Source organism: Pygoscelis adeliae, unplaced genomic scaffold (assembly GCF_000699105.1).
Source record: "Pygoscelis adeliae isolate BGI_AS28 unplaced genomic scaffold, ASM69910v1 Scaffold216, whole genome shotgun sequence".
Taxonomy (NCBI): domain Eukaryota; kingdom Metazoa; phylum Chordata; class Aves; order Sphenisciformes; family Spheniscidae; genus Pygoscelis; species Pygoscelis adeliae.
Window position 1 is genome coordinate 3242971 of NW_008825073.1, and position 52592 is coordinate 3295562.

Below are 52592 nucleotides of genomic sequence, written 5' to 3' on the forward strand. Positions count from 1 at the left end.
GAACAACGCGTGTGAGAGGGCGGTAAAGGCCGGTGCGCTTTGTGTCGCCTTCTTAACGTTGTTAACGTCACCGTTACCGGTTCCCAGGTAACGTACCGCTCTGGAGTTTTTCTGTAAACTCTCTCGGTTTCACGACGGTAGCTCCTGTGGAAAGTTGCTTTAACTTCTGAAAATTTGATTGTACTAACCTGGATGCACACCCAGGTAGGTTGTCGCTAGGAGAGGTGCCTTTGCTTTTTCACTGAATAAATAGACAATAATTATCACACGCACAACTAACAGAAAGAACCAGGAGTGTGTGACTGAGGTTTGGATGCTCAAACGTTGTAAGGAATGAGGAACGGCTTCGAGAATGTCTTCAAGGAATTGCTTAGCGCTCCAGACGACCCATAAGCAAGTACCAAATGCTATTTAAAACAAAATAAAGGGTGAAAGTGGTTGCACTGTAATAATGCATGTACCTCAGCAGAATGTGACACTCGAGTATTAAAACTTTCGCACTTTTGAATCAGAAGCATAGGATTACATATCAAGTATTGTCAAGTATGACAAATAAAAGATTGCACCTAGGTGTATTAGACGCACAAAAGATGTTATCTAAATAAAGCTTCTTGAAACTGGTCAGACTTGCTTTCCGTGATGCAGTAGGCTTTTCTTATCGTGAGTAAAAAGGTCTGTAGCAAATTCGTCTCTGAGTACAAAGTGTGCAAAACAGGTGTAGGTTAAAGTTTGGGGAAGAGTGAAAGGATATCCTTTAAAGGATCTTGGTAAAATTTTATTCTCTGATAAAAAAATTATACGTGTAAAGGAAAAAAACAGTAATTCACAGTGGGAATAAAGCCATGAAGTTTTACACCTCGTAGGGTTTTTTATTTTCTGTAGCTGTGTCTACAGAGTGCCACTTCCAAGTACTATAATTACTGGACATGCATTTCTGCACCATGGCTGCTAGACTTTAACACTTTAAAATATTCTAATGATCTAATAATACTTGACGCAGTCCCTGTACCTTAATGTTAGAGAGATCCTAATTAAGTTAGTGAAGCTACAGGTAAGGATTAAAAAGTAAGCAGAAATATTAAGGCTTATTTGTTAATCTTATGGTTTGTAAAAATAGTTTGTTGTAGTTAAGATATGAAGCTTACTGAAGGTCTGAGAACTTTCTTGGCCCCATTGATCTGTTCTTTAAGAATATCGTGATACATCAGTGTTAAAATAATCAAACTTTGCAGTTTTTGAGTATTGCAGTTGAAATGTAAGCATTTGTGGTTATTGTGCACCTCTCGGTATTTTTTTGGCTGGGCAAATACCCCTGCACCCAGGCTGATGCTACTTCCAGAGTATTGTGTTCAGTGCTGCTTTTGTGTACAGATTTTGCCATAAACATTGTATTGGTAGTTAGCAAGAGGCTGGAGAACCTGCCGTAGCTGCGGCGCAGCAAGGCTCAGACAGGTAGTTCTGTTGATGGTGGTGACGTTTAAGACTTCTTCGAACACTTGGCTGGGCTTGGGCTGATAGAGATGTGAGTTTGGCAATGCACTGCTGTAGGAGCCTGGTTCTGAAGTCACGCTCGTCTAGCCAACGGAGCAGAGGGTGATGGATGTCCATCTGAAACACCTCTGGGTTCGTAACATCTGAAGGCAACTGTTTGCAACAGTCGTTCTTTAAATTGTATTTTCCTCAAGCCCGTACATGAACTACTTACTTAACAGGGTCTGTGTGAAACTATTTCAGTTGTGCTCTGATTAAAGTGAGACGTCATGTTTGTTACGTCTGTGTTACATTTGGCTAGTGGCATTTGAGACTCCATTTATACCAAAACCAGTTTCTTCAAGTTCTGTATGAAGTTCCCGAATTACATTAACAAATACTTGTTATTGTCATAACACTTTATATTAAGTGCATCTTCGGGATGTGTAGTACTTCTCACTTGTTGGAATTCTACATTAATGTTGTTTGGGGATTTAACAAAGGTTTATTTTATGTTAAAATGAATTTTGGTTTGGTTTGCGTTCTTCACTTAAATTTTGTAGACATAATTATAGCCTACAGTACTTAACTACAGCCTTGTGTTGGCAGTCTGATAGACCTCAGTGACCTTGGCCTCACTGGAACTACAGTCGACAGTGTTACTGTGAAATAGTCCTGTATCTTGAAGACAGACTTACTTGCGTTTACTAGTGCTCTTGTCCATCAGTTGTGGCATAGGAGGAAAAATCTGAGAAACAGTTTTCTCTGAGGAATCTGCTTGTTGACTAAATTTAGGATTATGTTATTAGAAATACGTGCATTTCCAGTGAAGTAGCGCTTGCATTGATGAAGTAAAAACAGTTGGCAAGGGAAGAACGTGATCTTGAAGGTAGGAAACAAATTTTCATGCTTCAAGGCATATAAACAACACGAACTTTTGGAAGAAACTTAGGATTGAATTTTTTTGTCTTTTTTCACGCTGGTGGTCTTTGAAGGTGAGGATTACATTTTGGACTGTACACTGTGCTGTTCTTATATTCCTATGACAGTGTCACTTGTGAAGCAGTTTTGTGACTGGGAATTCCTTAAGCCTGGGTAGGCAGGGCTGGTGTCATGCAGTTTAAGCTTCAAATACTGAGTGAACTTCTTTCCTCCTAAATATACGATTAATAGCTATTTTCATGGTAATAAAAATAGGTATGAGGGTGTTGATTATAATCAACTGTTGTAGATTATTAAAATATGATTGCAGTCTACAAAGAAACAGGAAAGTAAATGTTAACATTTTATTGACCAAGCTGAATGGAATGCAAAAATACTTGGAATTGGGCAGAATACAGTAATTTTAGAATTTTCTGCTCATTTAATAGAAGTAGTCTTGCATTTAAAAGGAGAAGTGTAACTGACTTAACTGCATGCTGTCTGCAATACATGAATATTGTGAATTGCATAGGTGACCTCATACTCAAATATTTATTTTTGAAATAAATACTTCAGAAACCAGTTGCTTAATTGGCTGACAGTGACAAGGAAGACAAGGCTGGAAGAACAAAGTGACTGAAATGTATTCTGCTAGAAAACTGGGCTGCATTGAAAGTTGCTCATGAGTTGAGCTTTGCTGCTGTTGTACATAATCTGTTGCCCAGGCCAATTTAAATAAATGCATCTTTGATTTTGGCCCATGTTTTTAGTCCATTCTTATAAGCGTGTTCTGAGCCTGGTCTGTCAAAGGCCACTGAATTTTGTCAGTGTTAGGAGTTGCATAACTCCTTTGTGAGTAATTACTGGCAGTGTTGTGGATGACTCAGCTACCTAGTTTTGTGCATCTCTGAAAACCTCCACAATTAGGTGGTGTTATGCTAAGAAAAAGAAGTAATAGTATTGCATGTAACTTGAACTAAGTGCCCTCAACCATTGCAACACTGTACAGTTTTTATAAAGACTTACGAGAACAAGCTGCCTTAAAAAAAAAAAGTAAGCACATTAATACTCTTAAATGGAAAACAATGAGTATCTTTATGCGTTGAAAAGTGCTGCAGTATAATAATAATAATTCTGTTTTGGTATACCACTTTTGAAGATCATTTTGGAAATCTGCTATGGTATTCTGAGTCTCTAAAAGGAGCAGGGGGTCTGTTCGAGGTAGCTCACCTCGGTTCCCACAGAATAGCTTTGGAGAGACTTCACAATAACTGTAAAACAGAAGAATAGTATGATTTGTTAACTCATAATATATAGAATTTTAATATTCATGTAGACGTACTTCTTTATTACATTAAGAATAAAACTTGAAATGTGTTGCTTTCATCAAGTTTAAAACTTATTCTTTAATCTGCCGTTAAACTCAATTTCCAGAGTGGCTGCTTTATGCCCTTTGATTATGGAGTCAGTCTTCTCCCAGACAGGCGGTAGTGAAAGGATCTCAAGTCCTTTACTAGTTCAGTGATCCCTGTGCTTATGGTTAGGTTTGTGTCTTGTCATAGCTGTAACTAGTCTGAGACACACATAATTCTCCCCTGATCTCTGAAAATGGAAAGGATCAAAATGTTTTCTTAAAATTAGTAGTTACATGTTGCTGAAGGTTTGTTATCCCGTCTGAATGTATGATTTATTTGCCACAGGAAAAGAACTTTATGACTTTCCCTAGTAATTGATTATGGGTTTAAGTATGTATTTTTTTTTAAGGTAGATGGCTTTATCTTCCTCTTACTTGGTATGTTTAAAGAGAGTGTGAGTGAGTTACCTGGCCTCCTCCTTTTGTGGGAGGAGCCGAGGGACTGAGGCTAGCACAGGGTTTGTGCAGTGAGCGGATGAGAAGAAAATTCAACGTAGACCTGACGTGGGCACCGCCATCAGCGGGACATCCTTCCTCTGGTCGCATCGTGGTAGGGTGGGACTTGGCTTTAGTTGGTGTAACTCCGTGTCGGGTAACCCTAATAACACTGCTTCGTCTTCCACTTCATGGGGTCGGCTGCTGTACTGGGGGAAATTGTTCCTTCCCAAAAGCAGCCCAGGCAGTAAAGACCACTGAATGCAGCTTGGGCACCTGCACACAAAAACAATATCTACTGTCTGGAAAAAAAAAAAGTCGCGTGGAGAAAAGCTGTGGAAGTTTTATAAGAAGAACAAGTGCCTTTAAGCTTCAGTTTTGTTTACAGTGACTTTTAGAGATTTTTTTTTTTTAAAATAATAAAACTCCTCACCTGTTTGGCTGTGCACAGAACCCCCAAATTTCTCAAACCTTTCTCAGGAAATAAGATTCAGTAGGCCAATGTGTTGCTAATTAAATTAATGATGCAAACTCTCTGCAGATGTAATTCAAAATAAATGAGGAACAAATGTGGTTGTCTTAACAGGATTTTTTTCAAAGTCTTTTCAAAATAATTGGGGTTTCTAATGTAAGCGTCCACTCATATTTTGAAATAAGTATTTGAAGTAATACTTTTGTATGTGGGGAAGCAAACTGGTTTGTCTAGTGTTCATTTGGAAGAATTGAGAGGTGTGGGTCTGGTGACTGTAGCTGCAGTAACTTCACAAGTTGAGCGCAGTGAAGGAGGAACCATGGAGGATGCAGAAGCTTTTGTTGATCGTTACATAGAATTTGACCCGTTTGAAGCCAGACTAGATTATACATGGGTGGTATAATGCTTTCTACTTCTAATAATGTTATGACTATAAAATTCCCAGTTCTGTTTTTTTCTAGAAAATTTTTAATTGTTTGAATGCTTAAATGAAGATGTGTAAAAACAGGGCAGAATGAACCAGCTTTACCTCTTCTGCTGTTTTTCCGTGTAGTTAGGCATTTTTGCTGACCATTGTCTAGCTTCTTTTGGCCAAAACCTATAGACCCACCAAACCATAATGCATTTACCACGTAAACTGTTAAAACATCCTTAATATGGGGGGGAAGATGGTTCTAGTCTTTGATAATACTGGGATTCTTCTGTTCTGCTGTAATTATCGGAGGAAAAACATGTGCAATAGTAGTTAAGCTTTTTACCAGCCCACGAAAGCCCTTTGGATATTCTCCCGAGGTAATAGGGTATAGTCCCAGCTAGTCATGGGATCCATTGCAGCTATTTAAATCAGAAGGCAGATTGCGCTGTGTTCCCTCAGAGGCAGTTTGGCATCGGAGGATTGGGTCTCTAGCCTGCACCTCTGGAAAAGTAAGTTTCTTAACTGCCAGGTTGTCTGACCCTAACTTTGTTTTCATCTCTTTTTATGTAGTGGTTTTGGTTATTTTTATACTGATCAACAATGTGGAATACTTTCTCTAACTTAAATTTTTTTTAGTTGGAAAGTATTGACACTGTTTGCCTAAATGTCTGAGTTTAGTTTGTGTCTTAAAGACAGTTAATATTTAAAACGTTCAGTTAATTGTAGGAGTTTAGCAGTACTGAAGAGCAAAATGATTCAAGGATGAAAGAATCTCCTTCAGAATAATGGTACTTGCTTCCTTTCACCTGTTCTCTTAGAGATATGTGCTTTCTAATTCTCAACAATAAATTAAATTTGTGCATTCATAGATATTTAGTAAGCAATAGAGGATAAAATAGTTCTGTTCTATGTATGTTTGCGCATAAATATTAATGATTAAATCACTAAAAGGGGTCCCAGTTGCCTGTGAAAGGAGAATTTTGTATTTGGTTTCCATAAAGGTGGGAATCAAGTATTAATTGTAATTTTTCTTTTTTGCCTAATATGAGAGACAGTGGAGAAGCTTCTAGTTACTGAAACTTGGCTAATATAAGTAACTATAGAACAGTAATGATTTCATTTGTCATTGATTTTTTTTTAAACTGAATAACTAGCAAAGTTCTAGTTCTTTAAAACTACTAGACTTTGGGTTGCAAGCCAACAAGTTTGTTGGTGGCTTTTTTTGGTTTGTTTTTTTTAATGGATAGTGACCAGCATTCACAAACAAATAATGGAAAAGTGTAGTCGTGAATATCAGGCAATAAAAGTAGATTCATGCACTTGACCATAAAATTCTTTGAACTAAAAATTGGCAGGCATCCCAGTCTTTGTAGTTATAGAGAGACTGGACAGGAAGAAGAAAAAAAAAAAAACAAAACCAAAAACATGAGCAACAATAAAGGGGAAAAGTGTATGATAGGAAATTGTTAATTAAGATGACATTTGATTACCTGCCATAAAAATCCAATAACTTACTAGATTTGATTTGCCAGAAAGCTGAAAGTATGCCTACATGGCGTGCTCAGGAACTGTGTAGATCAAATAACATGCTGATTTTTGGTTCAAAACTCCATTCCAGCAGTGACAGCTTTCTGTATCTGGTTGCCTGGAGTTAAGCTACTGTTTTCAGTGTATCTGCAGTTCTTCTGGCTAGTGGTATTGGTTCCAGAGCTTAAATTTAAGTAAAAAAGTCTTGGAAAACATTGACCATATTTAAAGAAAGAAAAGATGAAATGCCCACTAAATTAACTTCAAATTAAAGTCCATGAGTGAGGAATTGTATCATATTTCTGAGCACCTGGAGTGGAAACCCATTTTCTTACTAGGTCCAAATAAGTTTTTTGGACAACTTCAGTGGGCATCACGTTAATTCACGCTTGAATGTAATCTAGTGATATTGTGAAAAGAAATCACATGGCAGTGAATCATCTGAAATGAGGTTGGAGTTCATATCTGGTCTGAACTTTGGCATTGTTTCTTGATTTATCCAATTAAGTCATACAATAACAAGTATAGTGGGTGTCCCATTCCTCCCAGTGTCTAATTTGGAAAAAATAGTTATGCAAAAAAGAAATAAATAATGTAGCAAGTTAGTAGCGTTGGTTTCTGTAGCATATGTGAGGTTTCTGAATCCAGGGTAATAGGTTAGTGATTTTTGGCCTTGAGAAATTAGAGTGGCAATGCATGATATATATGAATGATGAACATGTGTTGAATATGCCAGCACTGGGTTAAACTGATGGTTTGTAGTTAATGTGAAGAGTATGTGTGTAAACTATGGTTAAAATAAAGGGAAACTTAGAGAAGAGTGAAAGTAACCAAAGCCTCATGCTACTTTCCTTGAGATTTTTTTTTTCTGTGAGGATATAGTCCAAAAATAAGTGCCAATAACTTGATACAGAAATTGGAGATTTAATTTTATCAAAATCGTTAATTTAGGACTTAGCTCTTAAAAGCTCTACTTGAAATCTAGAGTCCTAGAAGAAGCAGTGGAAGTGGTTGAGTTTGCTTAGGCGACGCAATCGCAATCGTGGTGGTATAAACCTGTCCCTGCAGCCCTACCCGTTTGTCGAGTTTTCTGTTTTGTTCTTAAATAGGGGCATGGTCTATATGGCATTTCAAGATTCTTTGTAGTCCTAGTAGTTTTACCGGTTCACATGCTGATAATCATACCATATTGTGGTATCTTAGGCATGTGTTTTAGATAAACTCAGAAGTACAAGAAAAAAATGTCATTACCTGGTTCAAGAACTTAATTGCTTCAACTTCAGTTTTCAGGAAAAAAGTCATTTGAGTTTCCTTGTGTTATTTCTAGTTAGTATTTTGTTGTGTGACATTTATGCCACATAAAGGTAGTGATGCTGAACAATTAACATATAAATAAATTAGCAATTACTGGCTTCACCGATTTTGTCAGGTATTTCCAGTTTTTAATTAATGCTTTGCCTGTTGAAACAGAGCATGTCCTTTATATTTCTGTGGGGGTTTTTTTGTTTCAGTTTTCAAAAGCATTGAATTGTTTCTTACTTAAGGAGAGCTTAAACTAAATAACTTCATCTATAAATGAAACTTTTTTTTTGCTGTAACTGTGGGCTTGATATCTTTGTTTGAAGTGTGTGAAGGGGGGTAGGCAAATGCTAGCAAGTGTGGTGCTCATTTAAGAGCATGTCATTTATTTGCTTCTGTCTAGACACATCATACTTTTTTGCCTCTTAAAGGTGTTATTTTTGAAATTGATCCACAAATATTTTAATATACAGATCTACAGTTTCTAAAGTACTTCATTAAAGTTTGAGTATTCTATTTGCTAGATATCTAAACTTCTGATGCAAGCAAATTTTTAGAGGAAACTAACTTTTTAAGGAAATAGGTAATTATTTTTGTGCATAAGAATTCTCCATTCTACCTCATCTTGCATTTCTCCCTTTTGCCCCAAAAAGACTTGAAATCACTTTTGAATCTTTTCTCCTTAAACTGCAAATTAATTTTCAGCAGCAGATTTTAGGATTTTAGGTTTCTGAAAAGCATCCGCAACATAAATTTTGTGCACAACAGAAGAATTTTATGTTAGTGTCATCTTGTATGGATGGTATCTGTAGCTTTTAAAGAAGGAATTTTAAATTAATTCCAATTAAATAACTATGTAATGGCATTTACAAAGGCATGATGATACATGAGGGAGATGCTAAATATAACTACTAAGCAGTAGTATTTGTTTGAAACTACAGTTGTAAATTAGAGCAACAAGAACACCAATTTTCATTTGTGTGCTCTGAAATGTAGATTGGTCAAATTATAAATTCTGCTTATTTGAAATTGTTAGGTCTTAATGTTGTGTTTGTTTTTTTTTTTTCTTTCTCTTCTGCATTCTTCTTCCTTCCCCTCCAGCTAAATGGCCTTAAAATGGCAGATGAGCCTATGGAAGAAGGTGAACCATATTCCTACAACGTAAGTATATTTGATAGATGTTCAGTTTAGACACTCATTAGCATGACTTCCTTTTGAAGCCAAATTTATGCATTCCCTGCTCTTCAATAACTTTTGAACCTATCATTTTATTTGGCCAGATCTGAAGAGATCCTAGGTCTTGAAGATGATTTTGAAAATTAGTACCTGGGTATGGGCCGTAAGTGCCTTGTTTGGGAACAATTGCCGCATGAGGCAGTGCTTTATGGAAAACAGATTCTGTGTGCTGGAGAGAGCATTTACAGATCCCTCAACCTCAGAAAACGCTCAGTCCAACCTTGAACCTTTTATACACCATGTGCTTAATGTTGCTCTTATTACACTGTCATCTGTTCTTCCTTTTGTATTTTTTTAATGTAGTTGCTGTACATTCATCTAGAAGGTACTTAATTCCTGCTATTTTAGAACAGAATTTATTTTTACACCAGTATGTTAATTTGACTTTTATGTAGAAATATCTCAGATATTGAGCATGTTATCATGCTCAACCCTGTTGAGCATGATTTTTGTCCAGGGCCTTGGTGATGTGCATATGTAGGAGATGCTGAAGATCAGTGTTCTGTATGTTGGCTAAATCTTAGACTAAACTTCAGGCTAATTCTCTGTGTGGTGAAATGCCTGACTTTGCATGGAAAAATTGGCCATCATTTTTCGACACACACATCCATATATTCTTGAACAGGATCATGGAAGAAGGTAGCAAGTAGATCTTAGTGCCAGTTGCAACCACTGCTTTGTATTGCAATAATAACTTTTCAAATAAGTGATTTGGAGAATAAACTCTTGGGGGTAGAAGCATGTGGTGCTTGGATATTTCCTGGTGTGGAGTAAGTAAATAAACCATCAGTGTCATAGTCATCTTACACATAGCAAAGAAAGATGAGCAATGGGTTGTCTCAATCCTTCTCTGTACTTGAACCAGAAGGGTGTTGCTGAGCTTGTTTGTTAGGTGCTTGGAGTTAAGTTGCTTTGTTACCAGTCAAGCTGTAACAAAGTAAGATGGCACAAAGCCATAACCGATTGCGGTGTTTCTTTCAGTGCTTTGTCTTCTGTCAAACCTGCTGGGAATAGTTACCTCTTTTGCAAGGCGACTTCGGTGGAAGCTGGTACCTGAGCCCTGAAATAGATTTGCGGCTCAAGCAGCAGAGCACAAAATTGGAGAGCCAAACTTGCAGTTCATGGAGGCCAAACTAGAAATGAAAATGAAACTGGCTTATATATCTGTTCAGCTCTTTACCTGGTCATTTCTTGTTGATGGTGCAGAGGTCTTTTTATACTTCAGTCATGCCAATTCTTAGTACTTTAATGATAGTTAAGTAGGTGAAATTATATAGACATCTTTTGTGAAGGTAAAACACTCCATAAAAAAAATAACTCATTTCATACATCTCAAGTTATTCTTTATTTGCATGGAAAACATTTTTCTCCTCAGTTCACATTTAGAAATACTCTGTCAGTCTCCGCAGCAACCACATGTGATGTCACAGGCTAATGACTCAAGGTGGGTGATGAACAGAAGTGCAGATGAACTGTTAAAGATCTTTTCTCATGCAAAGGTTCACAGTGTTAAGGAATACAAATAAGGATGTTCAAGTAAAAAGGCTTCCAAATAGAGTATTCACATATTTCATAGAAAGAACCAGCCATTAAGTCTGTTGTACGCTTGGTATAAACTAGAATCACTGCTTTCATCTGTCATCAATGACTTGAAATGCTAGTGTTCCTACCTGCCTTAAATTCCAGGCATGTGTTTAAAAAAAATAAAAATGAAAAGATGTGCATCTTTCCTATGAATACGTATATGCATAGTCAACAAGATGGATGGATGAAATTAAGTTGGGATGTATACACTGTATTGTCAGTGTATGTCAGCTGTGTTTTTGTTCACAAAGAGGGAAATAAAGTAGCTTAGAGTGTGAATTGAAGAATTAACTTTGTTATCCAGCAGTGTCTTGTGTAAATACCTACCTTTGCATTGGAAGCAGACAGAACAAACAGGCCTTTTGCAGAAAGAGTATGAAATGAGAGATGTAGGAGAGGGGAAAAGGACTCACGTGCAGTAACAGGTGGACTACAGTTTGTGAATATACCAAGAGGTTAGTTTGAACTCTTTCTTTCCCCACTCTGGGCAAACAAAGCAATTAAGGCATAGACAGTTAATGCAGTGTGATGATTGCCCCCCCCCTTTTTTTTTTTAATTATTGCAGTAAGTACATACACATTTAGATGATCACATTTCTACCCTGAATTTCTGTGTAACCCCACCTAGATAATTTTATCTAAATACTTCTGTATCAGGTCTGATAACATTGATTAGAAGTTTTAATGCATGGTCTTGGGCAGCAAGACTTTCTGTAGTCAACCTGACTATAGAATGATGTTCTTTCCTAAAACCAACTGTTTCATCAAGCGGTCAGGCCTTTTTCTGGTGGTGTGTGTACTTGCCATTGAGGGAGAGCAATGCACTGTAGGTTGGTAGGGTGTTTTTCTTGTCTCTGCTAAGGGAAGCTTTCAGGATGAATATCTAAAGAGAGGATAGGAGGACAGTTAATAATCATTTGGATACCCTAAAGACATCAAAGTACTGCAAATGAGGTGGGATTTTCTGTTGTGATTGGGTTGTATTTGCAGTGTGCAAGAAATTAATCGGTATTCTTGATAGGGCTTGAGTGGTGCCGCTCCTTTTGTACGTGCAAGCTCAGGTTGCTCTTGTAGGCCTTAGCACGTAGTTTGTAGTTTCAAGGGTGCTTATTTTGATGCCTCACTTGCTTTGGCTCACAGAAACTTCTCTTACAACATAAAAGCTGCAATACATCATCTGATTTGTTTTCATCATGAATGTTTGTCTTTTCACAATTGTGGCTGCTGTGCCCTGCTTCGCTGAAGATGAGAGTAACAGGAAGAAGTCAACAGAACACTGAATCTTTTACCTACCTCAGAATTACCCTCAGCTTTCTGAAGGAGGTCTCCACACAGGATAGTCTTTCCATGAGCTCTGCACCCCAGAGCTGTGTTTCTTCTGTTGGATGCAAGGATTCAGAGTTCTTAAGATGACTCATATCTTATTTATGCTCTTCAAATGATGCATGTTCCTTTAGCTACAACTGGATGACCATAAGTATTATTTGCTGCTGTGAAAAGCAATAATTACCTAAAATGATGAAATTTAATTTAGCTTTCATTAAGACTATTTCAGGAAAGGGAAAGATGAGAAGAGTAATAGCTGGGAAAACTAAAGGCTGCTAAAACAGAGGTGAAGCACGGAAGGATCATCTTAGACTTGGTTTAAAAATCTGGGTGTTTATTCCTTTCATGTAAGAAAATCCATCTTTGCTGTAGTTGTAATATTTATGACAAAAGGAAATGAGCATTCTTTGAGAATTTTACTTCAGTTTAGAAATTTTTTAATGCATTTATTTAACAAAGAATGGATGGGAAAACTTCATTTGAACAGCTTTCTTTTATGCCTTATTAGAATTTCAAATATTTTCTTTTAAAAAAAAAAAAACAACGAAAAGAGCAGGCATTTACATGCATTTCTAATGAGTTGCTTAATTCAGGCCTGTTCACTGTTGTATTTTTGTCTGCCTTGAAATAATAGGATGAAGGAAGTGTGAAAGAAATTCCTATTACACACCATGTGAAAGAAGGATGTGAGAAAGCAGATCCAGCACAGTTTGAACTACTTAAGGTTCTTGGACAGGGATCATTTGGAAAGGTAAGATAACAAACTTTGTTTTCATCTGATGTCCACTTTGAACCTGCTTTGTCTTATTAGTATTTTTCTTCCCTTATTTCTATAATACGACAAGGTTAGGTATAAACCTAACAAATCTGAGTACAGGTAGATATGCTTGTGGACATTGCCCTGTTTTGGAGGAAGTTACGCCTCCTGTTTTTCAGGTGGTTGATGTGGGTTTTTTTTGTTTTTACTATGATAGCCTTTCTGACTTTGCATTTTTTTAGAGGAAAAGCGATGTCTTTCTCCATAGACCTGTCCAGACAGTCAACCTGGGAAGGGTTAGCTGAAGTACATTTTTGGATAAGACAGACGGTGCCGTAGCAGAGTGGCTGGGAATGTTTGAAAAGTTATTGACAAATTCCATCTTTTCCCAGTCTTGCTCTGCTGCCAAGGGAGCACTGTTTATAGCAGGACATCAAATCATATCAGAGACAGAGAGGCAACAGCCTCAGTCTCGAGGCAGAAGGGTGAGTCAGTAGCAAATTTTAGGAGGTCTGCCATGGAATGTTACCGTTTGCTTTAACTGAACAGAGAGGCATGTTTATAGTTCATCTGGACTGGCATCTGCAGCTTCATGGCAACAATGGCACCAACAGCAAGGTATATTACCAGTTGGGTTATAGAGTTAGGGGTGGTTTTTGTGCAACAGCTCTGGTGTTGTCAAGCTCTGTTTGCCTAATGCCATGGCTGTTTGAAATAAAATAATAGTGTTTTCAACTGCCTCAAGACTTTATTGCAGCATCTAGTGAGGAGTCAGAATGAACAGTATCTCTGTTCCATATAGGTTGCTTTGCATCTTCTGTAGTTTAGGTTGACGCTTGGGAGGCACCAGCAGTGTAATAAACATTGATAGACACTTACGGAGGAGACAATGATTTGTCTTTTCGTGATGGTACTTGACACGCTGTGAATGTTTTACTTTCTTCAATGTATGAAAACTGTAGTGATGTAGATACAGAGGAATGATTGTGGTAGTTTGGAACTTGAACTAATGTAACAAAGTAAATAACCTGTGAAATGTATTTCAGTTTTTTATTTTGCTGTATTTGTCAAGTGATCTACAAGTGATTTTGTAATGTGCCACTTGGTGTCACATTGCAGAAATGAAATTAAAAATCAAATGTCTCAGAATTTCTGATTCTAGAATGGAAAAGTTGGCAAGTTTATTTGATTTTTTTTAATAATTACTAAATATTTAGTAATTTCCAACAAAGTATGTATATAAATAAATCTAGTGTTAATGAAAATCTGAATAAGGTAAGATCAGAGAGGCAATTTCAGGTAGCTCTTGGCATTCTCTTGTGACTTTTACTTTTTTTTTTGCAGTACAAACATTCCTCATAACTAACAATTGCTATTATAAGAACAACAACTTGGAAACAGGAGCACATGCCAAACAATTTTGTAAATTGAAAGACCTGGTAGTTAGAATATTAGCAGAAGTGCATGTATTTGTACTGCATTATTTTATCTAATATTATGCTTTTCTTAGTGTCAAGTTATATACCATCTATCTTTAAAACTCCTCTGGAAAGAAAAGAGTAGAAAAACCTGTTGGAGTTGCTATTCCAGAGGGAAAGGGTGCTTTGATCTTAAATGGTGAGGTTTCCTTGCTTTTGTCTCGCCACTCTTAAAGAATTCATTAGTATAGCCTGTTACATATTTGAAACTTGGGTCTTAAACCTCAAAAATCTTTTAGGAGGTGGCAGACCAGGCAGAATTGTCATTCTCCAAGAAAGTAATATTAAGCAACGCATTTATGTAAGTACTTATTTGATAAGTGCTTATTTAAATGGCTTGCTGTAGGAAAGAATGTATAGTTTATGACCATTCTGAATACTTTAGAGTGCACGGTGGTGCATGTACCTCTAGTCTGATTAAAGGAATGCAATTTTGCCCTTCCTTTAAAGATGTGTACTTAGGAAAGAACACTGAAAGCTGTCTGAAATTAATAGGAGGTTTGTAAATGCTTTGTGATAGTTGCTTATTCGATTACTAAGCTTGCTTATGCAAAAGACTTACTATGAATATTTGGCATCTTTTCATTCCTCAGAGTTTTTTGAGGAATAAGATGGGACTAGGGACATGCTGTCTCCTTGTCTATATTAATGAAGTTAAAAGTAAAGACATAGTAATGGTTTTTAGTCAGGTTTACGTAAAATATTTTTAGCAGTAATTTTAAGTGGTGTTTATATTACCAGGTCTTCCTTGTACGGAAAATAATTGGTCCTGATGCTGGGCAACTTTATGCAATGAAAGTATTGAAAAAAGCTTCTTTGAAAGGTACGTGTGTCTTTCGAAATGGAACTTCAGAAAATGGTTTTCAGTGCAACTGTCTCTCTTAAATGAGTCTTGTAGATACTTCTTTTTAAAATTTTTTTTTAGATCTTAAATCATTTTCAGTGAGTTCATAACTCTTCTCTGACAGTACCTTTTTTTCTAGAATAACTTGTAAGTTCATGTTTAAGATTTATTTTAAATCTGGCCAGATAACTTTAATTATGTGGTAAAAAGTACTCTTTCAAAGTTTAAAATTGTGTTATTTAATTGTTTAGTCTTTTCATTATATTAAAACAAATTAATTTCATAAAAAAACTTCCTTTTTTTCTCTTTTGTTAAGTTAGAACTCTACTGTGGTTAAAAATGTTAAGTTGTTCCCTCTTCTAGGTGCTATAGCAAGCTAGCTTACTGTTTTGGCTTTCAGAAGAAACTTTAGTAGATGCAACTCCACTGTGTGTAAATAGGGACTGTTACTAGTTGAAGAGGAAAAAGTGATCTTAACAGACAGAAAATATATATTCAGTACAGATAGTTAATTCAGAGGTTGAAGTTAGCTGCCTGGAAGTGTAGATGGGAACTTCTTTCTTGAAAGTAATATGGTTTTTCACAAAATATTGGGATGTGTTGGAAAAAAAAACCGTAGACATTAAGAAAGCTGGGGCAGGTAAGAAACAAGTTAGAGTTTTGCTGTCTGAGAGCATGTGTTTTGTGGGAAACTTAAAAATTAAAAACAAATAAGGTAACAAGGAAGAGTACTTCTTTAGACAGCAAAGACTTTCCATATGCTAATTTCTGCTCCATCTGTATTATACCAAATACATTTGTTTCACACTAGTCTTTTTTTCTTTTTCTTTTTCCTCAGTTCGGGATAGAGTTCGTACAAAAATGGAGAGAGATATATTAGTAGAAGTAAATCATCCATTTATCGTCAAACTGCACTATGGTTGGTATTTTTCTTGCTACGGTTTCTTTCAATACTTAAAGGCATAGCTGATCTTGTTCTTTCTCAGTTTTGTAGTGTTCATTTTAGTGCCCAACTGAGGTTCCTGCAAGTTTAAATCACAAGACTAAAAAAAGGAATGTAAATACACACGTATATAAAAGTTTTAGGTTAAGTCCTTTTGAAATTAAAGGTTTCCTGGAAAATTCTTACAAGTTCTGCAGAGATTTTTTACTGTTCATTGAGTGAAACCAGAACACAGTAATTCACGTACGTGGTGTTTCCCTGTTTGACAAAGGGGAGATAAAAGAACAGTATTTTAATGATTTATGACTAAGATTGTCTTCTATGAAGAAGCAAGTAATCATTCAATAAATTACCTCATGTGCTGCTGAATTATTTCAGTTCCAAAACAAAAGTATTGCCTTTCACTGAAATTTCCAAGTTGTAAAAACATTCAGATCTGTTTTGTAGATCATCTTTGTCACACAACTATTGATATTTTTTATATATTTTTTTTAAAGCCTTTCAGACTGAAGGGAAGCTATATTTAATATTGGATTTTCTCAGGGGAGGAGATGTATTCACGCGATTATCCAAAGAGGTAAGTACCTAAAATTTTATCTCCACTCAGTGTTAGGCAGGTGGGTTGTTTTTGTCAGTATAGGGTTGTCTTCTATAGCTGTTTCCCTCATAATTCTTGTCGTAGTCAAGTTTTTAATAACTTAGTTGGGCTTCCCTTATATATTCTAGAATATATTCTATAACCTTAAGAAACATGAGTGTGCGTTGATTAGTAGCCTATGTTTTTCTTTGGTATCTACAAAGGACAGTTCTTTTGTCTAAAAATGTTCTGTTGCTTGGAAACCTAACTGAAGTGAATTAAGATTTAGCAATAAAGAAAGGGGATGTATAGTTCTCATGCTCATAGTCAGCTTAGGTGCTCCTGGAAGCCAGCATCTATAGGAGGTTTCTGCTGCATTGTAAAATTTCATAATGCTGTAATACATTAATGCTTAATCTCACAAAGTGTGAACACTGAGTTTCTTTGAGACCGCTCCCCTTCATCTAACGTTGGCATGCAACTGGGACTTTAATTTTTCATTTCTATTTTTGTTTTCTGGAGAGAGCGCTTCAGAGGAAGGAATATGATACAGCCTATTGTTATTTTTTAAAAACTTTTGTCATCAAATATTTATTATATGTTACCTTAAGTATTATGAATATCTTTATAAGACTTTTCTTTGTGCAAACCTTTCATAAAGATCTAAATTTTTAATGGCAATTTCTCAACAACTTCACAGTAAGAGAGCTTTTCAGTGTTTTCACCAGTGTAAATACATTTATATTGCTAATGCATAGGAAAAGCCACTTCCTTAAATGAGAAAACTGGGTATCTGACTGATTTTTTTCATGACACGAAGGAGGTTGTTGTATCCCCAGTATGTAAGGCTATGAACTATTTGAGTTTTTTCCCCCATGTACTTTTTGAAAAAACAAAGCTTTACTTCAGGAACAGGCAAAAGAGAAGGAAGAATTTAAAGGGGGCTTTGTTTTCTTTTTTTATAAAAAGCTGACCTTGGTAAAACAGTGATCATGTCTAAGAATTGAGCTCAAAATTAATTAACCTTGAGGCTAAAATGGAGGTTAAAAGCTTAAACAAACTGACTGACTTGTGAAGGGTTATTGGAACATTAGGTAGGAAAGAGGTCAATCTCTGCTTTGACATAGGATGTCTAATTATAGAGGAAATTCTGGTATAGCAGGAAGAACTATTCTTTTGCACTAACACAGCTGGGATTACCGAGTATGTAACATTCTCAGATAAGGGATGCAAGTCTGTTCATAATAATATGAGCTAGGTTGTTGAAAGGGTTATATATTCCCTTTGGGAATAAAGAAGTAATAATTGCGAAGTTTTCTTACTGTTAAGTCTCTACATGGTTTTTTTGGAAGACTTCAGTTACCTTCTACGATGGCTTTTAAACACTTAGTGTGTACATAGATAAGAAAAAAATCAGGCCTCTATTTTCTGGTGGGAAGACAAGATATTTTCAAAAGTGCATGGTAAAACAAAGACAGTGGACAATACACATGAGGGTAAATTCCCCATGGCATTTCATGCTTTCCACACAAGGATTATTTTAAATTAATTGGGTTTCATATGAGGTTATTAAAACACTTTTGTTGCTCTTTAAATGCTAATGTGGGTATGAGAGTTTCAGCTGTGGAAGTGAAATGAGTATTTAATGAAGTTTTCATTGGGAAAATTTAATGAAGTTGACTTGCATTGTATTTAATTTGACACAGAAAGCAGTTTTAAATGAAATTATTATTGGGAGATTGTAGATTACCATTTAGCATCATTGTGTTCTGAGATTCGCATTTTGGCTGTTCCAAGGAGTAATGATATCCAAGGTTTCCTCTTGCCCTTTTGGATACAGATGAATAACAGTATCAACATTGCTCTTCATAAAATCAAGGAGAAACGTTACGTAGCATAACAGCTTTATTGTCCATATGATATTAATGCTTGTCACTATGGAAATTAGTATTGCTGTTGCCGGTAGAACAGATTATGTATGTGCAATTTGAAGTACTGATCGGTTTACTACTAAATCGGTAAGCTCAGTTAAGTCTTGTTAGCTATCTACTGTGTAGTTGAGATGGCTGTTCTTCCTGTTCCTGGTGTTTTCAACAAATAAGGGAGTAGTTCACTTAATTTCTGGAATTGAGTTTGTGGTTTTAAAGATTGCTAGCTCCCCCGGCAATTTGTAGAACATGACAAGAGCCAAAGCAGATCTGATTCTTGTATATGCAATTAGAAGCAACCTGTTGAGTATTTAGGACAGAAACGCATTTCTCCGAAATGCTCTATATGCAAGGTCAGTCAGTTTTTCGGTATCTCACTAGGGTTCTTCGAATTTCTTTTCCTAAGAGCAGAGTACGTTCTTCCTTCAACTCCCACTGTAGATTTTCACGTCATTGTTATTTTCACAAAATGTTTTATTTTTGCATACTTTTTTCTAAATGATTTCTACTTTTTTTCCTAAATATTGGTAATGTGAATTCACACTCACCCAATACAGCAGTTGTATACTAAATTTTATGATGCAGTGGAAAGCAGTCTTATGTAGGATTGTGGCAGAAGGAGTACTGGTGGTCAGTAACACCAAATATAATTAAATTTATTACCTTAAAACTTAATTAATGCTCTGAAGTAACTGCTGATGATATTGTTTAAGTTTTGCAAGTAGTTCTTTTGTATACTTGATGGTTAACCTGTATTAGCATAGCATTTCTGTTAGGTGAATTCATGAATTATGAGTTCATAAGGTACTTCTAAAACGTATTTTGAAATTTAGGCAGACAGGAGTATTTTTTTTAGATTGCAGTTTTAAAAACTGAAGACAAGATCAGAAGGTAAATCTATACAGTTCTTATTAGGTTATGTTTACAGAGGAAGATGTGAAATTCTACCTCGCAGAACTGGCCCTTGCTTTGGATCACCTTCACAGCTTGGGAATTGTATACAGGGACCTGAAGCCAGAAAAGTAAAGTAAAATGTATTTTACCACTATTATGTGTATTTTGCTTGTTGCTTTGCATTTCCCACTATAGTGATGTAAAAAAATTAAAATATTCTTGTTCGATTATGTAAACAAACATAAAATGTAAGAAAATGTACCTGTAATTTAAGTGAAATAATATTGGCTTGTTAAATTAATGACAGAAGTTGGAGATCAAAATTGTTAACTATTATATTTTAAATGTTATGTGAACACTCCTCTTTATGTGTATTGGTGAATGTGAATTTTAATTTTCAGCATTTTGCTTGATGAAGCAGGACATATCAAGTTAACAGGTAGGTAACATTTATTAGTATAGCACTTTCTGAACGTATTTCTGTATAAGCTTTTAGTTATAAGCCTAAGATATACATAGTGATGGCTGGAGTATGGGTGAGCTGGTACTTAGCTGTTTAGAAAAGTTTTTTATTGGACAGACTTTTTATAATAAATCTGTATCCCTTCCTTAGCTAATGATTCTTTATATAGTATTAAGTACTTTTATTGAAGTATTTTAGATAATCAGAGACTGTATCTGACGGTTTTGGTCTTTTACCAGATCCTGATGTCTATGCAGGTTCCACTGAAGTTGGTTTTCATGTTGCCTAATACTTGCATAGATCAAGCTGCAGTGTTAGCAGCAATATTACTGTAAAGTGCGGATCCTAATTGCTGTGGTTAAAATAGAAGAAGTGTAGTTGAAAATACAAAACCAGACATTGAATGTGGTTTGTTTTTTTTAAGGAACTTCAGTTCAGGTGGTGCTGTGTTATTAACTAAAACTGTCTGCTATTCAGGTTAGAAAGTGAGCTGTATCAAGATGTACTGTGAAATGCCTTTTAGGTGAAGACCAAGAGGTTATAGACCCAGGCTAAAAGTTGCTGACTGGGAGACTTTTAAAAGGGAGCAGAAGTGCTTTTGGTGTAAAAAGATTTTAGTGCACAATAAGACTTCTGAAATACTACTTTTTTGTGTGTGTGTTTCTGGATTGTCACTTTTAAATGCATATAAAATTGCAGGAAAATGTTCTATGAGGAACAATTAAAATACATATATTCTCGGAAATTATATATACAGAAGACTGATTATTTGGAAAACAAATTACTGTGAATTTCTGAAAGCTTTAAATTACATTTAAGGTGATACTTTTGTATTATAGATTTCATTATATCTTTTGATCTATAGATACTGCTATTAGATTCTAAGAGAAAAAGAAGTTTCTTGAACTCCTAAAGATCTGATGGAATAATGGAAATAATGCTTATAAAATGCATAATTTTTAAAATTCTGCATGATATATTTAAATCAAATTCAATCCTAAAATTCTTACTTCCTTCTGAAAGTGGGAAGAATAATTGATGGGATTATTGATTAGCAATCACTTACCCTTTGAAAAAAGGGACGTTTCAGAGCCTAGTCTTGAGAATAGGGCTAATATCAAGGCCTTGTGTATTCAATGGCATTGTTCAAACAAGGAAAAAAAAAGTATTCTGGGAATAAAGTGAGCAGATATGCAAGACTTCTTTTATAGAACTTGAGTCAGGTTGCAGAACCATGTTGTCTTATATAACAACATTATTTTTAGTCTGATTTTATTTATTCATCATTCAGTAATACTAGACCATGCAGACTGTGTTCTCATTGAAACTCATTTTTACTTGTATCCATTTTTTGTGTGAATAAAGCAGGCAGTAAACAGAGAAAATGAGACCTTTGGATTATCGAAAGGCTCTGAATGTGTAATTTCAAATATTGAGTTGTTATTATTTGGAGTAGTAATATTGATGGCTAATCAACAAATTAATAGGAGTTAAAGAATGGTTTTGGTGATACATAGTAAATTAAATGTCTGAGGTATCTCTAGATATGTGCAGCTTCTTGTTTCATGAAGAGCTGGGATAATCACGTAATATTCCTGAACGCAAACTAACAAAAGCTGTCAACACTTTGATTTTGAAATACCATATACAGTATTGCTTTTTTCTAAAGTTCTTTACTGGCTATATTCTTGTAATGCTGTTGTTGTAGACTTTGGACTCAGCAAAGAATCAGTAGATCAAGAGAAGAAGGCCTATTCTTTCTGTGGTACTGTAGAATACATGGCACCTGAAGTAGTAAACAGGCGAGGGCACAACCAGAGTGCTGACTGGTGGTCCTTTGGTGTTCTTATGGTACTGTATGCTTTGTTGCTTACCTTGCTTACAGGTCAGAAATACACTGTATATGTCTAATGTGAAATAATGTGTTTAGAATAAGCTTGTCCAGATCTAATTATGAATGTTTGGGTAAAGGGAAGAGAATTCAGTAACTGAATTGCTACTGAAATAGCAACTAATTTGAAAAAGATTACTTTTCACCTGTTTAGCCCTGTAAGGAGTACTTATCAGGAACCACAAAAATCATACGTGTAGTCCATTAGTAGTTTAGAACAGTTGTAGTCAGTGTGAAACTTCAGTTTGTATGTTTATTTTGCATGGTTCTTGATAGTTAAAGAAAAAAAAAAACTGAAGACTTGGTTTGATGGGATATTAATTGCATTTTTGTAAGAGTAAGCCTGTTGAATAAATCCTAGAATGGAGTAGTGAAATAAGCCAGTAACTGCCAGCGCTTATGCCTTTGCCGTGATGTGTTAGAGCATCAGGCTGAAATGTGCATATTGATGTTAACAGTAAAGTACTGTTTTAGAACTTATTCTTGCTCTTTTCGTAGTACAGCAATGTCTGAAACAAGGTTACGGAGGGGATTTTTATTACTTTAATTAAAGTAGCTTATGCATGTAAAATATTCCTATGTCATAACTACATTATACTTGCCGCTGTTGTTATCATGTAAACTGCCAATGAAAACAATTTTAGATTTGTGAGTTTTTTTAATAATCTTTTAAAAGCTCGAGCCAGTATGTCTAATGTAGTAATAGTGAAGAGTACAGTACTGAACACTTTGTTTGAGCGATTGGGGGAAGAAGTTGTTGATTTAGATTAACATTTGTTCTTTTCAGTTTGAAATGCTTACTGGTACGCTACCATTTCAAGGTAAAGATCGAAATGAAACTATGAATATGATACTGAAGTAAGTATATCTTCTTACTTTTTGGAAAGTCAGAAAATGTAATTTTTAAACATGTTTTGACAGCTTATTTTAAGTCCTTCTGCTTGAAGAGCATTAAGCTAGAACAGGAACAAAAAAACCAAGCCCCCCCCGCAACAAGGTTTAGATCACGGACCATGTAAACACTGTTAAGTATCTACAGGAATTAAAATCTTAGGGATGAACTTGTATTTTCATTGTAGGTGTATAATAAAGATAAAAACAGTACAGTGAATTTTGAACAACATTATTTACCACTCATGGTTATGCTCTCTTGCTACTGTTACAGCATAATGTCATTTTGTAAGCAGTAGTTAATCAGGTGTTGCTTTGTGTACGTATACATGGAGAGTGCACTTATGTGCTCACATTTTTCATATTAAATTATCTCAGTTACAACAGAAGCTGTCTAACAAGACAAACTGGGTAAACTGGTGATTAGTAAGTGAAGTTGTTGGGCAAATATATTCTCGTCTTTATTTGTGCTTAGCTAACAAAGAATTTCCTTCAGATCACATGCAGAGCCTTGGGCCTTTTGAGGGGGTGACAGGGAAGGGGGTGAGAGAAGCTCCGTTCTTAACAACGTACCGCGGTTTGAGCTCACCCTGAGTATGAGTTTGTAGTGATATTACCTGTGAAAGCAGATGGCTGAGATCACTAGCCTCACTTGGAGCTCTAAGGGATGCTATGGTTCTGCAGAAGAACTTCTTGCCTTAGCATAATTGTTTTTTATAAAATAAGCTTGGTAAAGTCAGTAAGCTTTTATATAATGGCTTAATGAACTACTTTTTGAGGCTCTTGCTTCAAGAGGAATATTAGCAATCACTTCAGGGGCAAGTAATTTGGTATTTTGGTGATAATTTACTGGTGACATGAAGATAGTATTTTCAAAGATAGGTATTTCTGAGATAATTGTTTTACTCCGTTTTAGCCTAAAGCTTGTTTTGGGGCCTTGGGTGGGGTTTGGGGTTTTTGGTCTGGTGTGGTGGGTTTTTTGTTTGTTTTTGAAAACTACTCATACAATGTGAAACTTAAAAGCTGATGAGTTAAATGTGAACACTCTACAAGACTTTGGAATAGATGCTTGATACATCAAATTGTGCAATGAAGTCTAAGTAGACAATTTTTAGTAAGACACATTTCTTCCTCTTGTTCTCTGTTTTCCTTTAGAGCAAAACTTGGAATGCCTCAGTTCCTCAGCCCTGAAGCACAAAGTCTTCTGAGGATGTTGTTTAAAAGGAACCCATCAAATAGATTAGGTTGGTTCATTTATTTGGATCTTTGAAAAAAAAAATATTTGGGTTGAGTTGGTTGTTTAAAGAAAGTAGTTGCTAGAGACTCTCAAGCTCTGGATGGCCAGTAAGATTTGTGTTTAGATACCATTTCTTCTTAGCTTAGATCATGACTTCCTGGGTTTGGCTAATGAATGATTACTTTCTTGGACCAGTGAGACTTAGCAGTGAGCCAAAGCTTTGACAGTGTCAGAGCAAAGAATATTGACTCTGTATTTATGGGCTTCTTGTACTCTGTTTGCCTCCCTGATGAGGTGTACACTACTTAATTGAGTATTTTACATCCTTGGAATATTTCTGTATTTACAATTCCCTCAAATAACCATGTCTATGCAAAGTTTTTAGAAATGAACTAATTTTTAGTGCAATCTTCTTCAAAGACTTCACCTAAAAGTGTTTTAAATACAGTATTTTCTTTGTTCAGGAGCTGGTTCAGATGGAGTTGAAGAAATCAAGAGACATCCTTTTTTTTCTACCGTTGACTGGAATGTAAGTACAAAATGATCTGAATGATAAAGTTGTTTTTATTTTTTCTATGTATTATAGCTTTATAAGTATTTGCATCTGAATAGGGCACAATAAACACTGCAGTACTGCTGGCTGTTACATTCTGGCTTCTACTATAATCTTACTTGGCATCTGGAGCTGTAGTGTTTATGGTATAGAGAGTATTAATTATAAATGGTGCATTTACTTTTTAAATAATAGTTGAAGCATTCTAAAGCTTAAATTGTCTGTTAGAGCATTTGTAGTTGGAAGAGGATGCTGGTGTTCGCTGTGTGCAAGAATCCTTCTCTTCAGTGTCTGTCTAGTGCTTCCATGCAGGGCGCAAAAACTCACTGTGACTGTAATTATCTTTGACTTCTCTCTAGTTAGCCACAGCACATTCCTATTTTGGCAGTCATATTCCATTCACAGTTCAAGTATTGAGTCTGGTGCTCCGAGATGATCAGAAGTCTGTACAAGTTCATGATTGCTTGCTTAAATTTTTAACAAGCACCTTGATGCTTTTCCTTTGCGGTTCTCTAAGCTTTTGAGATGTGTTTCCCAGAAACATTCACAAAACTAAGAAGCTCTATATCAAATAAATCCCCTCTGAAAACACTCCTTTGCTATAATGCCTACAAAAGGATAGACACAATAAATAAGATGTTGCTGTGCTGACAGGACTACCTGCAGTGCTAGCCAATGCTGTGCTCAGCTGTTTCTTTAAAGTCTGTTGTCATTATCCTTCTCTATCTCTTCTATTTACTTCTGAGAAGGTGGTTTTCTAGCTGTGTTTATGCAGCATCTACCATAGAGTCCTGATTAGCAAGTAAAGTTTTCAGGAACAGCAAAACTTCACTGTTTTATGAGTACACTTCGTAAGAGAAGGCTGTGTTGTAATGGTTTGATTATCTACTTTTTTTTTGTAAGGGTCTGATGTTGAAATAAATACCAGCAAGGAAGTTTGAAAGACCTGAAGTTCTAACTCTTTTTCTTTTTTCGTCTAATTTTTTTTTATTCAACAGTGCTTTGTATTTATTTCAATGTGGTTGTGCTGATGACCACTTCTGTGTTGTATCTCATTATTTCTTTGGGATGAATTCAAGTCCCTCTTCCTTGTTGTTTTTTGGGTTTTTTTAATTTTTTAATTGAAATAAGTTGCATGTTCTTGTGCAGGAAGATTAAATGAAAGGAACTGCAAAAAATAGGTCTGAAAGGATGAGAGAAATGCCAAGAAAATGTTCTTGGAACTTCCCTGAACTTTGCATGGGGCTTCAACATCATTTGACATGAAATTTTCTCTTCCTTAACTGAAAATAGGACTTATTGCTGATTTGAGATCACTTGGACAATGCATTTTTCTAAAGCATGTTGAGTAAAGGAGGAGCCATTGTTCTGCTTTCCCTTCCTTCCCCCTGACTTAGTTCAGCAGATTAGGAAAAACCTGGAGTAGAGCTTTGAGAATTGGCAATTCCTTGCCAAGAGAGACATGCCTGTCACTCGTGAGAGGTCTTTGTCTGGGACCCAGAATAGAAAGGTAAAGACTATTTCATTGTCTTCCCTTTGGGGTGGGTTTTTCAGGGTTCTGGTAAAACAGCAGTGAACCAGATCTGAGATGATGGTAGAAGGTAAGATGCACTATGGCTGTTCCACGTTCTGAATAAGCCAAAGATGAACTAGTGATAAGTAACAGCCTGCTGTTGTAGTTCTAAAAGTACAGATCTGCTAGATGAGGCAAGTTCGGAAGGATAAGGAAAAAGAGCTCCATATTGTTTGACTTGCTTGGTAACATTGCCCGTAGCGTTTCAAATCAAAGGTACGTGAAAGTAACTCAGTCTTTCCATATATATTTGTGGTTTTCTACTTGCTATATATTATTCACTCTTTCAGAAAACTGTTCTAATACAACAATATTTGAGTTGTTTACCCTTTAGCTTGGCAAAATTACAGCACCCATGGAAGTTTCATTCACTCTTAATTACATGACTTTGTCTTTCTACTTCAGAAACTGTTCAGAAGAGAAATTCAACCCCCATTTAAACCTGCTTCTGGAAAGCCAGAAGATACCTTTTGTTTTGATCCAGAATTCACAGCAAAAACACCAAAAGGTAATTGTGCATGGTTATAAATGGGTGAGGTTCATGGGACAAGAGGGGTCAAATTAATGTTACAGGCAGCAGCTTACTAAGAGAAAAAGCCAGTGACAAAATTGAAAGGGTGCAACAGGGTTCCACTACTTTGAAGGAGTATCTTCTCCTCAGCGGGTTCCTATTCTTTGAAATATTCTGCTAAACTTTGATTCACCACCACCACCAAAAAAAAGGAATATTAACAGCTGAATTATGGTTTCTAGTTATGGTTTAAAGTTAGTCATGCAGTGTTTGGGGGGAAGTATTCAATACTAAAAGTAAACTGGATGTGATTGCAGCAGTGATTATTTTTAGGGTCAGTATTCCACTGAAAATGACTTGCTTTAAGTAACTTTCTTGAGCCTATTAATTATTATCATTATAAAATTAAATCTTAAAACTAGCATTATAATATTTTCATTGAGCTGTTCCCTCTCTACCCATGCTGAATTTGACTTTACTCTTGAGAAAACGGTGATTCAAAGGTAGAGAAGGGTGGGGAGAATGTACAGTGGTCTGGGTACTTGTACTACGAGGTCAGTTGCAAAGACATCTCGAACAGTTTCAAGGAGCTTATGAAAATTTATCTTTAAAATACCCCTTAGATTATTGCACTATGAAAATCTCCAAGTAACTGAACTTGGAAACTAAGACAGTAAGTGCAAACACTTATTGCTTAGTATGCTTCAAGTTTCACTTCAGGCTTGCTTTTGTGAATTTTTTTCTTTACTGCTGCATCCAACTTTTAAAACCACTTGTCATGTTTGTTTGGAGAATGTTTATGGTTCTAATAGCTACACAGAATTATCAAGCTGTGCTTACTGTGAAATTTCAAACAGTGAATTCAGAGGTGCACATAATATAATCTGAGGAAAATTTGGTTCTAATTATTCAGTAGTATTACTAATTGAATATTCTTGTATTGCCTTACTTCTGCCTTGCCAGCAACACGTGTACCACTGAAATAGCAAAATCTGTGGGCACTCTTCTTTGTGATGCAGTCCTTGAGCATAAGACTATGATCTCTCTTTCTTTCTCATAAGTAGTGTTGTGCTTCAGTAAATTTCTTCGTAAAAACATGTATTCATACATTAGTTCCTGCAGTGTTTTGCAGTTTTAGGTAAAACCCAGGAATACTTGTTTTGTGTGTGTTATTGAAATAACAGAAGACAGATAACTGTCTAGAAGTCTTATTCAACATCTAGTGTTGTTCTTGTTTGCTTCCCTTCCCTCAAAATGTTTCTTCAAACATGTCTCTCCTGAATGTTTAAAAAAAATAGTCTTGCTGGGATTTAGCCATGTTAAATCAAATGTGTATGCCACTAGATTCTCCAGGAGTCCCACCTAGTGCGAATGCACATCAGCTCTTCAAAGGATTTAGTTTTGTTGCAACTACTACTGTAGAAGATCATAAAATATCACCACTCACCAATATACTGCCAATAGTACAGGTAACGTTTTATTTTTTGGGAAACTTTTTTGACATGCCAAAGATTGACTAATATTTAGTGTTTACAGTCTGTTCTTTTTTGTTGGGAAGACTATTATAAAATGTGCATTATTAAAATGCTTCCATGGGATATTTTTAGATTTTAAAAAGCGAGTTGCTGTTTTTCTGGAGGCAGAATTCCAAAGAGAAGCCATGGGCAAGCAGAAGAAACTTTTGCTGTTGGAAACAGTATTATGGCAAAGAGCATCTTGTTGCTTGAGATGTCAGTTTGTATGTGTTTGGTTTTTTTAAAGCAACTTCATGGAAACAGCGCACAGTTTACTGATGTATATGAACTGAAGGAAGATATTGGTGTTGGTTCCTACTCTGTTTGCAAGCGATGTATACACATAGCTACAAATATGGAGTTTGCTGTAAAGGTACTTTGAATAAATTTCACTGTGACAGTTCTGAAATTATTGTGTAGTAGACTTGTAAATTTAAATGCATGACTTTTCTAGTTACTGTAGCTGTTTATATGCTGTGAGAAATGAAAAACTGTTTTCTTCATTTGTTTAAATTGTGTATTGGCTTCTGTAGCTCTTCTTTTTGTGGGCAAAGTTATGGCCTTGAACTGGCTTTGCAATTACAGTCTTGAAGCCTGAAGATACTGTACGATGATGAGCACACCTGAAATAAAATAAGAGCCACAAGGGTGGAACTGGGCTGCAAGGAAGTAGTGATGCTTCAGGCAGTCCATTGCATCTCCTTGTCCATTGGAGCAGCGTAGACTGCATTAATGATAGAGTTTTAACTGATAGCAAGGATAGAGCAAGAAATGAATGAATGGGATGTGAAGCTGGAACATGAATTAGTCATGATTAGTAAGAAGTAATGAACTCCAGAAATGTTTTTTATTCTGTTGAAGTGAGAATATAAATATAAAAAAAATTTCTTTATTAAATAGACTTTGTTTAGCCAAGTTGTTTTCTCCTGTTGCTATATTTTGCAGATAATTGATAAAAGTAAGAGGGATCCCTCAGAAGAAATTGAGATTCTCATGCGTTATGGACAACATCCAAATATTATTACTTTAAAGGATGTATGTACCTCTCTTTCTCTGCTACCTCTTATTACACAGCAGTCAATAAATAAATATAGATGTAGGGAGTTTATTGGAATTTATTGAATTTCTTTTACATAATAAAATGTATTAGGAGAGCAATATATATAGTAAAGTGAGTATTTCAAAATAGGACGTTGCCATGATATTAATTTTTTCTAAATGCTGTTTAGTGAACTTGAAGTGAGAAATGATGTAAAGGTTAGAAATGTCATATTTCCTCTCATTTCAAATGAGTACCTAATATGTTGGTAATCTGAATCTGAAAAAGCAGTTGCATGATGTCCTGTATATGCAAAGTGCCAGCAGCTAAAAATTGTCCATGGAGGGGAAGAGCAATAGGGAGTGGTAGGGCTACTCTCCTCTTACAGCAGAAGTTCCTAGACTGAAAAACTTAATTCCAAGTTGTGAATTAACAATCGCTTACCTCAACGTCTCACAGAAGGACACATAAGCTTTCTTATACTTCATGCTTTAAGGCTCCTGAATTGTAGAATTAAATTTTTCAGTCCCTGCTGTTTGTGCTTTATGTTAATATATGAATAGGCGAACAATCTAGTCTGTAATTTTCACATTTATCAGGATGTATAATTATAGAGGATCTTTTTAAATGTGTGTGTGTGTGTATTTATATACGTATGCACTTGTTAAACTTCTCATCAGGTGTATGATGATGGTAGATTCATATACCTTGTCACTGAACTGATGAAAGGAGGAGAGCTGCTTGATCGAATTCTCAGACAGAAGTTCTTCTCGGAACGAGAGGCTAGCGCTGTATTATACACTATAACTAAGACTGTGGACTACCTGCACTGCCAAGGGGTGAGTAATTTCTTGTATGACAGAGCTTCTTTCACACTTCTTAGAACTAACAAATGCCTCCTGTTACGTGCTTTGGTTGGCTTGTTTTTATGGCAGAAGGGAAAAAGAGTTCTGAGTATTTTATGACAAAGGTGAATAATATAAACAACTCATCCTGTTATTCTGGCAAGCCCTTTCGACTCTACTTTTACAGTTTATGGAACAGCAGATATTTGTTCTCTTATGCTTGTTGGCAAATGGTTATGTTAGTTCCAGTTGCATTATGAGCCAGTAGGCTTTTTATGACATCACTTGAACTAGAATTTTTTGTTACTTGAAAGTTATGTAATTGTGTAGAACTGTTAATAGGCATATTAAACTAGAGAATAGTTTTTATAAATTGGAAATTACGTACAAACAAATGTACGTGCAGCTCCTAAATGACAAATTTTAAAATTTCTTTGTTTAAAGGTAGTGCATCGAGACCTTAAACCTAGTAATATTTTATACATGGATGATTCAAATAACGCTGATTCTATCAGGATTTGTGATTTTGGATTTGCAAAACAACTTCGAGGAGAAAATGGACTACTTCTAACTCCATGCTACACTGCAAACTTTGTGGCACCAGAGGTATCTTAAACTGCCATGTGTGTTCTCTGTGCTGTTTTTGACACATCAAGTACTTAAACTTTTTAGCAGTGTTTAGCAGAATTTTTCTTTTTTTTTTTAGATTTCCTTAAATATAATTGTACATACTTTCTAAACACTGGTGCATATGCTTATTATAAACCTGCTTTAAAAATAGCGGAATTCACCCTCAAAAGTAAGATGTAAGCCTGTTGAGAATCTTAAGAGGTGATGTTCTGGGAACAAGAAATATTGTCGATTTAGTTACTGTAACCTGTATATTGAAAAATAAATAATCAAGCCTCTGAAATTATCTTGGGATTGACTTACCCTTCCTTAGGCTGTGTGTAGTGGTATTGTTTTTTAATATATGAAAAGTCTTTTAACACTCTTTGTTTCATAGGTTCTCATGAGACAGGGATATGATGCTGCTTGTGACATATGGAGCTTGGGTGTTCTTCTTTACACAATGTTGGCAGGGTGAGAAATATTTCTTTAGCTTTTTTGTTTACCTAAAATTCCAGCATGCTGCATGAATCCATGCTTTCATTAAAATTGTAAGATATTACCTCATTGGTTTGAATGCAGAATGACCAAGACACTGAAGTGGAACAGGAAGCCATAAGTAAATGCGTACGTAAACTAGGCTTATCTTACAGGTAGGTTCAAGGCTTCTCTCTTCTATAGTGCGCGACTGGGGGATGCCAAAGCCTCTCCCCGGTTTCCAGGAGAGAATTTAGTGCAAGCATGTGGTGGTTTTCTTCTTTATCCTTCTGCCTTTTGTCCTCCCCACCTTAGTACCCTTATGGTCCACCTTCTCGTATCTCCTGCCACAGGCTTGACTCCTGGCCCTTTTATAGAACACACTGGCTTGTAACCTCTTAAGTTTTCTAAACCTCTAAACTTTCATTAAGCACTGTGAAGTGCTTAGTGGCTGAATGATGAAAGGTTTTCTGAATTTTGCTCTAACAGAAAAATAGCAGGTTTTTTTGTCTTATAGATAAATACTATCTATTGGAAACTGTTCCTCTTGATAAATTTGTACTTCTCTGTGTAAAATCACCACCACCACTACCGTTCTGTCATCAAAACTCAGATTGCTGTATGATTTAGGTGCAGGTATGCAGATATTGGGCAGTATACTGTCTGCACACTTGAGAAACACTGTCTGAACAAAAGGTATGGCAGGCCAAAAGTATGGGGGAGGAACGGTCCAGCATGGATTCCTATCTGTCCATTTTGTTCCCCTTAAGCTCATCAACTGAAAGACTAGAACTAATTGGCTGGGATAGTTCCTAAACCTCTGATGATGCTGGTTGATCTTTCTTCTATGCAGAGCTTTCAAAGTACTAAGATAGAATGCATTAAGCTTAATTATTATTGTTTGCAAGCTAATTTGAAATCTAAGGGATGTTATGATGTAAGTACTTACTCTGATTAAGATTTGGGTTTTATAGTTAAAGCCAACTCGGTACTAGCCTATGATCATAGGAGATGCCAGAACATCGTAATACTATTGACATTGTTAAAAGTTGTATTTAAGTGATTCAGATCGGTTTTCAGATTTGCCAATTTAGTTCTTTAGAGTTCGTTGCAGTAGGATTTGTAGAAAGTAAGCCAAACTTACAGGAAACGCTGTAAACTGTTATAAGCCTCCAAACCCAATAATCTTGTGGTTTAAACCTCTCAAACTCACTTAAATAAACTATCATGAAAATTTTATTGTAGGTTTTCCCCAAATGATAGATGTGTGTACATTGTGCTCATTCTCTGTCTAAGTAAATGCACATACCCTAAACACAATATTAGTCCAGCTTTATTGGGCCATTCTGTTAGGGTACTGTTCCAGGCTTGGATTACTTTAATGTGCTCTGGTAATCTAGCATAATTTGTGTTTATGAATCACTTCTATTTAACTTGAAAGTCTGCACTGATTAGAACGCATTAGTAAGCTTTTAACTTAAGACATCTCTTTAGTCTGCATTTCCCATTTATTCTACTTGATTAACCACAATTATGGGGAAAAGAAAATAATATAGTTTCGAAGATGAAATGCTAATATAAGAAGTATTTAATAGTATATAGTGTGTTTCTGTCAGCAGTGGGGTATCTACTCAGAATGATCACGAGATTTCACCAATTTCTTGCAGCTTCTTACCTATAACGAGGTGTTTTGTGTTTTTTTTTTTTCTTTCAACAGCTATACTCCATTTGCCAATGGTCCTAATGATACTCCAGAGGAGATCCTGGTACGGATAGGCAGTGGAAAATTCTCTTTAAGTGGAGGCAACTGGGACATTGTTTCAGATGCAGCAAAGGTGTAAATGTGTTTTGTTTTGTTCTTATATTTTTGTAGAATTCAAATGAAATCTATTGAACTTCATAAAATAGATTAGTCTAACACAGTAGTTCACTATTACCTGCAAACTTTATTGCAATGAAGGTCATCTAGTCCAGCCTCCTGCTCAAAACAGGGTCAGCTATGAGATCTGACCAGGTAGCTCAGGGCTTTCAGTCTGATTTTTGGAAACCTCCAAGGGTGGAGACTGAACAACTTGCCTGGGCAGCCTTTTCCACTGCTTGACTGCTGTAATGAAGAAGTAGCTTCTTGTAATTTCAAGCCAGAACATCTCATGTTTTACTTTGTTCTCTACCTCCATTTCTTTGGCCATGCTGACTAAAGGAATGCAATTACCTCCCTCAGTCTACCTGCTGTGCTTCGGCCGAGGATGCTGTCAGCCTTCTTGGATGTCAGGTCACGCTGGTAGTTGAGGTTCAGTTTGCTGTCTACCACCAAAACCTCCTGGTCCTTCCCAGCAAAGCTGGTCCCCAGCAAAGCTGGTCCCCAGCCAGTCAGGCCTCACCCTGTAGCTTGGTGACAATTTCTTCCTTTCCAAGCGCAGGACTTCGCGTTTGTTCTTGCTGAATTCTGTATGGCTCTGGTTAGCCCATTACTCCATCATGCCTCGGTCCCTTTCGATGGCTGCCCTGCCCTTGAACTCATTAGCTCTTTCCCCACGCCTCCAGTTTGCCCCACTGCAGACTTGGCAAGAGTGCACTCTCTTGCTTCCCCGAGGTCACTGATAAAGACTTTAAATAAGGTAGGTCCCAATATAGGCTTTTCTAATCATCAGTACTTTTTTATTCCTTGTTTTTATTGGACCAAAATCAGGTGTTTGTGGGATTCCTTAAATGGAACGATGACTTTTTACCATTAGCTGTTAGTTCTAGTAGCTAAGCAGTCTTGCATTAATAGGTTAACTTTTTTGTAGTGCGATTTCTTAAATGTTGTTCAATGCGGAAGTCATCATCAGGTCTTTTGTCTTTGTTAGTACTTTCAGCAATTAAACTAGTACTTTAACAACCAAATGTATCTGGATATCTTGCCAAAAATCTTGATCAGGTTGATTATGCGGCTGTTCTTTCTATTTAAAGACTGCATCTCTCATCAGTTGCTGTATGTGTGTTCGGGGTTTGGTGTTGGCCTGGTGTGTAGGTATCTTAGTCACCACTGTTACCTTTTATAAAGCTTGGCATTAACATCAAATCTCTTCCCGATGCTTTGCAACTGCGCTATTTGTTCGTTTCAGTAGGAGTGATTCAGAATACTTGTTGGCTGATGCTGTCTTAGCACAAGTAATTCACTTCTGTATATTTAAGAATGCTTAATGTTTTGTACCTAAAACAAAGGGAACATTCTGTCAGCTTGTTCATATCTTGTTTTCTTTCAAGCTATTTCTGTCTCTGTTCTGCGCCCTTCCCATCCAGCTCTTCTTTTGACCAACGTTGTAATTAGTAGCTTATTGCTAATGCTTCTAAACAGGCAAAAGGAAATGTCCATTTCTGTTGGCTTTACTCTTTATATAGCTCCTTGAAGGAAAAAGTCTTTGATGGTGTCACTATATATGAATTCAATTGTAGTATGTAGTCAGCAGACCCCAAATGTGTAGTACAAATGAGGAGAGAAGTTTGCAAATAATAGCTTTCTTCCATAAAATCGTCTGCTAAGTTTTAATAGGATTTCTAGTCTTTTAAAGATTATATTAATAATAAACGAACTGAAATATGAAACACACAAACAGCAGTAAGTTTCTCTAAAATAAAGGCTTGCTCTGTTAAACTGATTGAATAGTACAACACATTGTTTTCAGACTTCTGCGGTGTCAAGGCACAGAATGATCCAATTTATCTGCTGATTTGTGTGTGTGTGCTTGCATTGTGTTAATCCCTGCCACAGAGGGTACTTTTTTCATTGCTGCCATAACTAATGGTTTAAAGTCTGTGTAAGATTATTTTAACTGAATAATATGTGTTTTTCATTTTTATCTAGGACTTGTTATCACATATGCTTCATGTAGATCCACATCAGCGATATACAGCAGAGCAAGTATTAAAACATTCGTGGATAGCCTGTAGGGACCAGTTGCCGCATTATCAACTAAACAGGCAAGATGCACCACATCTAGTAAAGGTAAAACAACCTGAAGGCTGAATGTTGCTTGGGCTGGTGGACGTGCAATAAATTGGGTCACTTTTAGAGCTACAGGCAGAACTCTTTTTTTTTTTTTTTTTTAAAAGAAATCAGTTTTCTTTTGTTTTCCCTAGAATGTACATATTTAAGTTACGTGAGCAGACAAATTATTGGCAAACTTAACTTTTTTTAACCTGTGTGTAAAGGAAGAGATTTTTCTGGGTGTTTTGCTTTCAAAGATTAAGGTAGCTTTGGCCATATAGAAACCTGATAAGACAGTTATCTGACACTGAGCCTTCCACAGGTCTCCTAGCATTCTTATTCAAGAAATCTTCTAGAACTTGTTTCTGTGACAGGCTCATATTGTGCTTTCCTAATATAAATTAATGTACTACGCTACAGTTTTTCCACCGGTATTTTATCTGTTTGTTCTGTATCTGTTTCTGACTTGACACAGAAAAATTCTACTGTATGCAGACAGCTTTTAAGTTGACTTAGAATCATAGAATAGACTCATAGACTTCATTAGTTTTGTGGATTCAAAAACAAGGGCCTGTGATAGCCAGTCTTAATTGTGTTGTCTTCATAAGTCAGGACCTGAATAGCCATTTAAGTGGCTGTGTTTGAGAAATTGATGTTAATGTTGCTTGGAAAATACTAATTCTGACCCACATTAAAAGGTTACTCCTACATCTAAGGTATGGAAAAGAAATACACAGGAAAGAAAGTGTCAGATACCCGTGCTTAGAAACCTGAAGGATTCAGCAATAAATGTTTTCTGGTTTGTTTGGTTTTTTTCAAAACAAACTTTAGAGAATGTGCATGACCTGCCATAAGTCCTGGGTTTCTTTGAGAGTTAATTAAGAATTTAATATTAAATTGTTTTATTTTTCTGATAAAAATGACTTTTACAGCCTTTTTTGTATTCTGTTGTTCTCTAGGGAGCCATGGCTGCTACATATTCTGCACTGAATCACAAGACATTTCAGCCAGTGTTAGAGCCTGTTGCAGCCTCAAGTTTAGCTCAGCGGCGGAGCATGAAAAAGCTAACATCAACAGACTTATAGATCCACTGGGACACCTTAGCAAACAGAAGCAAGGGGAAAATCCAATAAGTGGCTCTATTTTGCCTGACCTGTGATCAAAAGGCATCTATGGTTTCCTGCTACACTACTTGAATTCTGTAAAAGTCCTTTTTTTAAAAAGAAAAAAAAAATCCACAGGTTCATACTGTGTTGTTTTACAGGCCGTATCTGTTAAATTAATTTAAACATCAGGTACACCATAATGAATTTCTCTACACTGTCCTTTGAGAGATCTGTTGCAAATATTATTTCACATTCTGTATAGTTTTGCTGGGTTCATTTACAAAAATGGTTTAGGGGACCATTGCCAATGACCAAGTTGTACATAAAGTGTCAGTGTAAGTTTTCTTTTCTTCACACCTTTAGACCCTGTTGTGAAGGACAAATTCTTAATTTCGTAATTGGGCACTTAATTCATTCAACTTAATTCATTTAACTTGTTCATTACTATTATGAAAAGCTGACTAATATATTGTGCCAGTGTTGAATGCGTTGGTGTTAATTTGGAAGGCCTGTGTTTGCATGGTGCCAGTAGCTGATAAGTTTATGTGAAAATACAAACAAAAGGGATGTGTAAGATTCTGCACTTTACCCATAAACTTAATTTGATCACTTGTGACCCGAAAGAAATGCTGGTTAACAAATGGCTTCTTACAGGAAAATGAACATTTCTAGTTGTTACCACGAATGGTATTGTGTCCTGCCCTGAGCTAGAGAAAGTAAGTATGTGTATAAACTGTCAAAATTAAGGATCTAAATAACATTGGTACCAGTTTAAGACAACATCATGCAATCAAATAATTTTTATTTATATTGTCTATCCATTTGTACAATGACTGTATTACTGCTTCCTCAGCAGTCATTTCCACTGAATATACCCAATATTAAGTTTGTATGGCATATAAGACAAACTGACACTTTATTATAACAAACTTGGCACGTGGATTTTATTTTTTTATTTATTTGATTTTTATAGAACGTTGCTTCTATCTGAATCTCTCGCCGCATGTACAAATATTACAGAACATAAATGCAAAATTCTATTTGCCTAACTGTGGGGGTAGCTTGGGAAAATAAATCAGCCTTGCAGTGTGCCCAGATAAGGGAATTCTGACCAAGAAACTTCAGTTGTGTACAAGTTACTGACAATATCTTGTCGCCAGCACTCACTTGCCCTCTTTGTCTTGGTGTTAGGACTTCAGCTGTTTCTAAATGCTGTGATGGAGAGGAAATAATTTCAGGGCCAGAATTATCTTGGGGTTTTCTGACTCAAAACCAGTGCTAACTGCTAGTAGACTGAGAGCTAATGCGTTCAGAGATGATGAGCTTAAAAGTATTTTCAAAAGTTGTAGACACTACTGTGCAATTGTACTGTCATAGTAGGATGACATGCCTTTTAAATACTAAGTATATTAGAGATCAACAGTTAGACTGTGAACAGTTAGAGAATCCAAGTGACCAAAAATTAAACGTAGTTCAGACTGATTTGCCATCATTGAATTTCCTGTTTCGGGTTCCTTTGGCAGCCAATTACAAGACACCAGTGGTGGCAGAACTCGGCGTTTTGAGACAGGAAAATGAGCTTGCGGGAGAATTCTGGCCCAACTGCCAAGGGTGGCAGTAGTAACTCGGATCTTGAAAGGCAGAGGGTGCTGGCTCTTTTTTGTTTATACCTGTGAAGTACTTGGTGGCATTGGAAGTACTATTAGATAAGCTGCTTTCTTTTGTTGTGGTGGGGGAAGATGGAAATTATTTGGCCAAATAGTTAGGTATGAATATATGTAGATTTGAGACTTAATGAATATAGCAAACATAGGTGTGCTATTTGTATCATGCAGAACATACCCCATACTAAATTTCTTGAGTGTTTGATAGATGTTGGAAGCTTTAGGGGCCATTTGTGCCTAGTTTTGAGGTGCCTGTTTGAAATGCTTGAAAGCTTTTCAAAGAACACAACTGCTTCCTGGAAAGCTTATTATTTAGTACAAAATCAGCCCCTTATGCAGCTGGTTCATCCTTCTTTTCATTACTGAAGACCTTTGCCAGCAAGAATGCCGCTAAACCTCTTGTCTACAGTCTATCGGTATAATTTTTCTGTAAATTTACAAATGACTGCCAGAAGAATTTGAAGTCACTCTAAGAAAAAAACAGTGATAGAAATAAAGCCACCTTAGCCCAAGATCAAGGTATAATGTGGGTTGGGGATGGAGGGTAATGCGAGGCGTGGAACACAACTAAATGTCAAACTCGAATTGTCTTCAGCTTTCCCGTAAGGTAGCAGCTGGTCTTTAATGGCTTTATTCATGCATCATTTAACAGTGTTTATATTGGTATTTTCTTTTAGCTTGCTTAGAAGCACCACATTATAAGCACCTTAAAAGCATTTTGCACAAAAGCAGTTGTAAGCAGCTGAAGGTACTTAAGTTCTTCTCGGTGTGCAAAACAAAGGTGGTAAGGGGAGAGGTACACAAACAAGATGGATATTCTGATTCTTAGCAAAGAATTTAAAACATCTTCTGTAAAGTTATCCCTGCTGGTTTTATATCGTTACTGGCCTTTAGTGCAAGTGGTACTCCTGGGGTAAAAGCAAGGTTTCAGTGACTGCAACATTACAAAGTTGTCTTATCGCAAGGAAAACGTATGGACAAACACCTTTGTTGTATCTGACAGGCCAGCGTACCCTGGTGTGCCAATTTTAATCCTTAATTTGGGGGGAGAAGTTCACTTGCTATGAATATTTCAGCATACCAGTCTTTGAAACATTTTGGATATACAGGGATACAAAAGAGTTCACTTGCCGTTTACTCTTACTATGTAGTATTTAACGATCATCATCTTCGTGATATTTCTTTCGGAATTTCTTGCATAATTCTCATCCTTTTTTTCAAACTTAGGTTTTGTTCAATTAAGCAGTTATATTAGAAAGCAGCATGGTCTGCTCATGAGTAGGGATTTAAATGTTTGAAATGGAAGAACACTTACTTGAACTTGCTATTGGCTGGAGTGAAAGGTTAGTGTAACTTGTTTCACTTTCTTAACGGTCTTTGCACAGTTCAAGGTTACCAACTAGTTACGATTTTACTATCTTACTGATGTTTTTTTTAAAGAGTGAAATTTTTTATGAAGGCTTATAATTACAAAGAAATATGTATACATGTTATGTATTTAGAGGAATTTCCAGAGAACTAATTAGTATCTTAAATGATATAATATTTTGGATGTGGCTTCTGTTACTGCCAGCAAAATAGCTTCTACTCTGATGTTTGGTAATGGCAGTTATAAATAACTGCTAGTTCTCAAGTGCACGTAGAGCCTGATACGTTCTCACTAAAGTAGATTCCCACAGACATCGGCTGTCGCTGGAGCAGGCTCACGACTTGTTTTGCTGTTCTGTCACCTCTTGGATATCGCAATTTCTATCTTCAGTTACCCTTTTGATAAAAAGTGAGGAACTCTATTGTATTCCTGTTACGTATCCAAAAACTGTGCGGTGGCGTCGATGTCAGCCAGTGGTGCGTAACGAAGAGCGCCCATACCCGAGAGCATCGCCATGGGTGGATTCATTTAAGCCGCTGTTTTACGGCTTGTGTAGTCTCAATGCCATTGTTAGCATGTTGTGGTTTTCCCATTATGCTTAAAACTAGTAAATTCTCTTTGACCGCGCGAAGAGCCTAAGGTATAGGTGGTCTAAGCGTACTGTCCATTTGAGGGCTATGTTGTAGCACGGTTTAAATGTTCTCCTTGCATCCAGAGAAGGCATCCAAAACCTCACCCGAGTCAGTCATGTTGAGCTTGAATTCTGTCTTCCGTGTTCTAATTCATTTTCCAAAGCTAATCTTCGTGTGTCCAATAGTTAAAATTCCCTCTAGCAAACTTCAGCAATTGGAAGTTACTTGCAGTATACTTATAAACTGGTCATTTGCAGTGACAGATTGCTGTATCCAGTACTCGGCGCTCTGCCCTCAAATGTTACAATTAAGAAGTTGAGATAGCTTGTAAGAATTGAGTTAAATGAATTACACAATACTGTAGCAATTTATCCTGATCTGTATCAATGAAATTAGGCTAAAACACCAATGCAAACGTGGGGGTTTACGTACTTCTGTAGCACTTAAGTTTTTCAGTCCTATCCAGAATTAGAAGTTTGCAAATATTTGTGGGAGGGAAGGGAGGAGCAGATTTTTCTTCCTCTGAGTTCTCAGAAGGCTTCTGAAGCTGTGATAAGAGTCCTTGTGTAACCCTACGGGAGTGCTAGATGATTAAAAAACCAAAAATTCTCCTTGGAAGTTTATTCAGGAACTTTCTTGGGTATGTATTGATACTTGTTGGTAACACGCCTGCGCTGTCATTCACACCGTACCATCTTTCTGCATTAACACCTCTTTAGTTAAGTACGTTCTGAATACTGTTTGTCCCTACTTCAGTGTATTTTTTAAACGTTTACTCCCTCAGATTATATTATTGTTAAGCCTACATTTTCCTTTGGGAACAGAAGAACGAATACAAACTTTAAAAAAAACTTACCCTTAGTGTATAGCTAAAGCTGACTTGAGTGTTATAATAACTTACGTAATTAGAAGTCCCCCCCCCAGAATAATCAGTGACTGGTTTTCTTGAGATTTTTTCCTATGTAATGAAAGCAAACTTTCTTTGAAAGCTTTTTAATTGATTATGTCTCTTAATAATTAAGATTTGGGCAATAGCTTACTACCAATAGCGAGTTTGAATAACATAGGATCCTGTTTAGGGTTTTTCTATGTGAGAACTGAAAAGGTGCTCGAGGTGGATCTCCTTTGCAGGACAAAGCGTTCCTGTTCTGTGTGGTTTGCATTAGGCTTATGAGCAGCGTTTGCGAAGTAATTGCATTGTCATAATATCCCAAGCACTTTGGCATCTTGCACTGATACTCTGATTAGAGCTAAAACTCTTCTGGCACGTGACTGGCTATAAATCTCAATATACGAAAGGGCATTAATTGAAAACGGTGTGCAATGAATTACATGCTCTGAGGTACTTCAAAGATGAAACTATACAAAAGGTCCCCGTTATCAGATATTGTAACTGTCATTTCTTTCTCTAAGCATATTGTGGATTTTGTATCATATTGTATTTATTTCATTTAATTTTAAAAAAAATGTTTTCTTTAAAGCTCTGTATATATTGACATTAAAGTTTGCATTGTACTACGTTCTCTTCTCCTTGTAAGGCTGAATCTAGTAGTGCATTGTATGGTATGTTGTTTTTCTTTGCACTGTGCTGCTGAAAGATACTATTGCCTTGAATTACGACATGCCAAAGACAACCTCAAAATTGTATTTATTTTTGTTAAACTCTGTGAATAATTATAAAGGTACAGTTTTAAATAGCTGGCAGTTCCTTGAGTACTAGAATAAAAAGATTGCAAATTCATAATATTTTATAATTAACAAAAATCCATCGTTTATGATTTGGAAGTTCATCAGCTCCTTTTTTTAAATAGATATAAAAACCAGTGAGCAAACCTTTCTAAATTAAATGTACTGTCAATTGCATTATTTGGTAAACCTTGCCAAAACTCTCACATACATCAAGAGCTGTTTATAAATTTATACTCGCAGTCAAGTGTTTCATGCCACACTTTCAATAAAACGTACATTCACTGATAGGATTGATGTATTACTTCAGGGTGGGACGATCTGCCTTCTGTGTGGTTTTCAGGTATCTGTTCAGCTTTGACTTGATACATTAGGAGGAAATAATTTCCCTGCAAAGGTCTGGTCCTTTGAAAATACAGGCACTTAGGTAACAAATGAGAGTAATCATGTTAAAAAGTGACCCGCGCACCTGGTCAGAGTTAAGTATGTGCGTCAGCGTTTGCCACGCGGGGTCTCGGGAGCTGCATTAGACAGCTCTGTCTCCCGACGCCGCTTTGTCTTTGGATTTAAGCTGATAAATTGCTGCAGATTATTGAACTCTTCTGTCCTGTGTGTGAACCGTTACTGCGAAACCAAATGTGATTGATCTCCTCACTGGTAAGTGACGGAACAGGTCAGTATGCAGCTAATAATCCCCATCACGGGACAAGAATAGGAGGTACTCGGATGTAACAGCGTTGAAGTTAAATTGCAGTATCTGGACTTAAAATACTTCCAAGTTATTCGGTAGCTAGTGTTGCCGTTTGTGTTCAAAATGGGTTACAGATACCTTGTTTTTCGGTTGTCCTGTCAGTCCAAATACACAGAAAGGATTTTTCCACGGTTGCCTGAAGTAAGCCCATCTCCCAGATGATGTTTGCTCGCACAATAAAGCGCTTTGACGCCTGCCCGGCGGTGGAGTCGCCTGGCGCAGGGGCAGCCCTTGCTGAAGGACTGGGCCTGGCACAGGCAGCGCGTGCAGAGCTCTGAGGTCACCCGACAAAAGCCCCTCGGCAATTTGGGGAAGGATCAAGTGCCTCGGGGCTCCTGAGGTCGGGCCAGCGCTTGGTGGAGCGGTGGTGGTCCTGGGGTCTCCTCGCACAGCTGGAGAGCAAACTGCAAAGCTATGCCTTGAGCTGGGAAGAAGTGGGTGACTGAAGCCACATAGGAGGCAACATGTAAAAAAGTTTCTAAGGTATGGCGGTGGTTTCCTCGATTTCATTGAAGGTGGGCAGGAAAGAATAACTGAATTGGACAAAAAGATTGCTTTAAAATAATTTTAAGACAACAAAATGTGGATGTGGTCTGCCTGGACTTCAGTAAGGCCTTTGACACCGTCTCCCACAGCGTTCTCCTCGAGAAGCTGGCGGCTCACGGCTCAGACAGGTGGACTCTGCGCTGGGTCAAAAACTGGCTGGACGGCCGGGCCCAGAGAGTTGTGGTGAATGGAGTGAAATCCAGTTGGTGGCCAGTCACGAGCGGTGTTCCCCAGGGCTCGGTATTGGGGCCAGTCTTGTTTAATATCTTTATCAGTGATCTGGATGGAGGGGATCGAGTGCACCCTCAGTCAGTTTGCAGATGACACCAAGTTGGGCGGGAGTGTTGATCTGCTCGAGGGTAGGAAGGCTCTGCAGGGGGAAGAAGCAAAGCGTTAGAAAGGAGGAGACTACAGTGTGCCGTAATCGCATCCTGCTTGTTTTGCTTTCCTGCAAATGGTGGTTCTCAGAAGCTGTTTTCCCCGTGATTCATCTCTGAAGCTTTATGACTGTAAGAGGCACCTTCCCACGTCCGTCTTTTGTGCTTTTATGGGGTAGAAAATGTTTTAAGGTGAATAAAATGCTCTCAAAGACACTTAAAATATGCTTACTTCAGCTGAGTAGTTTTCCAGAGGTAGTCACCAGATCAAGTTCACAGCAGCAGCAGCACAGTGTATTACCATGCTGCACACCGAGGAACTGGGACATTGAGGAGCCCAGAGTATGCTCCTCCTTGAGCATAACCTGTTCAGTGACGGACTCCGAGGATGGAGAGCAGAAGGACTGAGACCACAGTTAGATGGTACACCGGTCTTAGCAGCAATCCTGAATGAAGAGGATTGAATCCTGAATGAATCCTGAATCCTGCGCAAAGAGGGTGCAACTCTTCCATTGCTCTTTTCTTGAAAAATTGGGACTAGTTAGGGGCTAGTTTCCTCGATTTCATTGAAGGTGGGCAGGAAAGAATAACCGCATTAGACAAAAAGATTGCTTTAAAATAATTTTAAGACAAAAGCTCCTTGTCTTTATGAAGTGAAGGTTATGATTTACTACTGAACGTGATACGTTTCCTTTCGAGCAGGGCTGCAGTGGGGCAGCGTGTGCTGCTGCCATACCATACTCCACTTCAAACACATCTTTGCCCTAGCACTAGCGTGCAGCAGGAAGCCTGTGTCTGTTGGCATAGGCATCCTGCTAAAACACGGATTGAACTGTATTTATTTTAGTTTTTGTTTAACAGTTTTCCCCCCAGAACTTCTGGGGAATTTCTCTTGGAGAAAAAGGCCAGGGCTTCTTGCGTGCCTCTTGAAAGACACATAAGAAAACTCTTTTGCCAGAGGTGTTTCGCCGTGTTGAGTCCTCGGTGTCTAAACGATAAGGTTTAATGTCCTCGTACCGGTTCATAGTGCAAATCACTTTATTCCTGAACAGGTATGTTTCTGGCTCTTGTGCCTGTCGGCATCCAGGTTTGTGTCCTGGTCTCTGCTGAGGTGGCTGTGATTCACAACTATAAACGGCTAGATTCCTCTTGAGGGGGTTATATTTGCTTTTACTTCTAAAGGCTTTTGAGGGGGGATTGTAACTGCATTTGTGGAGCACAGATACAGGCACTGTGCGTTGCTGATCTGGCAGCTGGATGTGCTGAACACCTTTAAGGCTTGTTTGGCAGTCTTTGTAAGTAAACTGAATGTTGATCACGTAGCAGGGTGTTAGAAACAGGTAATGTGTTGTCTTTCACTTCTTTTGGGGCTGAATTTAGTAGTTTCGTAGGTAAGAAAGCAGCAATAGTAGCAGGGTGAAGCACAGCGCGGGGGCTGCTGCGCAAAGAGGGTGCAACTCTTCCATTGCTCTTCTCGCGTTCGGAGACCGCCTCCGGCTGGAGGATGCGTAGCAAGGAAGACGGTGTTGGAATTCAGTTGCGTTTTTATGTTATTGTTTCTTTTTTTTATTATTTATTTACCCGCGGCTGCGCTGTTGAGAGCAATTCGCCGCTCCCCTGGTTGTGGGATCGCTTCGCTGTTCATATCCCCGAAACATGTGCCGAAACGGCTTCGCCCCTGCTGTCCGATAAGCAACTCTCTGCTACTCTTGATAAGAGGGGACAAGCAGGCGCGGGCAGCTGCCTGCGGCGGAGGGCTCCGTAGGGAGCTTGGATCCCTACGGACCAACTTCTGAGCATCTCCAGGAACGCAGGGTTCGCAGCCCCTCTGGCAAGGCTGTCCCGGTGTTGGCAGTGCTGGGATCGGAGGAAGAGAAAGGATGAAGCGTGGTGTGGCCAGGATGGCAGCGGGGCCCGCGGGCGGCGCGAGGAGGGCGCGGGAGTCTCGCACCGGACCCACATGGACACCTCGTGTAGAAGTGTTTGGGCAGTACTTGGACGTGGAGCTTGCCTCTTCCAACGCTTCACCTGCTCTTCCTCAGCAGACGGAATCGGTGCAGATAAAGTACAAAAGCTTCTGATCTGGAAACGGTAGCAAGAGGCAGACTTGGAAACTTCTGATCTAGAGCAAAAACCTCAAAATCCGCAAACCACAGATTTTTTGAGATCAGTAGAGATATTTTGAGATCAAAATAGAGATTGGGTGTATATATTTAGTGATTTTTTTTAAAGCTATTGAACTCTACTTTAGCAAAAGTGACCTGTATACTTGTAAATACAACTTTGTACGCGTTTGCTATTTTGATTAGGGAACTTATTGCCATTTAACACACTGTGATACTGCAGGGTTCAGCATCTGGAACAAATTCTACAATAGAAAAGTTCTCATTAGTTTCCACTAGTTAGACAACACTTTAGGAATAAAAATTGTTTAAGAGCTTGCCTTGCCAGGTTAAAAAAGCCCATTATCTGCTTTGCTGAAGGGCGATGAAGAGCCACCACTGCCCTGTGTCACCGTGTCCTGTAAGGGCTGGGGGGGGGGACACACTGTAATAACTCGTTAGCTGAGACTTCTCTTAGCTGTGTGGGGTTTCTTATATCTTAATGTATGCTTATTTATAGAGGCTGCCGCTGTGTGGGGCACATACATTTACTTCCGACGCCAAATATGTTATCACTCGGGCCGGTCTTAAAATAAGTGCTTTCATCGTGCTGCTCGGGCTCCACGGGGCAGGTGGGGGAGCAGAAAACGTACCTAGCATTAATAATCGGCTTCAGTGAGCTAATTCCCCCTGCGCCAAACTGGGAACGTATCGTTTAGCGGTCTTGCTAGTTTTCTGTGCCTCATGGAAAATGATCAAGCTCAAAAATAGCTGAAAGAATGAATTCAAATGCGCTGGCAATGGTTGTCAGTGATGGAGTATGCCAGCAGAAGGGCAAATTTGAGGAAATTAGTAACGTAACTGAAAGTTCCCAGCAAACTACTGACAAAGGCAATGTAAACTTGGTTTCAAATTAATTATTGCAAATAAACATTTGAAATGCTACAGGCCAAATTAATATTTCAGAATTCTTCGCTATTTATTACTGTGCTTAATTTTCTTACTTAAACATATTTTGGGCCTAAGGCTGTTAAGAATTTAATTTTTGAGGTACTTTAATGAATTATAAAACATGTTTTAAACAGAAATGAATAACTAATAAATGCCAAAAGTGATTAATTTTCTGAAATGTGGAAAGGCCTTTGTATTTAATTAAAAAAAAAAAATAATGCCCTAAATTCTTGGAAAGTAAAGAGAAAGAAAATACAAAGCGGATCAATTGAAGTTTTGATTAACTTACTAAATCACAAATTGTTTTCCCTTTGCTGTGACACGGCTGGGGGGGGGAGGCACCAGCTCGTGGCGCTGTGCAGGGTTAAGCCCTACTTCATCATGAGCATCTCCTGTATCCCCTGCACGCTGCCCCGGTTCTGTGTTGTCAAATAAAGAGCTGGTGAAATGATGCTAGCGATAAGGCTGGAAAAAAATGTAGCAAAATTAATAAAAAATGATCATAAGCATCCTTTTTTTTTTTTGTAAAAGGCAGGAGAATGAATTTCCTCCAGAATGAGGTATCTGGATGGGTTGCTGGTGTAGGCTGTGTAAAAGGCGGATGATTCGAGGACTGGCTGTGATAAATAGGGCGTGTTTGTACAAGGGGTTGTTCACAGACACAAGGAAATTAACTGTGGCTTAACGCACCGAAGCGAATAAGAAAAGCGACTCAGGTTAGGGTGTAGGTTATCAGGTATCAGACACCCGAACCTGCCTTTAAAATACGTGACCTGTGATAATTCGGCTGCCTTTTGAGTGACTCGTGCCAGTGTTTGCTGCCTGATCTGCTTCTGCTTTTTGCAGGTCGCCTTGCTACAGGGGATGGGTCGGGACTGAGAGTGGTCAGGTTGGATTTAATTAGCAGCACTTGCCCTGTAGTCGTTACCTGATATAGTTCCCAGTGTTTGGTTGGATCTGGGGTGCTCCTGAGCCTATCTGTCAGCATTTGGCAAAACGTTTCCTAGAACACAAAGATCGTTCTCGCTGCCTTGGTTTTAACGAACAGTGCTCCCTCTGCATGGTTTCCTCGTGGTGCCGTTAGGGAAGCGGTAGTATAGGGTATTTCGTACTTCGGGGCTGACTTTGTCGTTTGTTTTGGCTTGAGTCAAGCAAGCTTCCCACTGAACTCTGAAATACCCTCGTTGTGATGCTTCTTTCCAGCTGGGACACAGTTACCTTTTTTTTTTCCTGACAAAAAGATAAGTTTTTTTAATATTGAAAAGCAGCTCTAGAAAGTAGCTTTGAAGCAGAAGTATACTTTTTGGGAAACTTCTCCCCGGTGCTGGGGAAGAGCCGCTGCGTGGTTTGAGCTGTGCCGTCCTCGGGGTGGTGGTTGATGGTGCTGGGGAAGGTTTCGCTCTACAGGAATTTGTGGACCCATTTGGCTCCAGGCTGTAAAACAAGAGATGTCAACCTTTTCTAATGATATTAACTGTGAGATGGGTGCATATCCATGATTTCAAGCTCTTCTTTACGGATTATTTTCTTAGTATTAGGCCTTGCTGGTGCTGGGACCCCCTTCCCATGATGCCAGGACACGCTCTGCACCCACGGCACGGCAAACCCCAGAGCTGTAGATCTATCAATTAAACCAGTTCCTCCATCCCCTGCATAAATAAGCAAGAAGGGGCCTTTTGCTGCAGGATGGTGCCGGGGAGGAGGGGATGAGCAGTGTTCAGCCAGTGCCGACATTTGGGGCTCCCTTGGACACCGTCCCCCGGGGAAGATGGTCGGGGGATGCACCATGGCGGGTACCTGGGCCCCCTCCTGCCTGGGTACCGCCGTCATTGGTGAGGGTTGCCCGCAGAGGAAAACAGGTTTTAATTCACCCTTTCAATCAAATCGCATAGTTAGAAGCCGCCTTACCAAGGGCGCAGACCTGGGTGCTCTGCCCCTTGCCCGGCTGCCCGTGCCTCCGTGGGTGCCCGGCGTTTCGGCACGGTTCCTCCCAGCAGCTCCCGGCGGGGGCTGAGCCCGGGCTCTCGTGGGGACGCTGGCTTCGGGTGGGTGACTCTGGTTTGACCTGGGAAACGTCGTGATGGCGAGTCCTTCCTTCAGTGAGATGATTTCCAGGCAGGGAGGTGAACCTCTGGCTCCTGTTGCTCCCTGGCTTTCCTCAGGGGTCACGGTGGGGAGCTGGGAGGGGACCGAAGGTGAGGGGAGCAGGGGTGCATTTTTTGAGTGTTGCTGACTATTTTCCCCACGTGGGCTTCGCTGTGTGGCTGGAGTGAAGGAGCTGTGGCTGGAGGGGAGAGCCAGGGGGGATGCCAGCTGCGCACGCCCTGGTTTGCTCCTTTTTTCTAAAAAACCCCAAGGATTTGCCTCCGCAGCAGCCTGAGCGGTGACCCGGCCGGGTGTGGGGAGGGACCAGATGTCAGCAGCCATCGGCCGTGGGGCCGAAGCAGCAGCCGTCTCGGTGGCCGGAGTGGGAGGTGGCTCCTTTTGCAAGATGAAAACCAGCGGGTGCTGTCGACTGCGCTGGGGCTGGGATGGCCGCGGGCTCGGTGCCGATGGCCTGACCATGGGTGGCTGGGGGGGTTGGCTGGCACCAACATGCCCCTGCCAAGGCAGCCCCCGGGATGGAAACGCTGGTGTGGCGGAGGCTGTTTGACCATCTGGGGTCTCACGATGATCCTGGTTCTGGAAGATAATTTATTTGTTGTTACTAAACATCCCCAGGCTGCTCATATTGACCAACAACCTCTCCCATTTGTGCTGGGCACAAGGACCCGCTCCCTTCCCCACTGCTCTGGGAGACTCTTTTAAATGCTCACAGTAACTTTACAGATGTGTAAGTCCGAAGGCTTTAATCGGGGCTTTGTCCCTGGCCGGCAGGGCTTCGGAAACGCCAGAGAAAAATTCATCCGTGGCGGTTGTGTTAAATGAAAACTTGCAATATCTGAAAATGAAACAGAAGATAGAGACAAGCATAGAAAAAAAGTTTTAACTCGCACATGGCACTCAGGTCTAGACATATTTGGATGATGAAAGTTTTCTTGTAGCTTTTAAAGTCAATCAGGAAAAAAAAAAGTTCATTCTAGAAATTTTTTCATGTGCTCTAAACATGCAGCAAGTCGTGTATTGCTAATGACCGTAATGCTAATGAAAGTAATACATGCATACTGTTGTAAATAAAAACAACAACCCTTAAACGTACTTTGTTGACTTAAAATTACATTTTTGGCTAAATACCAGCTAAGCTGTCACCCTCCCTTGCTGCAAACCCTATTCCGTTTAATCTGTGGTAGCAATGCCCAGGGTACAGCCCCAACAGAGCTCAGTCCGGAGCCGAGGAGGCTTTGTGTCGTGCAGTTGATCTTTGTGTTAGTGGTTTAAGCTCTGGAGAAAGCTGTAACCTGGGAGAAGACTCCTGATTCCTCCTTCGGCTGAGGACAGGTCAGCCTGTGTGCCCACGTTCATCCCGCTCTGCCTTTCGGGGTTACCTTGCTTTTGGGAAGCTTTCTGCTGATGGGTGCTATGCTCCATTCCCCTGCGTTGGCGGCTGACGTTGGTGGCGTGTCGCTGCTTTTTCTGACACTATTTTCTTTTATGAGTCCCCAGCCCACTTGTCACATCCTTCAGATAAGGGGGTGGCACAGAAGCGGATACAACCTTGCTCTGAACCACAGCTAGCTGGATGAACAACAGTTTAGTTACACCAATTTTAAAGAAAGTTAAACTTTTCCTGGAATAGTCTGGCATCAAGGATACGTGATTTTATAAGCCCATATTTTTCTGACCATTCTAAAGTGTTTGCTTTTATTTAAGTGAAAAAGCTACTTGTAAGAACAGAGAGGTTTTCCTAGTTTAGGTGAGCTTTTAATTTAAATTTTGAATCTGGGGCTTGTGTAATGCTTAAAATTATATGAGTCGCATCTTGACGTGGGGATTTATGGGCACAGCGTCCTGCACGTTGAGATGAGAATACCTATCGTTAATTTTTGTGGCTCGAAACCGAGCTTGATTTAGATGCTTTCTTCCCAAGGGAAGAGACATTTTATAAAATCACCACAGTGGTAATTGTTTGGAGTTCAGAGTGAACTAACTTAAATTTCACATGAATCAGTTGTGTACTGCAAATGATTTATGCCCTAGCACATGCCTTCAAATGTCCTTACAAATTATACAGAGCTAAGAATAGCATGGTTTGCTGCCAGGGACACTTTGTAGACTATTCGGCAAAAGTGTGTGCTTGCAGATCTTGTTATAGGAAGGTCCTGCTCATCGATGGGGCCAATAAAACACAAATTCCTTCCAAATTTTCCTTTCTGGAGCGTGCAGAAATACACACGTGTACACGTACATCCCAGCGTCTCTCCTACAAGCAGTTAGCGGTGGTTGGTTTTACACCTTACAGACACCATTTCTCCTCAGCAGAAGACGCAACACCTTTGAGAACCAGAGACGGAGATGCTCAACGAGGCTAGAGGTCTGACAGAGACATCCCTGCTAACCATTTCCCAAAGGTGTGAGCGTCACAGGGAGAGAAATGTTATTTGGGATGCAAAGGTAAAAAGCCATATGCAATTTAGTACTTGGATGACACTAGAAAGGGAAATCTAAAATAAAACATCAAACAAAATTTCTTAATGGTTTAGAGGATAAAGTTATCGTAAAAAGGCATCATCAGGGAAGAAACACTAGAAAATCAGTATCTCTAACTGTGGAATTCTGCATTTCTTGGCAAGTTTCCTTCACCTGCTGTATTTTTTCCCTTATTTCTTAAGCTGGTATTTATAGAAAAGAGATAAAGTCTTTTTTTTTCTTTTTTTTTTTTCTCTGGGCTTTGAAATTTCTTAAATTATTTTTACTTTGAAATTATTTTTCTTCGGAGCCTTTTGAATGCTTGAATTGATTTCTGTTTCTTTTCTTATTAATGAAACCATTCATCCAAGAAAACTTTGGAGAAGAAAGATCTAATTTACAGACCTACCCTAGTGAAAAGAAATAAGGTGAACAATTGGCTGGACCATCCAAAGGATTATTACTATTTCAACGTAAGCTATTTAAGAAAATGCCTATGGGGAAATATCTGGAAATGTAATAACTTAATCCTAAATATCATGAAAACAAAGCAAATAACTGAGTATATTGTAGAGGCTGAGAACATGAGCAGAGACAGACGCTCAGCCGGGAGGTTTGTTTTAGGCAGGCAGAAAGTTTTTCTTTTGCTGCAATCTGGCCCTGAAAAAAAAAACTGTCCTGAAGCTTGCCGTGATGGCATGTAGGTTGCTGGTTTACTGGGAAAAAGCTCTTTTTTTTTTTAATGTCTGGACACTGAAGTACTCGCATATGATGTGCTTCAAGGCCAGAGGGATGATCGATCGTAAAGGAGGTGTTGAATTCAGTAGGGTTTGCTATGGCAAGTGCCGAGTTTCTGGTTGAACTAAGGCTGACGCTCACATATAGCTCCTCTTCAGTTTAAAGATTTCACATGTCAAAATGTGAAGGATTCTGCACACCCCTCTTTGTAGGTACATTACCTGACGTCTTAGAAGTGTGAACCTTTCTGTCTGGGTTTTACTGTAAGTATATCAGGAACTACGTGAATCCATTACAACTGACCTAAAATTTTGTTGTTGTTGTTGTTGTTATTACTTTTTTCCAATAACTAACCCATTATTTTCATCGCCCTTTTATTAGCTCTGCCAAAAATGCCCTCTTTTTCTAGCTAATCTTGGAGGAGGGACGTAAAGCTGAACACGAGATCATTTTAGGGATTGAAGAAGAGATGGGTGCAGCCACAGAGAGAGTGACAGCCAGCGAGTCTGGTCCATGCACACTAAGTTTTTGCCGGCATATGGAGGTGGCCACAGGTCAGACAAGATGCCCAGATGTTGAGCAGCTGAGGGTATTTTGACGTCCCATGTCAGAGCTTCGCCACTGATTGATAGAGGGATCCTGGCAGAAATGCTTGCTGTAGGATCGTGTGCTACCGCACTGCGAATCGCTGCTCACTTAATACCTACCCTTACAACACACCATTTCCCGAGCTGAGCTCGCCCGCCCGCCAGGAGGGAACGGAGCCAGCTGGGGTGAAGTCTGACTTTGTTGTAGAGTTGTCAAGAAAACCTGCACTCTGCCCATTGCCAGGCCTGTGCAGAGCGATTATTCATGCCGGAGACCCAATGCTAGGAGACATGGGCTCAGAGAGAGGGAATGTCTAGTACTGGTAGGACGAGATCATTGTACTGCAACTCGAATGAAAGGCATTTTTTTTTCATAACAAAGATAAGACAGGCCGTGAAAGACACTTTTTTCCACGAAGGAAGA

At 38.3% G+C, this 52592-nt stretch overlaps 1 protein-coding gene across 1 annotated transcript; it reads left to right on the top strand.

The window, feature by feature from the left end:
• The first annotated feature begins 9058 nt into the window (after nt 1-9058).
• Nucleotides 9059-36400, top strand: RPS6KA6 (ribosomal protein S6 kinase, 90kDa, polypeptide 6). The gene is made up of 21 exons (XM_009326635.1): nt 9059-9114; nt 12734-12850; nt 15076-15157; nt 16017-16097; nt 16619-16698; nt 19542-19648; nt 19922-19959; nt 21692-21834; nt 22662-22732; nt 23921-24009; nt 24467-24531; nt 26534-26636; nt 27984-28108; nt 28401-28526; nt 29099-29188; nt 29873-30031; nt 30482-30643; nt 31044-31120; nt 32841-32958; nt 34971-35111; nt 36053-36400. The coding sequence occupies exons 1-21, from the start codon at nt 9070-9072 to the stop codon at nt 36176-36178; spliced, it is 2145 nt and encodes a 714-aa protein (XP_009324910.1). The 5' UTR covers nt 9059-9069; the 3' UTR covers nt 36179-36400.
• Nucleotides 36401-52592: the final 16192 nt, after the last annotated feature.

Coding starts and splice junctions, on each gene's coding strand:
- RPS6KA6 (XM_009326635.1), top strand. CDS start 9,070: ATGGCAGATGAGCCTATGGAAGAAGGTGAACCATATTCCTACAAC. Junction 16,699..19,541: donor TCACGCGATTATCCAAAGAG/GTAAGTACCTAA, acceptor AGTTCTTATTAG/GTTATGTTTACAGAGGAAGA. Junction 28,109..28,400: donor ATATACTGCCAATAGTACAG/GTAACGTTTTAT, acceptor GTTTTTTTAAAG/CAACTTCATGGAAACAGCGC.